The 66,895-nt window shown below is 41.7% G+C and overlaps 1 protein-coding gene across 1 annotated transcript; it reads left to right on the top strand.

Moving 5' to 3' along the window:
• Positions 1–6,596: 6,596 nt before the first annotated feature.
• CD247 (CD247 molecule) lies at positions 6,597–54,238 on the top strand. Its single transcript, XM_057389921.1, is given in 11 exon segments — positions 6,597–6,635; positions 7,565–7,698; positions 7,700–7,778; positions 7,780–7,903; positions 47,014–47,120; positions 48,374–48,424; positions 49,674–49,757; positions 50,394–50,429; positions 51,059–51,115; positions 52,293–52,334; positions 52,769–54,238. Coding segments are annotated over 11 exon segments (819 nt in total). The 3' UTR covers positions 52,835–54,238.
• Positions 54,239–66,895: the final 12,657 nt, after the last annotated feature.

Here is a 66,895-nt window from a genome sequence, read left to right as displayed (position 1 = left end):
TTTTGTAATACCACTGCACCAATTTTAGATCATCCAAATCTCTTCATATTGGAAATCTGAGAGGACCCCAGTGAGAAGTTTCTTCAGGAAAGTGGTGAACAGTAGACTGGTTAAGCTACACTTACAGACTTGGATTTGAGGGTTGATCAGAGAAGAATTCTGGAGTTTATCTGTGCATCTCACTTAATACTTTTGTGTTTTTATATGTAGCAGGGGACTGTAAAGCAGGCTAGGTTGTCAGTCTCCCTTAGTAGCAGGTGTGTAAATGTTTATATCACTAACTCAAAAAGTCATCAGCTGATCCTGTTTTTCCTCATCTCTTTTCCCTGTGCTTGCCTTTGTTCCATTCGGCTCACATGTTMGTGAGCACGTTTCCTTTTTCCCCAGATACCCAGGAGTAATATTGTGGCTTAGAAGAGAGGAGGCTGAGTRTAAGCAATTGATACAGTTATAAACAATGAATCAGTGTTTTGACTTCTATARCCTCTCCCATGACGCGCTTGAAGTATCTGAGCATATTCTCAACAGCAATGAAGTCACTCTCCGTGCCTGGGAGGCACCTGCATGCACRGGAATCTGTGACATTGGATAACTGCAGGCACCTCACTGAGCCACAGGATGTTTGTTAGCTGGGAATCCAATCAGGATAATCACAACCTGTCATGTTCTTCCTTCTRCTTCCTACTGTCTTCCATTCTACTGATCTTGCTCATTGACACATTTATGKTTTTACTTCTTGATTTTCAATTTCTTTCTTGCATTTTAATGTAAGACTCGAGCCCAGTAGGCTCTTGCAGCACCCAGCATCATTACACAATAKATCTCAAATATAGCARGTATTCATTTAAYCCTTTATTCAGTTCTACCTGGAATWAATTTAGCTATTTAATSTTGTGCCTGTGATCTTCACAATATAATAGAGGTGGCTCAATCAGAGTATCGGACTAACACAAAAATCAWTMATAAWMWWMTRRWKKAWTWAKTWKTYYWMMRRWKKTYTTSWKKAMWAAAAACACTGAATTGAGATTCGAAACCCAGTAAACTGATATATTGTTGTTCAACGCAAGAGGGTGCCATAGCCTTACATTCTGCTGGAGTGTTAAATGTTTAATACTCAAAAGTGGTTATTGAATTCATCGTAACTCAAAGATGCTGGAAAAGCAAACGACGGGGGCATAATACGAACAAATTCTTTTACTACAGTGCTTTACATTATGAATGCTTCCYTCCATAAACACAGCAGCCTGCTGGCTKCGAGGAAAAAAGGAGCATTCATCATGTTTTTGTGTTTTGTAATCATTTTGTGCTACGGAGAGCTCAGAAGTAATATCCATGAAAATGATTTAAAGGTTTTTAAATTAAGTAACTCTAGTAAAGGAAATGGAGACAGGTATAGAATGCCTCGGAACATCGGCTGGGAGCAGCCAGCTCCAGACTTAACAGTGTTTGTTTCTGTCAGACAGAGAGAGGGGGTTCATTAGCGTGACCGTGCTTTGGCTTAGGCTTATTGTGAGCTGAATTAAACCACTTGACTCCGATTTGTAATTTCCAACACCTAATTAATCTGGGTTCTTCAAGTGCCCTCAGGCTGCTCTCCAGTGGTTTGGGCTGTCTGTGCTGGAGGCCAGCCCTGATAATGTGCAGGTTTTTGGGCGATTAGGCAGAGCTGGGAAAAGCCTGAAGCTTCCCTTTCTTTTCCTGAGGGCTGTGTTAGTGCTTGGGCTCTTGTTGCTCGCTCAAACCCGACTCAAATGTGGTTGATCCCGGTTGCTGCCACCTAAACTCTTCTTGTCCACGTATTGTGGGACTGCTTATCTTGTGTTGAGGYCCCTGCCCTGCTCTGCCTGGCAGCTCCTCTGCTCGGGTGGAGCAGTCCTTGATCTCCCCAATAATTGTATTTTCCCTTGGTGCTCCCCAATAATAGTATTTTCCCGCCTGGAGAGTGCAGCCTGTTGAGTTTCTCGTGCAAGCCTCTAGGAGTTGCTCCCCGGGCTTTTTGGCTTAAGAACTTCTAGAGGCTTCCTCAGAGTTTCTGAGTTGAATTGTCATGTAAGAAGATTAGGCTGTGAGACTCATTCATTCTGGGTGTAATGGTCAACATTCCTCACAGCCTGGTTTTCCGTGGAAATAAAGCTTAGGTAACATTGCTGGATGCTTGCCTTTGCTGAATTTATTTTTATTCTGTTGGATTCAGATTTGAAATTGGAAGTCTGACCTTGAAGCCATCAAGCTCCTATAAATGTCATGACAACTGTGAGCTCGGGAGAGGAAACAAAATCCACTTCATGTGTATTAAAGGTTCAAAAGTCMTGGGTTGTAAAAATTCGAGTTTCATTGGTTGTGCTGATTATAGAGCCGGAGTCTYCTGGTTGAGTGTGACCAGGTATGCAGTTYGTATCAGCAGGGGTGAAATTCTGTATTGTTTAGGGGTTGCCAGGTTTTAATCAAAGAACCTGATAGCTGTAATGATTGTTTTGAATAATGTTTTTCCTCTAGCTCTTCATATCCTACATTTTAAAAAGCCTTAAAAATTCCCTATTACATTTGCTTCTGGTGCCTGCAGCTGTTACACTTAGTTTTGCATGGAATTTCTCCAGTTCCAAAAAATGAGATGCCACATTTATGGTGGTGGGCCCAACAGCTGCTGTGGTTCTTTTTGAAAGAGGAGAGTCCCTCAGCCTCAATAATATTGGCAATGTACCCACACAGGTTTAAAACCACTTCACGTTATTTTTGCTACTGCCACTGACTCAGACTGTAAATTTACTCACTTTTCATCATTACTTTTCCCCTCCTCTTACCTCTGAAAATGTAGATACCAAGCTCGTAGGATTCATGTAAAAAAATCGTAACTCATTTTGGTAGCCTTAGATGACAGGAATGCTTTATATGAAGAACAAGATAAGTTGGTTTTAATCTGTGAGTAATTAATTTTAAGGCTTTTAAAAATAAACTTGTGATTGCTACAGAGTAATTTGACAGCATACGGAAGGTGTGTGTGTGTATGCGTGCAAAGGTGGAGAAAGACTGTCAAGAAATAAAATGTAATTGCACATGTAAGCATGTCTATTTACATGAAAACATTGATAATTTGTCTTTATATTATGTTTTTATGTTAATGGAAACTGTTAAACTCCAGTAGGAACAAGTAACTGTTTCTAGATTGAAAGGCAACAAYTGTTTAGAGATAAGAAAGAGAAATAGTTGCACAAACCCTGCATTATATGATTATAAGAACATTGCACCCTTACGTTGTTGTCATTTAGCCAAAAACAGTTGYCTAATCAAGCATTAATTGCATTTTTTTAAATGCTTAAATTAGTTTCAGTTAATTTAGGTTTTTCCTCAGATGAGCATTTGAAACATGCAGAAGAGGTGTGTGTTAGGGATGAAGAGGGGAGGAGGGTAAAGGAGATTAAGATACTTGTCACAGACCTTAAAATGTGGCTTCACAATATTCTTATATTCATAAAAAGCCTCACCTGATAAGTTATATTCYATATAGCCACGGAAGAAAATACTGAAGGTGCTCTAAAATTAAAAAGAGCATTTCCAGAATGTGTTTAGTGATAAAGTCCCATAATTTTTCTATATATGCTGCAATGTAGTTGGGGAAATTCCCCTGCAATTAACAGGTGAAAGTGTTGATGCAAGAGAGAGTAGCTTGAGTAGCCTAAAAAAAAAAAAAAAAGAAGCATTGTTCTTCCTTCTTAAGGTATGTCATAAGCAGTTGTCACTTCAGTGCATTAACAACAACAAAAAAAAAAAATCCAGAGCAGATCATAAAGGCTTCACCAGGGAGGGAAAAATTGGACATTACAGATTCAGTGGTCTCAAAATTGAGCATTCAAAGAGGGTGTATTTTAACTTTCTGCTAACAATTCCTTTGTCATGTTCCACAACCTGTGTTGCACTGAAAATTTTAAGACCGTACCAAGAGCAGGAAACTGCTAGTAACAAAAATCCCACAGATAATGAATAGAAATTTGYTCTTGCACTGCATCAGGGCCTGTTTATAATCTCCCATGGGAAACATGCACTCATGGTGGCCATGTTTATCTTTGTGGTACTGCACAGGTGTCCTTTTGTGTTTGGTTTTTTTTTCCCCTTGCTGCATATGTCAGGGTTTCTATTTGCTCACTGTAGCTGCAAGGAATAGTGACAGTCAGGTGGGTTTTCCTCGGAAAAGTAAGGTTTTCATACACAATGAATGTGTATGAATGGGGAGCAATGGGGAGCGTTTGTGGCAAGACCAACTTGTGTCTCCCTGTTGGGAGTTGCAAAGCAAGACCTGYAGTTAGACGCTCTTTTTTCCAGCTCTCCATTTGCAACACTGGCAAAAGTGCAGGGCAACGACTAATCCTCTTGGAATGCAGCAATTACCACTAAATAAGTATTAATTGCTGCATTCCAAGGGGATTAGCACAGTTGAACCCAATTACAGCAAATCGAAGCCGCACTGTAAGGCACTACAGTGCATTGAAATGCAGTGAAGCAGCGTAGGACTGTCAGTCTGCAACATTTTATCAATAAAAATTGTGGGTTTAGACACCATAAACAGCAGAGCGTTTCTTTTCAGTGTATCAGTCTCCTACATGAATGGCATGCCTGGCTGGAGGCTACAGCTGTCTCACCAGTGARAATTGTTGCTTTTTTTAACACCCATTATCTTTGTGTGAACATCTCCAAAAAACGTTTTTAATACTTGTTGAGTGAATTATGGCACTGCAAGCGTCACTCCCTGCCGGAGCAGGGGCAAGGCTCTGCAGTCTGCCTGGATTCTCACATCTCTAAAGTTGGCCAGCTCTTCCATCAGGTGATGTAGGAATTAATTTTGCCTGCAAGTGCTAACTGTATCAAATAGGCTTAGAAGAGCTCCTGATAACCGACCTGTTCTCAATCCCAGCAGTCTGCAGTGATGATTACAGGCATATCTCTGTGGTAGCAATACAGGAGCCAGAGGGCAGTGTGTAGTTATATATTTTTTTTAATCCTCAGCTTGACTGTGGTGTGGGTTTGTTTTTTTAGTTTTCATTTATTTCCTGTTAAAACTGCAAACCCTGCTGCTTTTTTTTTTTTTTTTTTTTTTTTTTTTTTTTTTTTTTTATAGTACAGTCAAAGCATAACCAGTGAGCGTGAAAAGGGAATGCTTCTGGGGATGAATCAACCCCGTGCATTAGAGCTGTTCCAGGATTTTTTGTGTCCAGAGAAAGGATGGCATATGGATGTACAGAACTGGCTGAATGTATGCTTTGACTATTTTATGAAAGATCTGATCCTTACGGATAATGAGCTGCACCTTAACCAGCATTAAACACACTGAGCTGTGCTTGGGGACCACTTCAGTTCCCTGACCCATTCTGTTTCAGGAACCACAGATCAAATGTTGCAGTCTTCCCAGTGCAGGTAATTCTTGGAAATGTACTTTCCTCCACCCATATGTTTAGATGAAGAATTAAGTTTAGCTGAGAGCCTTTCTTAACACAGCAGGAAGGGTTTTATATTTCCGCTGTGGCCTTGTCTGTATTGAGAAAAATTGCTGCTGGTTCAGCTGAGCTGGGGTCGGCATTCATTTCTAGCCCAGGGTTAACAAAGTTCTTACTCCAAGATCTGACTGAAGTGAGTAAACGGAAGCATCAGTATGGTTTAAACTGTTGGTAAAAATGCATGTGCAAAATTGGCCAATGCACAATGTGGGCAGGAGGTTTTCACAGTGCTATCTTGCTCCCAGAAGTGTAAACATGAGAAGGCTGAAAAGAAGGTGACACTCGAAACAAATCATTCGTCGTGTAGAATTGCAAGCCTTATAAACACAGAAAAGCTTTTTTCCTAGAGGAGAGACCACTTCCCCTTTATCTTTTCCTGTACTGTCCGTTTGTGTGTGATTTGCATATCTCATGCCATGCTTGTTGTGAGAATAACTCATAATACAAGCATGAGTGCTCTTTTGTGTACTTTGATTATATTTGGATAATGATGAGCTCCCTTATTTCAAAAGCTGAGGGATAGGGAGGTGAGAATTTCTAGGGGCACTGTCATGCAAAGCCTTTTTCTGACTCTACCCACACTTCCAACTGAAGTCCATATACTCTATTTCTGTGACCTTTCCCTATCTAGACATCAAAACACACTGGCCCAACTGCTGTTCTCCCAGTGTGCCTACTGTTGCCATTAATCTCCCTTTCTTACACAGCTCTTCATTTCTTTTCCTTACCTTTGGCCTCAACTCTTTATTCAAAGTGATAATTTGCGGCTTTCTGCCGGAGGGAGAAGCCATGATCAATAACAGGAGGAGACAGGGGTCAGTGGAATAGTGATGAGCACTGCCATCTGCTTCTCTGAAAAAAACGTTACCCAAAAATATCAATAACAGGGATGATATTATTTTAGCTTTTGGATAAGGCATCAGTGAGATTTAGGCAGCCTGCAGTGAGAGCAGGGGTCTTTTTCTGCTCACTAATTCCTTGTTTCAGCCAATCTTCTGTTACACAGGGATGTGGACAGAAAGGGCTTTATTCAGCTTGCACTGGAACACAGAACATGTACCTGAGCACAGCTATTTCTGGGACTAATGACACCTCTTTCAGGTTCAGTGCATGGCAGCTCCCCTTGCTGTGCTCTGCTTTCTGCCCGCTGTAAGTCAGAGCCCATCTCCAGCCTTCCCTTGGAGCTTTTGGGGTAGAAGATCCACAAAGAAACCCAAGGCTGGGAGAGAGCAGAGGCTCAGCAGCATTTCTGGRTATCACAGAAGGGCGTGCTGCACTCTTACATAACCTGCTGTCAGACTACTGCTGGTRTCTAGTGAATTTGGTATTGACTGGCATAATATATAGCAATTATTAAATAAAAGGGAAAGTCTGTTTTATCCATGTATTCACCTTCATTATTCCACRCAGCAAGGTGATTAAATTCTTCCAAGAACTTCAATTTACTTTGCCTTCAAAAGACTATAAGTCCTTAACTTTTGTGTGTACARTAACTCTCGTCCTGTTATTCTTTTGGGAAATTGTTATCACCAGTCTCTGAATCTCCTGGGAATGCACATTCCTCTCTCTTTTCTAAGAATTCAAAACAGGAGGGAAAAAAATTATGCATTAAGGTGCTTGTGCTTCTTCCAGCCTAATTGTTTCAGTGTATTGATACTCAAGTGTATCAGTAATATTACWGCTGTAAACACTGAACACTCAGTGTTCAGCCAGATGTATTTTGATGGCAGTCAGGCTGAGCTTTAGGCCTTAGGGATCATCTAAGCCACAKTCTCAAGCTTTTCTAATTCACGGTTATCTAAAACGAATTTTTTCACTAATAGAAAAGTGGAAATTTTTATTTGTCTGCATTTGGAAAGAGCGCAATAATGTGAGTTTTCTTACAAAGTGGGAGCTAGAAATCAGTTTTCTATCCTTATGAGCTTAGCCAGCTATATTGTTCAAGAGCGATTATAATTTAAACTTCTATTTATGCCCTGTGCTCCACACTGGGAATTGTTGCGTAGATCTCTTGTGAAGTCAGGTCAAATCTGATACCAGAAATAGAGACCAGCAGCCGCTGAGTGGGGGCGATCTAGGAACCATCAGAGTGGGGGAAAAAAAAAACCCAACTCACTGAAAACCGTCTTGCAAAGAGGAAAAGGCTGAATAACACTGTCAAAGGAAACCCCAACCATCGCTACCAAGAAGACAAACCCAGCCCTCGGCGGTGCAGCAGAGGAAGCCGGCAGGTGGACTCCCGAAGCTCTGATCGCCGGGGAGCCGCTTCCTGCGCGGCCGCACTCGAGCTCAGCCCGTGCGGGAGCCGCGCCTGCTGCTCTCCGAGGCCTCCGCTCCGCACTCTGTCCGGCCTGGCGGGATGAAGTGGAGGAGGATCGCCATCCTTGCCACCCTGCGGGCACAGCTCCCAGCCGCAGGTAAGGCGGGCCTTGGCTTTGCGAGGAGTTAGTTACCTTACAGCTCTATTGAGGAAAGGGCGCGGCGTCGCTGTGGTGGATTCACCACCATTTTGGGAGCAGCAGGGTGTCTGCAGGGACACTTCAGCCACCTCAGTCTGTGTCCATCATCACGGTATGGCCTCCTGAACGAGGWGCAGGACTTGCTGTGCTGAACTGCCCCGGGGTGAAGAGCCCCTCTGGAAGGCTGGGATGAGGGGCCCTTCTGCTGCAAGTGATGCCACAGCTGAACAGAAACTAAATGAACATCTTAGCTCTCACATGGGCAGCTCGCCTGGCGATTTAAAAGGGGAAACTTGAGGCAGTGATGGAAAAGTAGTTACTCGAAGTAATCTGCTCGARAGAGGCTTTTAACGGAGTTGGGTGGAGGGTTTGTGGCCCACAGCAGAGGTGGGAAATGGGGCACAGGTGGCGAGCAGGAGGGTAGGGCCCTTCCCCTCRTGTCCCTGCCTTCATGTTTGTCTAAACACAGCACAAAATAAAGCCATTTCTTCCTTTGTGTAATTTACTCATGTGGTGCATAAGCTTGGGCACCAAGTGGAGCAGCTAAGGTGTGCACAAATCTTCCAAAGTCATGTTAAGTTTGAGAGGGAGTATTTTACTTTTTATGAGGACAGTCGATCAAAAGAGCAACAACATTTACATCTGGAGAAGGCCTCAGATGAGGTCTGAATGTGCCACAGGCCACATTTGAGCACGCATTAAAGCAAAATCCTCCAGAAGATTTGCCTCCTCCACATAYACCCTGGCTGTACTTAAACTCAGCRTTCTCAAGACTTTTGGCRACTGCCACAGATGTTTYSTTGCAAAGTTTTTTGGGGTTGAGAGGAGGSTTTTGCAGTTGCTTGCTAACGCTGTGGAAGGAGTCCTGGTGATTTCTGRGGTTTCTCTTTCAGGAGAGTTTTGAGTGGGGTTTTATGCTCTATGGCAGGCCATGATTTCTGGTTGTCCTCCATTCAAGCCTTGTGGCATCTGTCCCTTTCCTGATCCCCAAGTATTATCCTGTACTTAAGTATACTTCTAATGCTTTTATTTTGTACCTTGTTCTGCATCTACAGATGTGTGTAGGGCTGCAAAGGAAATTACATTAGGTCAAAATCCATCTGTAAAAACATCTTTTTGCCTTTCCTCCTTTTAAATSTGTCACACAATATCAGTAGTTCCAGCTCCTATTTGTACATTTTCCGCAGAAAATTTTGGTTGAAAAATAATGTAATGCAGTTTGCAGAGGTCTCTGGTGCTAAGCTTTTCGAGGTGTTCACACTCACAAAGAATACTTGGGTTCAAGTTTTGAACTGGATATGGTTATCATTGAAATGGAGATCTGCCTGTGGGCTTGAGAGGAAGTATCTTTGATTGGATACCTGTTATAGTTTGAAGAATAGCAGTATTTAGCCAAAGAGTATTGGTAGAATAGAAGAAATATAGGTCAAAACTTTAGGGATTGTTGCCACATTATGGATACAGAATAGACAGAAACAAAAACGTCAGATCATAATGAATTTAGTTCAACAATGACACCTAATAGTTGGGTATTTCAGCTCAGAGCTCTTAGCAGAAACACAGATTTTCTGCTACCTGGAGTTTTTTCAGGCTTTCTTAGAGCTCACTTCTAGAGGGACTTCTAGGGAAATGAACTTCTGGTTTTTTTTTCAGAAAACAAGCTCAGAGTGGACAGATTCAATAAGCTGCATACCTCCTTACAGTGAKTTCATTCCACTTCACTGTAATGTGTTTGTGCCTTTTCTTTAAAAGGACMGTTGAAAGATGCCACCAAGATTAGCACTGAGGAACTCGCAAAGACTTTTTTTTTTGATCTTTGAGTTCCGAAGTAAATATGTCAGGCATGAAAAAAAAAGGTTTAAAATAATTCTAGAGATGGGACATTAATTCTGATGCATAGTTTGAATTTATTAATACCAGACCACTAATTTCAGAATTCTCAAATTTGGTCTTACAGGAATTACAGAGGGAAGGCATATCACATTTTAATATATACATGTTTCATTTTCTTTATTTCCCACTTCAAAGGCCCAAAAGTGTACATCTGGAAATCTAGCTGATGTCCTCCTAGAATCCCTCTGTCAATGAGTTCATGAAAAATAATAATTTGAATGTATGAGCAGATGAYGTTGTTAATCATGTTGTTCTTTGAGATGTAAGAAGAATATAAAAAGATTTGTACCTGAATATCACAACTAAAATGGCAAAAATCTTCATACAGTGTACAGCACTTTTAGCCTGAAGTATGACAGGCTCTGATAGCAATAAAGCAATCCTGTGGGCAGCACTATAGAATTGCCCCCCTGGTTTTTTAAGGCTGATGAGATGGTGCTTTGATTTGTACAAACATACACCACACACATGTATATAAATGTATGTGCAAGAGTTTATGAACAGCCCTTACCTGTTCATAAACTCTTCACACTTCTTTACAGAGTMATTTTTCTCAGAACTGTCTGCTAAACGGAACTGGACAGTGTCCTGTTTCTAGCTAACTCGGTGGAAACTACAATATGTCAGTCTGTGCCAGATGTCACTTGCACCACTCATTTCCACACTGTTTTTCTGCTTTGCAAATCTGTATCTTCTGCCCATTGGGTGCTATGGTGCCTGGAGCCTTTTTTTAGTCAGTTCAGCGGCAGGTAATGAATGTTAGCATTAATTCTTTTCTTCCTTTGCATCAGATGCTTTAGCTGCTCTATGACCAACAAGATTTGTAAACCAGGAGTTGTTCACAAGCTTGTCCGAGGAATCCAAACAAGTAAATTCAGACCTTTTCCCTACCATCCCCATGTCCTTAYGCACTGTCTTGAGTTCTCCGAGCTAAATTTTTGTTACACCTAGGGGAAAAAAAATTAAAGGCTTGATTTTATATGTTTTATTTCTTTTTTTTTTCTCCTGCCTGTTCACAATGCTTCATTAATAATTCATGGAAAAAACCCTATGAACTGGCAGAATGGAACAAAATGTAGGCGATGTAGTCTTTCTTTGTGAAGGGACATTTGTTGAGCTCTTTGCAGGGCTATGTTCAATTCTCTAATGCTTGTTACAGAGTAAGTGCTTTCCATCTTAACCCTTCCAAGCAAAATTCCTAATCAGTGAAGTAACAAGTTAATGATCACATTCCTTTTGGGGTTTTTTGTGCACTAGATGGGAAGGATATACAAAATGCAGAAAGCTATTTGGAAAATATATTTGTATTTTTCCTCTGTGTGTCCTTCTTAAGTAAGACTGTGTGTATAAAAAGCCAAAGTGGAGTTAAAAAGGAGATTCACCAACAGCTTAAAGGGGATGATAATTTGATGTATAAATGAATGTTCATGTGAGAAATGTTTTTGATGGCCATTTTCCATTTTTCACACAAACTTGAATTGTGACTAGCTTGATGAGTAAATTTTTTTATATATTTTTTTCCTTGCATATGGGTTATYTCCTAACTATTTCCAAATTCTAGCCAAACGCTCTTTAAAAAAATAAAGAAAAAGCCCTTTTTTGCACAACTTTAGAAAACCACCAAATCCCCCATCCCTTTTCCAGTTCATCGTGTATTTGAATGTCTATGTTGTACGTAGAAATGTAAGATGCACCAGCTATTCTGGCAAGAAAATAGAGGACCTTTTTAGGGTGGCATGAAAAATATGTGTTCTGCTAAAGGTGTCTACTTTGTCCGTGTGCATGTTAGACTCGTAAGCATATTGTTGATTTTACATTCTTGTGCTGACTTYGGTCAAGAGATAAATTAAAGTTTTGTTTCTGATTCTTTTTAGCATTACAAAAATCATTTATGTTCTTCCACAGTCTGYGAGAGGCTGAAATTTTACAGATTTTTCTGATTTGTGCTGTCGTAGAAGGTGATATTTTGAGACTGGGATTGAATACTGTTTTCTTAATTAAATTAAACTCTGGTCCTTTCAATAATACATAGTATTTTTCATTTTTAAAGTATGACAGTCCAACTCAGATTTTTTTTTTCAGGAAAGTAATAAAGACATTTAKCTCCACTTTATCCTTTCATCTATAACTTCATATATAACAGATAAAATGTGCAGGCAAATGGAAAGCTTGGTTTGCAGTTCTTCAATCTCCTCATCCAAATGCACAGGTCTCGCAAGACAGCGGAATGCTTGTGTTTAGCCCCAAACTACACTCATCTTTGTGGAARTTAGACTTCTTTCAGTCCTTGGGCTATATAACTATGAAAAGTAGAAGTTAGACCAGCTAGCTTCTCAGCCTCAGAGGTCACAAGCAGTGGTGTCTATGCAAGTTCTGCTTAAGCAGTAGAAGCCACCTCAATTTTTGATCTTTGTAGATTGGAAATATTTTAAGTCCTACAAGTTCTCTAGGAATAAATCATCAGCCTTTGGAAACCCTTTATGTATTCTGTTCTCAATCCTTTGTTGTATGTCTGTTAAGTCTTACAAGAACAGCAAGTTTGGAGTTTTCGATTTTTCTGTACTTTTGGTATATGAGAGTATGTTAAACATGCACTTGTGGAGCCTGATGAAATGCTCGAACTATCTGCCCTATTTCTTTTGTGAGATGTATCCGTAGTGAAAACTTCACCTATATCCTGACTGTTTCTCAGTAGCAGGCCATTCTTTTCAGTTTGTCGTATTTTTAAGTGAAGGAAAATCCATAATGATAACGCAACTCTCTGAAAACTCAGATAATGCAGAGGTGAAATACATTCCGAAATAGAATTAAGTGGAAGCTGACAAGGGAAAAAGGTTGGAAATTTTTCAACAAATGATAGAATAAACTGTAGCAGGACACACTGAGTAAGTCTAGAGAGTGACCAGTTGTCAATACTTGTGGGTTGTTTTGTTTTTTTAGGAAATCTGACTGTATATGATTTATGTAAAATTAAAGCTGTTGGCAGGTGAAAATGTTAACTTTCACTGCAAATAATCTTTTCTAGTTTCCTAGTAAAGTTCTCCAGCTTGTTAAGTAAACCTTGGAAATGCAAGTCTGCATGGCTCCAGAAACAGAAAAAGAGCAAACCAACTGTATAATTTCTTACTTATAATTTTTTTTTTTAAAAGGCAATTGCTGTTTTGGGGGGGCGATAGCATGCTGCAACGCTCATGGTTGCACACACTGAAAATAGTTTCCGTGTCAAAAATAAAAACATATGAAACATTTTGAAACAGGGAACACTTAGAATAGCTTTCCTAAGATGGTTCCCCCAAGTTTGTATAACAAAAATCAATTAATAGGTTTTATTGTTTAAATCAGAGTAGTGGTCTGAAAAACTTTTCTAATGGGATTAGATGCAATAYCCAGGAAATTAATAAGGGAATATTAATTTGGTGGTGGTTTATTTCAAGTGAGTGTGTACTGGCCATTGAATAATGACCTATGGAAATAAAACCCCCTTTTTCTGATTGTTCATCCATATTTCATAATGAGTTTGTTCCAGCCAAGAGCATGGGTGTCGTGCACTCATTTCACTTAAAATGTTGCTGATGTTTGCATGACAGCCAAATRTGAAATAAACAGAGTTAAGTATTTATAAAAACACTTCCCAAATATTTAGCACATCAGTGTGTGCTGTAAATTCATTCCAATTCTGCATGGTACATATCTCCTCAGAAAGCAAAATGAGGCTTGGGGGAAATAGAACAGCCAAGTCTCCAGCTGATGACCGTTGGAGGGGTGGGAGTAAATCAAGGCGCTTTGTGTGGGCATGTGGGTTTTGGAGCAGGGTCCCATCTAATTAGGTACTTGTTTTTCCAAAACATTTATTTTGAGTTAGYTCATGTAGAAATTCAGCTTAAACTAAAACTGAATATCCAGCATTTTACTTCTGATCAGATAAATCTGAAGCAAGAGTTTGGTATAGTCTGACAATGTCACTTTTTAAATACTCTCGGCAAGCATAATTTCAGTCAGGGAGATCAACTTCCTAATGGTCAATACCTTGTGTTCCTAGTTATCAAATATTCATTTTATCACTTAGAAATAACTGAAAGGTTTAAATGACTCCTTTAAAAAATACATATAAACTGGATTCATGATCTGGAATCTTGAAGCTCACTATTAACACAGCATCCAGCCATGTGAAACCAGCTCCAGGAAAGMAAGTCTTATCTGAATTATGTGGAGTCCTCTCCCTCTCTTGCTCTCTGCTTTTCTCTCCATGATGCAAATTTGCTCAATGTCGTCGCTTTGGGCTTTCACGTAAGTAAGGTAATTTCAGCAGCACTTTGTGCAAGCATGCAGGTTCATKTCTGGAGATGGCAAAAGTAGAATARTGTGTTACAAGTCGGATTAATAATYACCCTCTAAAGGAARGAAGTTGGGATACAGAGGGAGAGAAATACTGTATTGTTGGTATTTCGTAAAAAAAGTCTACCTACACTAAAGATGGTTTCTAAGATGCAAACGAACARTTCTGTGAATTATACTAGAATAGTTGCTCCGTTCATAAAATGTCATTCATTAGCAAATTAGTATCAAAATTAAGGATAATTTTTGAAAGAGTATTGTTTAAATTCTACAGATTTTCTAACAACTTGCTGCTAATTTTCAAGACTCATTTGTTACTTTATTTTATGATTTGTTGCCTAGAGGTAAGATACCTGAACTCATTCTGAAAATCTCAGTCATTATAGACTAGAACCTCTTAAGGCAATTTGTAATAAAAAGATTTTCAAGWGAAATGTATGGGAGCAGKGCTGTATGAAATAATGTCAGTATAYATTTTTCTCTTWATTTTTAATTATTACTTCTAATTTTCATATTTTCCAGGAAATGAAAAAAACCCCTTGCTGATAATATTGGTTCAGCACTTAATAGTCTGTTGGAATTTGAAGAGATGCAAATGCAACACAACCAAAGTAATCTGTGTGATAATTAACCAAGGCTCATAATATACTGGAGGCTTACACTAGGGATGGGCTTGACTTCATGCTTGTTTGTTTACCTGCATTATTTTCACCTAATTTATCTGTAACATATTCTTTGTTACTAMGGGACTTTCAGTCTCTTTCAGGACATATAAATTCTCTGCCTAAATTTTTCGGAAGGATTTCTCTGATGAGTGAAGTTGAAGAATAAAATATTTGCAGGTAGCAAACTCAGAGAGTATTAGTGAAAGTAAATGAGAAAACCTTCCAGAGACGGACTGGGGAATCATCATACCCCATCACTTGTTGCATAATTTTTAACTACTTGAAACGATTGATCTTTTAAATTTAAAACCRAGCATTCRTTCTAATGAGCATAACTATAACCARTGAGCCAGAGAAGATAAACAATGTTATTCCACCTGGATTTCAAGCAGAAGGTCAAATATCATTCCAGTTACTTTAAAAAATGAGCCAGAACGACTTTCTGGAATTTATGCTCTCAGAGTAAGCATCTAAAAAGGAAAGGAAAAAAACATCTCTGAATCTCTTTTAATAAAATTAGTTTTAATTATGCTTTCAGTAGGATCCATTCTCACTTTAATTGGAGTGGGGAGGGGATGGGAGCTTTGCCTACACACACCCCATACTCTAGATGAGCAGAGTGGTGCAGGRAATGGTGATTCCCATGGCATTCTGCTCCGTCTGGGTTATGGCATAGATGGGTGGTGGTTTGCTGCTGCTGAGCCCTAAAATGCCTTCCTTTGGAAGCCCAAGCCATSCCCAATTTTGTCTGATGGCCTCTGTTTTCTGCATGAAGCTCAATACAGTTTCTTGACAATACATATTTCTTTTTCTCCAGAAAATTATTCATAATTTTATTGAAAGAACTTGGAGTAATTTTTTTAAGGCTGTCTTGATGTGATCTAAAGTTCTGATGAAGACTTTGTAACTTCAAAATTATGGTCCGCCCCCAAAAGTTTGGAAGGGACTGCAGAGCTTCAAAGGTTTTGCTTTTCTTAACTTTCTTAAAGAAGTTACAGGYATGAACCTTCAGCCCTATCTTATTGTAACATCTTTTCCAAAGTGTTTTTCTCTGATTTTATCTTTCTCAGCTGCAAAGAAGCAGCTAACAGGTTTGCCCCCTTTGTCTCTTGCTCTTCTTTCTATATCCTGAGCTAAGTGTCTATTTGTTAGCCATTGTGGCTGTAGTAGAACAAATATCAGGTTTAAAATAGAGCTTGAAGGGAAGCAGTTTTCTGCAGAACTTTGAAATATTTTAGTATTTCCCCCACCCCCACTGCCCTGGTCCTTTTTTTCCACTGGAGTAACCTAAATCCTTCTGGAGTATTTTTGTGAGACACCAAAAAGTCAGTGAGCAATTTGTGTGCTGCATTTGGGAAGAGGGAGGCACAGATTCAGCTTTTTATACAGTCTGATTTGGAGCAGGAGCTTGAATGGGACTCCCACATGCTAAGCCATTCATGACACTAACTGATTTTGGTGTGAAATTCTGATAGAATCTAGAAAGATTTCTTAATGGGTTATCAGACTTTGTCCTGGGAAATGTTTGGGATGAACTTGATAAACCTGTGCAAAAAAAGAAAAAAGCAAACCCTCAACCTCAGTTGTAGTATTTTACAGAATCATCTCAATTCTTTGCAGTCAAATGATGGAGTACGTGTATCTGAGAGTTTCCYCATCCAGCCTTGCAAAAATTACTGTGCTCTCTGTATTGGCAACTGTATTCCAGCACAAGAATCACTGAGCAGGTTCCTGGGTGTGAGAGTCTGCAAAATGGTGCACAGAGGTGGGGCTGTTTCCTCATGCTTGGGTATATAAAAATAGCATTAATATGAGTGCCGATAATATGCACTTATATATGGATGGTTCTGCCTCTGCTGAAACCAGATGTAATTATATAGGACTGGAAGATTTAGAAGGCTCCCAAATCTTAAAGATATGCAGGGATCTGAGGGATTTAGCAACATGAGATGSGATCAGCAGAGGCAATCTGAGAAAGCCCAGCACATGCGCTGACCTTTCCTGAACAGAAGGATTATCTGGAGCCAGAAGGGAGGGTTTCAGGTGTTTAAAAAGATCTGGCAAGCACCATCRCCTCTAGATGTGCTGTAACTGTAATGTGGGGATGGCAATTAATTTCTGTCGAACTTTCCCCTTCTAATTAGTTCATGTCAGTGTTTTAGTAAGTGCCACTTATTTAAGCATAGCTAATTTAAAACTAATTTGGTTATCTTGCTTAGGCAGCTATCCAGTGGTGTCAGCAGACTTTTATTTCAGACAAACTGGGCATTTACCCAGCTGCTCAACCAGACTTTGCAGCTCACACAAAGATCTGTGCTGAAGGAAAGGCGCTGTTATCAGCTGAAAACCAATTTAATGATGTTTTTGTGAGCTGCTGCCACCTYCATAAAGACTGCAGTATATGCCAACGATTTGGAAAGGAGAAAGTATCTCGTTCTGTGCTTTTGGCTTCAGTAGGGTCTTCACCTCTTTTGAGGCTTTAGGGTCACTAAATATAAAGAAAACATAGAAGTGTTCAGCTCCATYCATAATTAGAAGGTATCTTATATGCACCCATTGAAATGAGTTCCTATAAGTAGTTGTCTAGTATTTATTTATCCATTTGCATGTATAAATGATTTTACAAAGCAATTGTAATGAGAYCTGCTGCTAAATAAGTTATAATTCCTAAAGCAATTTTGTTTTGAGTTTTCATCTTCTTTAACTCCTCATTATCTTGTTTTGTTGTAGTTCTACTTATTTTTAAAGTATCTTCTGGTGCTTTTTAATCTATCTGTTTAGGAAGATGGCTATTAAGATACTAAGAAAAATCAATATGAATGAAATGTAACATTTTTGAATTGGGCAGTTTGAACTTTYGGATCTTATTTTGAAGGGATTTGTAGATAATTCTGACAATTCCTATCATCCTCAGTGGTCTTTCTCCCCTCAGTGAAAAAGTGCTGGTTTTTAGATAAAGCTAGAAAATGGAAAAATGGGGTTGCAGGTTTCGTACTTTTACTTGTGGTTGATGATTTACTGTGCAACCTTTAGAAATCCATTGGAATGTRTGTAGGGTGTCCAATAAACTGGAATTGGATCAATCAGTTCCAGCTTAGTCGAGATGGGCTACATTGTTGGCTGTTTCTGTTAACTGTTCATTACTTATCTGGTTGTCAGTACACAAATAACACTTAGAAACTGTTAACACACATGGTCCTGAAGGCTATATGTGATTTTAGAATTTGATAAATCAACACAGAGATTTGTTTGCCTATTTCATTGCAGTGTTCTGAAAACTGAGATCTATCAAGCATCTTTTAGATTCTCCAATGCAATGTTTTATATATATATAGGAAATTAAATAAGAAAGTTATATATAGGAAATTTGAATAGTGCCTGCATCTGATTTGCTGCTGCATTCACACACACAGTGGTGCTTACTACTTACAGGACAGCCTTTACTTGCCTTGGGGAAGCAGCCAACTTTTTCCCTTCCCCGTCTATAAAAAGCCCTTATAATTCAAGACTCAATTGAACTGATTAGAGAAACAAAAAAGTAAAGATCAGTTGGGGACATTCTGTTAGTCTTCCTGAAGTGAGGAGAGAGAGGAAAAAATAATGTCCCTGTGTTATTTCATACATACAAAGCATCTGGAGCTCTCTAGGAAATGTGCTCTAGAGCTGAAGAACATTTACTGCTGTCCACACAACATATTCATCTGTCACTGTTTGTGCCTGCACAGCTCTTAATGTGATGGTGTTTAGCCTGGTTGGCAATCAAGTGTTATTTTTTAGAGACAGCCTTACTGAGCTAAAATTTGCTAGCTAAAATACAAGAGCAATGATTCTAGCTACCTCTTAGTGCTACATGAACATCTGTGCTAAGACCTGGTGATTGTAATGTCTAAATATCTTATTTAGGCTAATTAAAATGTGATATTTTGAATGGAAGTAGTTCTTGCAGTTTCAGCAGATGTTGAAGCTCTGCTCTCAGCTGTCTGTCTTCCTAGCCCTGCATGCTGATTTCCTCCCAGGTAGYTCCTGGCTGCTGAGGACTTGCCCTATGCATTAACTATTAACCAGGCATCAAGGCAAGGCCCTCCTTTGGGGATTGAATGCAGTTTATTTGCTCAGTGCATGTAGACTCCATTGCCTCAGGCAGCAAACAGAGCACCTTGGTCTTGAACTCCCTGGTCTTGGGCTGCTGAGAAGTGAAGTCGCCTAAGGGGAGCTGTATTTCAGCAGAGCTCTGGTTCTGCTTGCTTTGGCTTGTACGGGGTAATACCTGTAATGGGGCTTGGAAAAYGCTCTATGCATGGCACTCACCTATTTTCTGTGTCTTGTGTGTGAATCAGACAGGCGTGAGCTTGACTGAAAGCTACTTCAGATTTTTTTTTCCCAAGCCTTTCAGTCTTGGGGTCTTGAACTGAGAAGGAAAAGTGTGACATGTTTGGTGATAGAGCCCTTAAATCAAGTGGCACTTTGGATGGAGTTTACATATAATTAATCAAAACATTGTCTYTTCAACATCTTGCATAGCATGTAAAAGAGCACCCACTTGAGTATTCATGCAAATGATAATTGCTGCCTAAAATACACTGTGGGAGAGAAGATGAAATGAAAATGAGAATACATGTTATAAAAGAAAAAAGCTATAAAGTGCTTGTGGAATTATTTCAGGAGAACTGGAAGAAGGAATCACTCTATCCAAATAGTTTTGGCAAAGGGGGTRGAAAACAAATCCTTGCTTGGGAACKGTTTGCAGAGTTTATTGGAGTTTTTCAGATGGTTGGCTGTAGGAGCCAGAGTTTGCCAGGGAGACCTTCCTYAGTACTAATTTGTTCTAATATATACATTTGAGAGGTGCAAAAGAAGAGAAATGTTTGATCAATCCCATTACAGACATATTTATGCTAAATTAATGGCTGAGCTCCCATGTACTGTTTGGTATATCAGCATGACGGTATGCTCCAGGTCCGTTATTGAAGCCATTCTTAAATGTAGGTTTCATAAGGATCAAAGGTGGTCTTTAGCATTTGTTTACTGCAGTCTGCAGATGTATTAAAATTACAAAATCTAYTGACCATCTTTCATCTTTTATCAGATAAACATCAGTTTTCTGTAAGTGAAGTTTCACTGTTAGATACATGCAGCCCAAGGTGAAGAGAATAATGTTTTCTCAGCAGGTGCCAGGAATAATGGAATATTTCTCTTTTTAAKCTTGGCATTACTGCTTCAAAGGCAKTGAGGGCTATTGCTGCTGGGACCTCCTCTGTTTATGTCCGACGTCTTCGCCTTTTTCTACCTGGGTTTTGTGTTTTATAAACAAATGGTGTGACTATGTCTTCCTAGTTATTTCCCCACCAGCGGCGTATCYCAGATTTATTATAATTTCTGTAATAGTAAATGGTTTGAAAAATGCAAGTTGGGAAATCCAGAAATGTGAATTCATAAATATSTTTTTAAGTTTCATTGTATTTGTCTTTCTCTGACTATACTACATGTATATCCCTGGATGCCTGGATGCTCTCCTACACATGTTTCCTATATAAGACAAAGAAGGCTTTGTGTGTGTACCTGTCACCTTTTAGAATTACGTTATTCGAACTTAAGGGCTGGCAAATTTCGTGTCTTTAAAATATTGAGTTTGTTGAATGACAAGAGTAACACCTTTGATATTACTGGAGAGATGTATAACTTCCCTGCTGCAAGAAAGATTTGGCTGAAACTGCTGCTGCATCAAGAGAATTTAAAACTGTGAGTGGAGAAAGGAATACTACAGATCCTTTTACTGGAATTGTGAGACACAAGTTGTTTTTTTTTTCCTGCTGTGTATTCCTTTCATATAGAAGCTCTCTGAACTGTCAGTGGTGTGAGAAGAGCAATGGTAGTTGCAACTAAATTTAAAGAAAGGACTTCTCAGCCTTCTTGCTCAGGCCCATCAAACAATAATAGACATGAATATGTTTAATTTCTGARTTTTTGTTGCTGATGACCTTCTTAAGACAGCTTACAGGTATGAACATAATGCAGTTCTGTGACAGAAGGTTCCAAAATTTACATCAAGCTCCAGTTTTTTGAATAAAAGGTCTGAAGTTTCTGGCATGGCAGTAACTGCCTGTACAGTTTTCATTAARTGCAGACAGCTTGCCTGTTGAACTCAAAATTTATGAAAGAACATAATGTTTTATTTAGATACTGCTTCAATAAGATGTCTGAGTTCATGACAGGAGATATCTAGAGAGTTGATCACAGCCATGGTGGTTCCATCAGCTCCAGGAAGGTGTTGATGGCTTGTTCTCTTAGGGGAGAAAGAAGTCAAGACAGGAAACCATTAAACCAGCACCACACATGCACCTGGCTGTGTGTATCAGCGTGAGACATACTGGACTGCAGTATGGAGCAGACAAATCTAAGTCTTTGTGCCCTCTCAGGAGGAAAGAGTAGGGGTGATGGTCTGCTATAAGGAAATACACCTTTGATGTGTCTTTTTTTGGCCTGTTTGTGTTACTTATCCCAAAGTGTASGTCATTGCTACAGTCACATTCCTTCTTCTCCAAGTGAACCAYTGCTGGTGGGTGGTTTGTGTTGACTCAGGGAAGGACAGAAGCCTCAGTGCCTTTTCAATGCGTGAGATGTCTTCATACCCAGTGTCATGTACAAAAAAACAGCTGTGTGAGTACTAAAATTTGTCTAAGTTGGCTACACCAGACTTTTGAKCCTTAGCAGCACCTCAGCAGGTATCAGTGCTGCAGCATGAATGGAACATCTCCTAAAAGCATCACCATAAATGGACCCTTGTGAAAGCATAGAGAAGCTGTGGTGTGAAATAGTCAAGCTATGCTAAAATTAGTTCCCTGATAGTTGATATTACARTGAGTCTAACATGTTTGGGTCTTGCAATGCAGACCAGACTGTGATTTGTGTCTTTACCTTGTCCCTGAATTATGTGATAGCCTTTGGTTTTGGTTGGGCTGTAACGTGATTTGGGAATAGGGCTTGACACCATCTACACTGCAGAATAAATGATGTTCCCGGCATGTTTGAGCAAATATCTCATGAGTACCTTATCCTATCCTAGTGAAGACTATTTTTAATCTTTTAATGAATCAGCAYTTGCTACTCATATCATTGCTTTCATTAATATAATAATTTCTTAGAAATTGGAAATACTTCATAACTCTTAATGGGTCCTCRCACTCCTCTCCTGAAGTAGTATGTTCTGGTAATTTTTATTCTAATGGGGTAAATCAAAGTGCTAAATGGTTAATTGTCTTTCAGAAAGTCTCTGTCAAAGTCAGCAACAGAACTCCCAATTGCTTTATCCATTAAATACAGTATTTTTCCATGTTTGAATTAATGATGGGCTAATAGAATGGAAAACTAGACTACAGCAGGCAAAATACTATTTATGTAGAAGTGTGTTTCAGGAGCTTTATTCAYGAGCTTTCAGCTAAACCAAGGGGAAATTGTTTTATGTTGCTGGTTTTGCACAAAAACTGCTATATAAATAGAACTCATATTAAGATAAGGAAAGTAACTGCCCACAAGCTGTTGCAGCAAGAATGAAAAGGAGTGGAAGATAAATGCAGTGCTGAAGCCTGTAGTAGGTGAGTTGTAAATACTCTACATAYCTCTACAACCATCAAATTGAAAGAAGTTCAAAAATCATCAACCAAAGCCRATCTGATTGACAGCAAGTAAGTGTCATGTCCAGCATGGAAAAGCCCAGACATAGCAGTGTGCCACAGAATATAGTTAAAATCCCTTTGGTGACTCACAACAGGATGCCAAGAATGCCAGAATTTTACTAAATAATCGAGTCCAAAAGTGACACGTGTAAACAAAATAAGGAGTACATGAGGTACATCAGTGAGGGTTTAGGTTAAAATACAGAGGGCTTTGGGAAGGGAAGTCAAACTGATATTAGATGCAAGGTTTGAGGCTTGTTAAAATCATACTCTCTATACTATCCCTGTTACTGGGAATGCTAAAGATGTGCTGGAAATCACATCTGATCCAGGGCAGCAGGATTTTGCTTAAGCAACCATCTGTTGGATGGAAACATCAAAGTTGGCTTTACCTTGAAGGAGCTGGGCATCAACAGCTTGGGGATCAAGATGAAAATAACCACCAAAAAAAAWGCTATGGATGTGTTGTTCTGTATTGAGCTGACAGAAGGGTGAGATGACCAGAAGGGAAATCTCCTTGCTTTGACTGTTTTTCTCTTGAAAATGCAATACTGCAACTCTTGTATTAAATTAGAGGCTTCAGTAGAGAAAGTGCATCCATTGACCTTCTTGATTTGTTGCTTATTTCTAGCAGCATTTTAATAGAGAAGTACTTTGTTGTTGTTTCCAAGCAAAATACACATGAAAAGCAGGAATAAGGTCTTGAGTTCCCAGGGGATTGTTGTGAGACTGGATCATGTGGTGCATCAAYCCAAATGTCTGTCCTAGGATTACTGCTGGGTAGCAAACCCTCAGGTGGGCTGCTACTGATCTTAGCAAAGCAGCAGGATGATGGACATTTGACTGCTTCAAAACGTTGGCATCTCTAACTGGAAAGGTATGTAAATTTAAAACAGCAGGGGTTTTCCAAGGTGTTGAAAAGGAATGGGGAGAGTGGGTGGCAGAGGAGCCACCATAAATTTTCTCCAGATGCAGAGGCTGAAAATATTTTGAATTCTTTCCCTTCAATCTTGCCTTAAACTGAGGACCAGAATCAGAGGGGCTTTYAGGAAAGCTGTGTGTGGGTGTAGAAAATGAAAGTATGGTCTTCAAATTCATATAGTGAATAAGTTCAGTAATGACACGGGGTCTGAGGCTGTGATATTAGTTTTCCTCTTACACGGGAAAACCATGGTGCTTCTCACTTTGCTGGTTGTCATGTGATGCCTTTCCCATTTGTGGTGCTTTTGGATCCAGGACYGTCGCCACATGAACTTCAAATGGCCATTGTCTCTTTCTGTGCCTGTATCCCTTTGTTACTTGTTCACTTGGGTTCTGATTATGTTGCACCTCATACAGTGTATTAATTAATGCTCTAATTGTAGCTAGGATTAACCAGAAGCACAAATGTTTGCAGGGCTGAGGTATGTGCAGTGTTTGGAGGACAGCTGCTGTATTTAAGCAGTTGCACATTAACACCATAAACAGTATCATCTAAAACTGCAGTGATTGATGGCTGGGCCTCAAGATTATTTAATGATTTACAATGGCAATCAAGTCTTGCTGTTRTCATTTTATGGGCACTGAACATTCATCAATGAGAAACACAACCCTTATGGCAAAGCAGGTTGCTACTGGGAGTTTCATGTGGAGGTCACCTGGATAGCTGAGTTCCTCTGTCAAAAGCCTCTGGGTAATTTAAAGTAATAGAGCTTTGTGCGTGTTTGGTTTGGGTTTTTTGTTTAAAATTTTCCGTCCATCTCCAGTGACAGTGGTGTTTTCTCACAAGAGCGTCTTAGAGTCTGCATCTCTTCCACTGCTGACTTGTTTAGGGTCAGAGCAATGCTTCAGCACCGAGACATTGACTCCTTTTGTTTTCACTGTTTTTGTGCACTCCTTCTGAAATGCGCAAGTTTCAGGCTGCTTTCCCCTCAACTCAGCAGAAAATGCTACCACTGCTGATCCCTGTGACAGAGCAACGGGTGACAAACTGCCTTGTCATTTCAATCAAAGCCACCCACACTTGTCATTAGGTTTATCCAGGGTTAAACTGTTCATTACGTGCCAGCCTGGCTGCCAGGGGCAGCTGTTTTTCTTAATCTCGTGTCATAACTGTTGTAGATCGGAGGCGGGGATGGAAGCACCTGCTGGCTCCAGTGACAGCTTTATTCTGGGAGCTGCAGACTCAGCTGAAAGAGAAAACAAATGGGGACWCGAATTAGTGGGCTTGCAGTTCACAGGGATAATGCGTTTTGTCAAATTCAGACTTTGTTTAAATGAAATTACACAGCAGTTCTCATCTTCTGCTTCCTATCTACCCTAATTTTGAACTTTTGTAGAAACTTTGGTTTACTATATTCTTCTTGTATCCTTCTCTCACATGAAACTGCTTTTTAGTGTTGTTGGGTTTTTCTTTTTTTTTTTTTTTAAAGTCATTTATGCTTTAGTTGGAATATATTCAGCAAAATTTGTTACCAATTCTTATGCCATGTTTTTGGTTAAAAAAAAGGCAAATATATAAGAAGAGATGATGTGGACTTAGCTAGTGTAATCTATTTCACATTGTAACAGCACAACTCCAAATACATTTTGTTTTTATTTTTGTCCTGTCATGTCTCTGGATTATAAACTTATTTTTCTTCCTCTTGTCCCCATAGTGTTAGGATAATACTGTTCAGTGCCTTACCTCTCAGAAGTGAAAACAAAGTTTTGAGTCCGGCACTGACTTGCTTTACCTACCACTTACTACAGCTAAGTGGAAATAAACAGTGTTTTTAAATTGTTCATTATGGAGTGTGCTATTATTTGTAAAAAGCCCACCTGGACTCCTGGGAGACAGCTACTTCCTGAATAGCTAAAGGAGAATAGAATAATTAGATTTATGTATTTTTTTTTATCCCAGCCACTGGAAAGAAAATGTCTGCATTTGAGATATTTTGAGTAAATACTCTATGATTGATTTATATACATATATATATTATAACATTGCATGTTTACTACAGGTGCGTTTAAACTTTAATTTTCATGGTATGTTCAGGTACTAGGTATATGKGTATTTTTTTATAGCTGAAACTACCTAAATTGTGGCGATACTGCCAGCTATTCATTGGTACTGAATAACTTTAAGTGGCCCAAATATCCTAAGCAATTTCAATAACCCGAGCTTTAGACCAGTATAACCTATTACAACGTGTTTTCTTATATCCTCCTAGTTTAATCAACCCTATATAGATAAAGAAGCATTTAAGATAATTATATGTAATTATGTGTTACAGTATCTTTACTATACATCTCTTCTATGTTATTTTTAATATACCATTGATATATAAAATACCTGGATATGCTGCATGCTAAAAATGAGYGTATTCTAATTATTTTGAAGCTTTCCAAGAGAATATATAGCTTGTGTCTGAAAGTTGAGCTGTTATTATTATGGCCATTAAAATAAGGAGTTGTTTTCATACAGAAAAGCAACATCAATCATGTTTTCATGACTGTTTCATTTCATACAGAAAAGCAACAGCAGTCATCTACCTGCATCTTTCCCTCGGCTCTCTGAACAAAAGGGTTTTTATCAGCAGAGTTACTCTCTGCTTGTTGAAATGCAGCAAAAATAGACTGGGATAGTTTTTAGGAACCTCCTAACATTTTTCAGGTATCTGGTTTGTTCAGACCCTTTGTTTATAAGGTAGAGCAGGTGAATCTTTTGGCCTGACACTGTGAATGACATGGATCTAGACCTTCCACTTGGGATGGATAGGAGAAGTGAGATCTCAGTGTCTGTGCAGGGTAAGGCCCTCTGTTTTCACCTGGGATTCTGTGGCTGCAGATGCCTTGGCTTGAGTTTGATTGTAATTTATTACTGGATGATTTAAAATTTGAGAGCTTTCCTGTGATATGTGGAGTGGGGAGAAAGGGTAAGATTAAAAGAAGGGGAGGAGAAAACGAGGCAAATGTTCTGTCGAGGTTAGGCTACTTGCAGAGACAGCTGAGGTGAGAACAAAAGGGAAAGCATCAGAGGGTAAAAAGCAAAGCATAGGGTTAAGGGGAGAATTGTAGGTATGATGGCCCCATAACTTACCTTTATATCATCCTTTTCATGTTAGAAATGATCCTGGGAAGCCAAGCTGTGGTTCAGAGGCCAGGTGCAATTCAAACACTGCTTTGATTGTGACCCCTAAGGCAAAGGTAGAAATGGTCCTAAAGTTTTGCTTACACAGATGAGGATGAGTACAGAATCCCAGAGAGAGCTCTGGATTCATCTCATAAGGGTTGTGGTGGTTGAATCTCACACAGCATGAAGCTGTGATAGCAGTACAACCCTTTCAGGTAAGTACATAGGTTAGGGTAAACATATATTGTTCATCAGGTCGTCTACACGAGGGTTCATTTTTCTACTTTTTAATACTTTGTGTCCTCAGGTATTTCAGTTATTCATTGTTTGTATGTAAATAATCCTTATATTCCTTCCCTGACTGGTGAAAGTGGAATGGAACTATTACAGGGTCAGTTTTGTGCATGACACAAGAACAGGAAATGTGCTGCTAATTCCCCGGGAACAGGAAGAGCAGGGATCAGTTACAAATCTGTTCATGTTGCACTTCAGTTGACTGAAATGTTTCAGGGTAAATTCCATGGCAAAGACACGGAAGAGGAATGTGGAGAGAGAGATAAAATGCAAAACAGCTTTACCAAAGTTTATGAAGATAAATAAACTGATTACTTGATAAATTTTTATTAATTATCTCCACAAAGGAATGGATGGTGCTTCATCAACCCTTTTTTTTTTTTTCTCCTTTTACTTTTAGTCAGTGCTGAAAGCATAACAAGTTTGCAGGAAAATGTGGCTCTTGGAAGGAAGGTGGTAGATGAAAGATGCTGGCTTGACTTTTTGTGAGAGTGTCCGAGACATTAATCCCTGCCCCACTGCATAAGTAAACACAGTCACATGAAACATTTGCCAGTTCTGTCTGTTACAAATTGCCAATGTGTTCTGTTTTTCTCAAGTAGCCTGTGCTTTTGCTGTTTCCACTACATCCGATCTAAGTTTGCTTTCCCTTGTCAGTAGCCATATGCTTGCCTGCATCTGCAGATTGTTTTCTGCCCTTCTGTAGCTGCCACGGGAGCCTTTGCTGTGTTTGTAGCTTTAGGAATTGCTGAATGTTTCTCAGTGGTTACCTGTGCAGTCTCTTCTTGCCCTCATTGCACCCCGTGGATTTTGATCTGGAGCTTGTAGAGGTGGAGATTAGCTGGAAAGGTTTTTGCAGTGGTGAAGGGGTGTGCTGGCAAAGAGGCGGACTTGGGTGGAAGAAGGTTCTGTAAACTCTACCAGTAGTCAGAGCATCCCCCAACTGTGACTCTGGGGCACAACTGGGCAGTGGAATATTTCTCCTGGCACTGTGGGGACTGAAAACAAGCAGCAGAAAATCCCACAGAGAGTAAGAAAGACGATGACTTCTGATAACTGGGGTGTTTCCGTGGGTGAGGCTGGCTCCCGTGGGGTCGCCTTTTATCGTAAACAGAAGCGAGCAGCTGGGCTGGGGTTTGCCAGGCAGCCCTGAGCCACACAAAACTCAGTGCTGACTTCTTGCTGAACCAGCTGGGTCAAATCTGTACTCTCTGGGGCTGTGCCACTCGCCCTTTGGATTACAGGCTGGGGATATGTGCAATAGAGATGAAGGTTGGAAATATCCCAGAGAAAATCCAGGTGCAGTGTACCAGAGAAGTTTTTTTTATAAATGGGTTTTTTGCCATTCAGTTGTTGAACTTCCTCCATCTGAAATGGCGTAGACTAAATTTAAAATCCAAGATGCTACAAAGTTTCATGTGTAATTGTAGTGAACGAAATAGATAAATTATGATCTTTCAATCATCTTTCAATCAGCACAGCAAAGAGATGTTACTAAATCATACCAGAACTTAGATTCCAAAACAGAGAGACTTAGAAACTCTTTTCTGGAGTCAAGTGGAAACCTTTTATATGTTTAGTTGTTGTTTTTTTTTAAGAGTTTCCTTATAACAACCAGAAGATTCTTTCATTTAGAAAAAGAGGTATTGTTTGATATTTAGAAATCAGACTTCATGAGAATTAAAAATGAAACATTGCATGAAAGTGTACTTGGCTTTATCTCTCCTGGTATTTCAGAGAAACAATCCAGAAGTTGTAACGCACACACACACACAAAAAAAAATCTTAAGTTTTAATTTTTCAGAAGGAAAATGCTTGTAAATTGTAATCGCCTCCAAAGTCTGAGCAGTTGTGCTTCGTTATGGGCATTTCAGCAAAGACAGAGCTTTCTTTTTTTTTAATAACATGACAGATGCAAGACAGCAGCATGAAGTGTTAAAACTGCTTTTTTTTGCCACTCTTTAGTGCCACAAGATCTTGTTTCTTTAAAATAAAACCAACAGGACTATTTGCGATGTAAACATCATTTTTATTTACAGCACGTTGATAAATGTAACTTGATCTTTTTAGCATGCAAACTCAGCTAACAGTCTGGGGCACCAGGAGAAATGAATTTCCATCACTGGAGTGTCTTAGAGCACACATACCAATTTCTGCAAGGTGCACTGGGACAAAAATAATTGAGCTTTTCAGCTTTTTTGGGTGAGTTATCAGGTTCATCTCAAGGGCAAAAAGGATGTTCAAGCAGGCAATTAACTTACCAGTTTAAGTTAAAGCTTTGGTTTGCTGCTTTGAGGAGGATGTAATCTGGGCCCTGGGCAGTTACTTCTCTTTCAGCACAAATGAACACGTCAAGTATGAAATTTAATGCGTTCTCACTTTTGCAAAGAAAAATGTTCTTGTAACATGGTATAAATACCAAATGCAACATAATATATGCTCACAATTGAAGACTTTACGGTCAAAAGAAAGCAACAAATTTGATAATTTTTTTTAAATAACATTTTTTATTTTAAAGTCCTTTTGGTTAACAACTTAGTCGTTTTTATTGTAAACATTAACAGGCTGTATTTAATGTAGTTTATCTACCTTATAATCTTCTGGTGCCCTGTAACTGTTGATATTTTAGGCTCTGCTATCTCTTAGGCTCTCCTAGTGGAATATTTTGAAGGAGAGATGCAATATGCTTTCCCACAGAGACTTTGCTTTCAGCTTACTGATTGACTTCTTAGCTTCTGTGGCTGGTGGCTGGCCTTTGACAGGTACCCAGAAGTTAGGGACATTATAAATAAACAGAAGAGAGAAAACAGCTGATTTTATAGCTCTTTTCTCCATTCAGGTAAGGACACCACTTTCTCTAAAGCATCATACAAACTTCCTAATAACCTAAGACACCCTATGCTGATTTCATTTATTAACGCGATTTTTTAAGCCTCTGAAGAACATATCTCTGACCTGTCATTAATTTCTCACCTGTCTCAAAAAGGTGATACTTTTTCTTCAGACCTTGACTGCTGAGTTTCATTGATTGACCGTGTCTTTAGGGATTTTTCTTCAGAAAAATTAATGTGCTCTTCTTTTAACTTCTCAATGACTGAAAAATGTGGAAGCATGTATGGCAAAGAATCTGATTAGGAAGAAGGCAGAGGACACTACTCTTTTGTCATGATCTTCAGATGTGAGGTGTGAATGAATGTAGTCTGCAACATTTTTGATTGCCCATGATAACAGATGTCCAAGATAATAGATTATTGAAATAGATAATAATAATGAATTAGAGCTAGCATGTGGATGTGAGTTCTAACAAGTGCATGTTGTTTCAAGCCTCAGCATTGTCCCTGATGTAGTTGAGTTGGCATTTCATGAGTGCATCAACTGTATGCAGGAAAACATCACACTCTCACCGGGAAACACCATTTTTGGCCATGGAGAACAGCCCTGTCTCTCTGTGTAAGCTGTATCCTTGCTGTGTGCCTTGGGCATCAGCTGTTCCCTGGCTATGCCAGCCTATTCAGGGATGCTTCCTGAGCTGGAAGCAGGACTTGCCCACTGCTAGGGCTGTTTACCACTAGCAAGAACAGGACAGAAAATCTGAACAGATGAAATACTTTAATTTTCCATTGTTTTGTCTGTATTGCTTAGGTCTCTTCCTTTAAATAGAGTAAAATTATAAACGAATCTGTAGTTCGTCTCCACTCACGTGGAAAATATGTTGTTGTCTGTTTTTATGAATCCATTCAAAGCTGCTTACTCTTCTTTTCCATGTCTGCTTTCTGACTCTTTCTGCTGCTGTTATCCTGCTTTTTATTGCCCTTCCTGCTCCTTCCACTCCTCTCCCACCGGACACTGACGTGAAAGGAGGCAGGAGTGACACAGCAGCAAAGCCAGGCTGTTTGGGTGCTGAAAGTGGCTTCATGCTAGTGACAGGCACAGGCCCAGCACAGCCCAGAGGGAAAGGACCCTGCAGAAGGAAACCCCCAGGGAGTGGGAGCCCTGTGATGAGACCCAGTTCAAAGGTGGTGCGGCTTCCCCTGCGCTGCTGTTTGTGACAGGGGAGGCAGGGAGGCTCTCCTGCCTCCAGGCAAAGCAGGGCAGGTGGCTGCCTTCATTGCTGAACCTTTTTTCCTTTCATAGATGTGTGTGTCTGAAAATCAGTGGGTGATTTCTCAGCTGAGCATCGTCCCTGCTCTGGTGTGTAACCCGCCAAGGCAGAAAGAAGAAAATGGCTTGAGTGACTGTATATAGATATATATGTATCCACATACATGGAGACACCACATACCCCTCATACTTATTTTTTTTTAATATGTACTTTTATGTACATACACCCTTAGCATGTGGTATTCCTCCTATATTTATGTGGAAGGGAAAGAGAGCGAGCACGTTGCGCCTAAGTGAGAAAAAATGGCAATGGGTGAACCCAAAAGTTTGAGGCGCTCATTTAAACGGAAGAGCATCACAGATTTAACCATGTCCTGAAGCTCTGGAAGGTGGCATTGGAAGGGAATCCTATTATATATCTGTATTTATTTCAGTGTAGCTGTCACTGATTTATCAAGTCACTTCAGGAGTAGAATGCTCTGGGGCAACATAAATGCAAAATAATAGGCCAAAGGCAATACCAGTGTTGTTGAATTGAAGATGTTTATCAGAAATTCAGTATAGATTTTTATTTTGATTATTCCAACTCCACTACATGCTTGGAATAAAGGAGCAAAACATTGTTGAATAAGCAGAAAACCTTCAAATACAGATATTTTTATGCTTTTGCATCTCTGGCTGCTGTTAATACCAGAAATTCTAAAATACCACAGCCCTGTGAGCAGTACTGTATTTTGTGATTACCTAGGATTTGTATTTCTTATGAGAAAGACATAACCTAACCTCATAAGTTTAAATTTCTGAATGACAAACTATTTTGTTGCTTGCTCACAGGAGCCAATACAGTATATTCCAGAGAACACAAACAGGGCTTTTTTTGCCCTTTGATATAGTAAATTGGCTTATTTTTCCCTACTTCTACAAAGTCAATCATTCAGATTGAAACTTTCCAGTTGCTTATTACAAAGGAGTGGGAGTTGGCAAGAAATATTCAGAAAATTCATGCTGCAGTTCATGGTGCCTCTTATAAAAGAGAAGGAGAGAGATTTGTGTGTCAGTGGTTATTCTATGTGGATGTGAATTTGTTTTTGCCTCTGGCAATTTTGAATCCAGAGTCAAGGCCAACTTCTGGAAAAAAAAATAGAGATCGGTATTTTGCCTTTTATTTAAAAAAAAAAAATCAAGAAGAAAAAAACAACTTGTCACCTTCCTTTCTGGCTTAGCCTGYGTGGGAGCATTTGGACTCACACTGCATTGTTGCACCCATAGTCTGGCACTACAGCACAAGATCATTTAGTGTTGATTTTTACTTTTTTCTCCAAGCTCCCAGGATGTGCTGAAGACCAAATTTTCCAACTCAGGCAGCAGAGGTGCAGGACCTTCTGTGTAAAGCCATTGGGTTCTCTCTGCTGAGCTCTGCAGGCGTGTCCCTTTCATGGATGAATGCACTAACTCCTGTAAAGACAGCCATGTTTTGAAAGCAAACAAACAACCTCTTTTACCACCCTTTTACTTAAAAACCAGAAGGGTTGGTGTATAAGATTGTGTCATACACGTATTGCCTGGAGGGTGTCAAAAGGGCTTTCTTTGGAGCCCAGTACTTCAAAGGAAAAGCAGTCCCTGCTCACGCTGTGTGGCGGAGTTGGGGTGATGCATCTTTGGTTGGTTGAAAACATGTGCAGTGTTTCTACAGGCTCTGACACGGAGCAGAGGTTGGGACTCTGATCCCGGAGGTTGCTGCTGCTTCTTGCATCTGTGGGGTCGCCTGTCTGGCTGTTCGTGTGTTTCTCAGAGGGTTGTTTGCTTGTTCAGTCCCCTTAAGGTCCCATGTTTTGGAAAATTACGCCTATGACCCAGACTTAAGGTGCTGACCTTTTTAAGTCAAGCTCTCTTTTGTTTTGTTTTGTTTTCCTGCTGTAAAAAAAGAGATGCTGAAGAGCCCTGGAATTATGAAGCCTTCTCCTACGCTTACTTTATTTTGAGGTAACAATTTCTCTCTCAGTTAGAGGAGATTTCAGCTGCTCTTAGCAAGTGCTTTCCCAGGTGCACCTGGCGTTGGCTGAGCTCAGGAGAGTCTCAGATGTGTTTTTGCAGGGGCGGCTGTGTAGGGGGTAGATCCATATCTGTGGAAGGGAAGCGTCACGTCTCGCTTTGAGACTTCGAGGGGGCCGGGGTGTGCGTGAGTGAGGGAGCTTTGTTTTGTCGCCACAGTTTGTAAGTGAAAGGGACTGGCTGGGCATGGATTTTGTGGTTGCTGTCAGACAGGCAAGCACGGCCCCCGAGTCTCTCAGGAGGGGAACAAATCTATGTACAATGTTCAAGCCACTTCATAATCAGCTTCATAGCCAGATCTTCAAAATACTCAAAGATCTCCCAGAAATCAGTTGTTTTGAGCAAGGAAGAAAGGTTGAAGGAAAGGAGTAGAAAAAAAAAAATAGAAGCATGATTAGTGATATTAACCTCATGCAAGAAACAGAGGATGGAGATTGCTGACAGAATCCAGCCTGTGTTGTGGCTGTGGGGTCCAGAGCAGCAGCTTGTGCGGTGCTGGAGGGGAGCAGTCACTGGGAGCAGGCTCCCTCCTCCACTGAGCCCATGTCCTGCCCTTTGGCAAGCCAGAGTAAAACAGAAAAATCACAGGTGATCTGCTGGGCTAACAGCTCCTGAGCAGGTCCTGAAATGGTCTGGCTGGTTTTGTGCAGCTGTTCTGTGGGAAATGATGGGGGATTTTCTGAGGCTGCATTGGGATGCAGCAGCAAGGTGCTGGAGCAAGAAAATGCATTTGTTTTTCTGAGGCCGTGGCATGAAACCCTGATTTGTGTGGTCCACGCTGAAGCACAGACCTGATCCTTTCTGATCAAAGTACAGCATATCTAGAATGTAAAAGAAAGGCAAAGGTAAGTCATATGCTACCTCTAGTAGTCTGTACCAAGATAAGTGTCTCATTCACAATACCTGATAAAAGGACAATTAGTGGTCAGGATGGAAAGCTGTAACATAGAGGTGAGCCAGTTGGGTAGGTGTAAGAAATGTGATTTATCTGTGTGCAAGGGATAATAAAGCAGTCATTCTCTCCTTAACTGTGGCTATAAAGCTATTATTAAAACCAGCCCGGAGAGTGTCTGGTGTGCAATGCCCCAGGAGAGCAGCAAACATAAAGGAGTGTCCTTGGCTGATGTCATGACTCTGAGTTTTCTGTTTCTCCACAAACTTTCCTGAGAAAGCGCTGAGAGCTTCATCATGCTACAAGTATTTTTTTTGTGCTTAAAAGTCGTGTTTTGTATCTTTTGTCTTTTTACAGCACAGAATAATTTTTAAAATAGGACAACACTGAATACTCTGGTAACTGTAGGAAATAATTTGATTATACCACTTTTTCTGTCATTTCCCACCATTAAGATTGTCTGCATAAAGTGCACTTTCTTGGCCTTTTGGCAAGTTCTCAGGAAGTTTGTGTGCCCGTTGTTTGAGTAGGGTAATTGTGATTCAACATCTCACAATCACCTCCATGCATGTGCTATAGATTTTGATTCCTGTGTGACCTGGTAAGGTTAAAAAGTGTATTTTTAAATAAAGTCGGGCATGGTTTTGCAGAAACTGCTGGGGTTCTATTTTGGCCTAACGGTGCATTTGTAATTTGAGGAACATGGACGAAAACAACTGGAAGAGTAATGCCAAATATTTTATAATATTGCAAGCAGCGTGTGGAACTGAGTTCTTTCACTTTTACACTTTGGCTCAGTAATAAAAATAAAATACAATTCCTGACTGAAAATAAGATATTAACTTTGCTTCTTCAGTTGTAAAGTGAGTAGTCATTGAGCTAAATGACTATGCATTATTTCCATGAAAATGCTGGTGCCATCGGACGCCATCACACCAGAAAAAGCACAAAACATTTCTGTGGAAATTAGAAGTCAGAGTTTCTGGAAGTCAAAAGTTTTCAAGGTGATCCACATGTGTTAATAACTTTGTTCTAAGTTTTTATTATTGTTTCAACACTTCTGGGTAACTTTCTGGATGGCAAAATGTAAGCTGTCCATCTGCCAGTAGAACTTGATCTTCCTGAGCTGGCAGAAGATGTTCCTGATTAGAAGCAAGTCTTTATGCAAACAGACAAATGTACTCCCTTTGCTCAAATTGCAATAATCTACTAAGAAAAATTCAAATTCAAATAGAAGAGTTTATTTTGTTTTTAGAATATGATTTACTGACACTTCTAAAAAACTATGAGTACAGCTAACTTTGAAATACGATTTTAGAAAAATCTTGATTATACAGTCATATCTTGATTTAAAAATTAGTTGTGTGTGAATTCTAATCATGCCCAATATCTGATATTGGGTTATTCTGCAGGTAGCATAACCAGCTGCAGAATTTAAACTTTTACAAGCTTAAGAAATACTAATCTCTGAACAGCCTACCAAGAAGGTATTTCTGTGTCATAGCCAGCTGAGAATTTTAAGAGAAGCAGAATGTTCAGTGTGATACTTTATTTAGCTTTCCCTGGGTTATAAATAGCAGTTTAAAACTGTCATTCAATTGCTGCTTCTAAAGAGTACATAATAATTTTGCATAGGATTTGGCAAGTATTTTCTTGCCTTTTATGTTAACAGCATTATGATAGTACTAGAAATGTGACGGGGAAAGAGAAGAAATACTGTTTTTATTGTTGTAAACTATGTCTTAAAACCACAGTGTTTGGATCACCAGTTGTTAGCATGGTAATGAAATAACTGAACAGACTTTTTCTGTCCCCTCTGGTCAGACTTTTTCTCTTGTAGGGCCTTTTTCTCTGATCATTAACTCACAAGACTGAGATATGTAAAAGTGGGACACTGGAGGAGGAAAGGACTTGCTAGCAGGGAAATTTGGCTTCAGGGGGCTTGTGGCACTGGTTTGGTAAAATTATCTAAGGTCTATGCGTATTTGTTTGTTATTTCTCTGTTTGAATTTCATTGTTTTTTCCAGCACAAAAAATCAAATGTATCTTTATGAAATGAAAGGAATTAATTAAAATAATGTTTGTTCTATAGCTGTATCTACATCTCTGTGTAATGTAATTTAGATGCAAACACACTATGTGACAGTGGACACCATCATGTTCAACAATTTCAGGTGACTGCATGGAATTTGTTAGGAAATTACTTTTTTTGCAGAAAATTGACTGACAGGAGAAACACATAGTGATTTTTTGTGAACCAGTTTTATATTCTAAGCAATATCAGGCAGAGCAGGTTACAAAGGCAGACTTCTTTTGCTTCAAGGGTACAGAGTTTTCCCTTTAGACCTTTGTATTTTGTGCATGTGCTGTGCATTTCCTCAGTGGAAATTGGAGAGTTAAATATATATATTTGGTGCTGTGCAATGAGCTGAGCCATCCAGTCACTCCTACTTTTTTGTCTTGTAAATCATTCTAATATAGCTCTTGCAATGGACTTGGAGTAAACCACTGCTAATTTTTGTTGCTAAAATAGAAATAGAGCTTTGGGATGTATTTCTAGAAGAGTATCGGGTTCAGAGGCAGCTATTTTTTTATTGCTGACTTCTAATGTGTAGGCAAGTGAAAATGAATTGCAGAAGAACAAAATGTCAGGTTTGTTCTTCCGAGAGCAGGGTAGAATACAGCGAATTTAAAGAGTAATGAAAATATTTATTTTCCAGGAAAAAAGATTGTGTAGTGTCATTCTCTCCAGATTTGAGTTTGTTACACTGACTAAAGATTTATTGTAGAATGAATATTGTGTTAGAAAAAACATTTGCAAAATTTAACTTTTAATTATTGATGCTCACTCCCTTTTTCTTGTGCATTTTTGAAGGGGTGTGTATGAGCCTTGGGGCCAGACCTGATCTCATTGAATTAAATGGCCTGTGCTAACTTGAAATCAATGGTGTGGAGAATGAACTCACCCATCTTGGAATCCGGTCTTTCCTGGGAAGAGACTCAGGCCATTTGTTTCTGTTCATTTGTGTTTCTTCCTCCGTTTGGATGCGATAAACCCCAGCACAATTCTCGTGAGTGCCGTCGCGTTCGATAGCTTCACTTCTTTTTTTCACTGTAGAAACAGGGCAGTTTCTCCAAATGGATTTCAAGGGATAGATTGAAATAATTAATGCACATCTAATGGCTAATTCTGTGGGATAACACTTTGCTTAATGGGATTAATTCCAGGCTTGCACATGCAAGAAACTCCCGGAGGCACAGATGAGCCAGTGCAAGGTACCTCAAAGTAGGTTCCCAGTACCTTCCCTGTTCCCCTCTGTCCTCTTAGAAATACACACCAAGTCCAGATCTGAATGAATTATGGATTCATCAAAACTGATCTCAGGAAATCATTTGTATTAAGGGAGGAGAGTGTTTTGTCCTGTACAAGCCCATGCATTGTCTGGGTAGCCCAGCATTGTGTTATGTATTTTAGGTACTACAATAGACAGTAAAGGGTTCTGTGGCAAGAAGAAATTGTAATGGATAGAAGTAGAAGAAAGATTTTTCTTAGATAGTACAAAAAGTGAATTAAATGCTAAGAATCCTTTTCACATTTAGGAGAAAATTTATTTGCTGTGGGCATTTGATCACTTGGCAATTTTTCACCCCATCCAATGGTTCTGTGACTGCACTTTCAAAATTGTGCTTTCAATAAAGCTTACCTAAGCTCCCAGTGCTATGAAAAATGGGGCTCATATAAATTTTCTTTGCATTCTAACTCCATCTCAGCTGCACATAGAAAGCAAACAAGCACAGTTTCCATGCTGCCTTTTTATCTCTCTGTGCATCCCAGAGGCTTCCCAATACGGCTTTTTGTGGGAGAGAGGGGGTGTTTAAAGTAAACATAATTTCAAAATTTTCATCCATTTTAGAAGCAGCATTAAAGATCTTAAAAGGAACATGTTTTATGAGGCTGACAGGCAATTAGATGAGTGCCGTGATAGTGCAAGTATGTGATTCTACACTTACTTACAAAATTAGTTGGAGTGAGAAAAATCAAAGACAACATAATATCCCATCTCAAGTGGCTGCTTCAGATAGGTGCTCTAAAACTCGAAGGTATGAACGGAATTGTTCTGTAAAATATATCTGGTAAGTGGCTGAAAGCTACTTGTCTGTGTTAAGATTAAAAAAGAGTAAATAGAAGGGATCTAAATCCTCTGAAGGAGCTGTGCCATTCCTCCAGGAAAACAAAGCAAAACTAGATCTAGTCATAAGCAACAAAATGGGATTTCTCTATGCTAAATTTCTGGAAAACCTTCTAATGAAAAATTCTGAAGAAAAACGAATAGGGTAAATAGGATGAAATTAATTTAAATTACTCATAATAGCTCATCTTTTCAGATTATCAGTGTATTCCCACATAATTACTGGAAATATCTTGATAAATTTTAATATTAGTTGCATGCAGTGAGTAAATAGTAATTATTTAATCTCAGTCGCAAATAGGATGGTTTGAACTTGCAGTGTAAACAGGAAATTTTCTTTGTGATGAGAGATTGGGTTACTTTTCCTTGGATTTTTGAGGGTTTTTTTCCTACAAGTCTATCTCCACAGAGAAGCAATTAAGAAGGTACTGGCTTCTAATGCCTGAGCTTTTGAGTACACTTCAGTGCTTTTGACAGATAACACATGACTTTTGTTATCTTATAGTTGGTGTAATAAAGGTATTAGGAGAAGTCGTTAATGATAAAGAAATTCTTTTGTCCTATTTCTCCCACCCCACGCAGGAGTGTATTGTGTTTTAACAGTCTTTAATTTAGTAAAAATTTATTATGTGCTCTTCATACTTACCATTTCCTACCTATGTATTGAGAAGATGTGCTTCAAAATGTAGCACTTTTTTTTTTCCTTATCCTGTAATGCCATCTGAGATAAGCTTTTCTAAAACTGGGTGTAGTCCCTCAGGTGGCTCGTAACAAAATGCAGCAATTGAGATGAGAAAGCCACAGTTTTGTCATCTGATAGAGGAGCACAGGCCTCAGCAGTGATGTATTAACTGGGACAAATGAAGCTGTGCCCCATTTGCAATCCATGACCAAAGCCCTTTCTGCTTAGCAGTGTTCTGCTTTGCCATAAAATTTTAGCTGCAGCGGTGCTACATGCTATAAAAATGTGAATACTTCCAAGTCAGAGGAAGGATGATGGAAAAAGATGGAAGAATCAGTTCCTTCTTTTTCAAGTGAAATTTGTGAGGGTCCCTGGAGTTGAGGTTTGTTCTGAACCCCTTTGCTGAACAACTCCATCGAGGACCCATGCAAGGTTTGTTGTGATATTTCCATTTTGTGATACCTCATCCCTTGGCTTTTTTTAAAGAAGTCTGTGAAATGCTTCACATTTTTTTTAGAGTGCAATATTCCCCAGTGGTCTTAATATTATTATTGTTAAGCTTTGGCGAGTTATGCTGCAAAAAAATATGCAGGGAATTAATATTAAACCAAACCCTCAATCGCCCTTTCTGTTTACTCTGTACATAACTTGCTGATGCAGAGGAGGGTTTTTTTTTGCCTGTGCATCTTGTGGCAGAGGCCGGACATGACACACACAGCTCTCCACTAATTGGGTCAATGGCAGGGGACTGCTCTGAAACCTCTCCCTCCCGTGTGTGCAGCTACTACAGGGTTTAGAGCCTCAGCCGTTGGGGCCGGTGTAACCTCCTTCCTGCCTGAGAACCTGAGCCACCACTGCCTCTGCAGATGATTTAACTATTTCTCTACTTGACACCAACCTTCAGTAGGAATTTCTTCCCCCTCAGAAGCCTTGTTGCAAGTGGATGTTGCAATGAAAACATCTTGAGGCTTTGCTAGTCTTGAAATAGTCTGCTCCTGGTTGTCCTGCTAAAGTAAATCTTGCAGCTTTTCCACTTCTTTTTGTGTGGCTGCCTTTCTTATGATTCAGTCATTATATTTATCTGCTAAAAACATTGTATGAGGAATGTGTTGAAAGTCTTGAATGACAGCTACCTGCGTTTTGAAAAATGGACTTAACCTAAAAAATTGCATGGCTTTCATTACTGGGGGTTTGGTGTCCTTCCTGACTCTGGCTCTTTTGGCATTGGTTAGATCTAGTGATGTTGGTGAGTTCAGGTGGAAATTGATCCCAGAAAAAGGTAAAAAACCCTGGTTTGATTCCAGTAGGATTAGGTGTGATGGGTATACAGGCATGGCTTTCACCGTACATCAAGGATGGCTCCTGTAATTGTTCCAGCTTTGATCCATGTTGGCTGCAAGTGAAGGAATTGCTCATCCCTGGCTGTTCTCTGTAAATGGCCTTGTAGCTGCAATTCTCCCTGCAGCACCTCCACCCTTAGCTCGCATTCTTGTGAGGGATTTTTTTACTTCCCTGCTTTCAACAAATCAAGGGAATTGTAATCAAGCTCAGTCTGGGACAAAACACCTTTAGGAGGCTCTTGTGGGCCTGTGCATCTCTGCATTCACTTCCCTCCTGTGATAGTGGGATAGTGATAGCCTCCATAAGGTTAATGACTTCTGGAAGACTGAAACTAGGATAAAAGGGAGTGGGGATGCCTTATAAATCTTCTGGTGGGGCATTTTCTTCATGTTATCAGTACATTTGATTACTGGAGCCATGGCAGTGAGCTGTCTGTAAAGTCTAACTTAAAAGTGCTAAGTTAAAGTGTTTAGGGAAACATCTGCTACCTGAGTGAAAGTGCTCACTGAACGAAGAAACGCATCTCATTGTGATCAGCAGCATCTTGTGCCTGCCTTAGTGCCTCTTCCTTCAGCCTGGCAGCATGAAGTCTCTTTGGGATTCCCGGGGAGACAAGCAGGATGAATTCTTTTATATAATCCTCCATCATGTGCACGGGGGTTGTAGGAACATGAAGAGGCCACCTGATAGTAAATCAGTCTGCGGTGAGTTACTGCTGTGGGACAGAGATGACAGGGGAAGGGAGAGGCTAAGTGACCCAGAAGCATTTGAATAATTCTCGCCTCTTTGTACACTTAACACCAGATTGGATTAGACAACAGAAAATTTACAGTGGAGAACACCTTTTGCACTAACTGGATTAAACTTTTGCCATTCCTGATGAAGATGGGTCTAGTACAAGCACTTGGGTCTAATCTAAACCCCCACAAAAGCACGAAGAGCAGCACAGCTCACATCGGTCAGCTTGTTGGATATCCAGGTCTGCAGTTGCCGTGTGCATGGTTTGCTGTCTCTAGGAGGCAACATCAGGTTTGCTTCAGGAAAGCCCTTTGCACCAAATCCTTGCTCAACTGAGAAGTGAAAGCAGTTGCTTTTTCTGAGAATGACTGACTGTTTTGGTGAAGCAAGGAGTCCCCTTCCAGAGATGAGCAAGGCACTCCCCTCTCTGTTTCTGATGAGTCTCTGGAAGAGTTTGGAGGGTGAACGACTGCCTTATTGAATTACATATTCAAAGTTATTCTTCTTCACCTTGAGACTGAAGAGGTAGAGCATTTATTGTTTTCTGCACATGTTAGTTCCTCTTCCCACATACCAAACAGCTGTTGGAGATCTACTTGTCTTGATCTTGTTACAGTACCCTGGACTTTTTTATTAGAGTCTTTATTCCATGATGTTCTAGAAAACCATAGAAAAATTTGGGTTAGAAGGGACCTTAAAGATCATCTAGTTCCAAAGCCTCTGCCGTGGGCAGGAACACCAATGTTAAGCCCTTTGTGGCATTATAATATTTTTCTTCTTTTGACTCTCTTTCTTCCAAATAAATCAGAGGGAAACTTGGATTATTTGAACTTTGTGACTTCATATATTGGGTTTGATGGAAGGGACACCTTTCAGTTATTTCTCTTCACTGGCTATCATGCACAATCAGACCTGTTAATCCACCATGCCTGGTGTAATCCAGGGGTTTTCTTCTCTGAGTTCTGTGTGCTTAGGTTTTTCCATCATTGTGCCCAAACCACGGTGTGGAGGAGCCTCTTCTTTCTGTAAGTGAATGAAGATGTGGCCTCTGCTTCTTCAGTCTTGAAGGGCCACATAGAAATATAAATAAACCCCAGGATAGATACATTCTTTATGAACAGGATTATCTTCAATAATTTTGTCTGTCTATCTTTTAGGCATTTTGTCTGGGCTGTCTTTTCCACTGCAGGCCTGTATTCACTTGAAGTGAAGTACCATGCAGGGTGCTCATGTCTCGCCTCGTTCTCTCCCAAGCTCAGGGAGCTCTTTTGGGCTCTGAATCTTGCTCTCAGACAGCAGCTGTGAGGTGAGATCCATCACACCTCTGTGGAGAGAGTCTGGTAGGTGCATAGTACATGCAGTGGTGGGACCTGCAGCTGTGGAATTCAGTCCCCATGGGGGTTTGGACACACAAACCTGCAGCAAGAGGCTCTTGGATGATACGGGGTAGAAGTGAGGCAAATGCAACACCTGAGTCTCTCAGATCCCTGCTGGTGGTGTCTGAGGAAAGCTGCCTGCTTCACCCTAGCAAGCAGCCCTGGCAGCCTTGGGCTGTTGGGAGAAGGCCCTACAGGATCTTCCTTTAAACACCTTTGTATGTAAGCACAGTTGCATCAGTAAATCTCTTGTGCTGGGATTGGTTTTCCTGGGCTTCACTGTGAAACTCCATTTCCAGGAAGATAAAATGCTTCATTTACAGCTGTGTTACCGAATTTGGGTAACCCCTAAAAGTAAAACTCTGAAATGAATCATTTAATAAGAGCCAGGGGAGAGAAAACATGTTATGGTGGACAGATTTTATCTGGATTTACAAGTAATTCAGCTTTTACGGTCTGTATTTCTCAAACTATTTTCAGGAATCATGTTCTAACTCAGTCCAGATGCACACTAAAAACATCAGAGGGGAAAAATCCTATTATAAAGAAACCTGCTGGCATGTTTCAAGGATCCAGGCCATGTTCTAGTGATTCACTTCAGCTGATGCCATTGGTACTGGCTGCACTGGGCCAGCCCTGTGGGATGCAGCATCCCTCTCTCATGTCATGTTCTGGAGCAGGGCGACTGTGTGTGGATGTGGATTTTGGGACTCCCTGGCTCTCTCCAGGTCTGGAGCAGGGGTCGGCTAAACTTGCTGCCCTGTGCAGGGGAACTGTGCTGGCCTGAGCCCTGGGCTAGAAAATGTCTGTGAAACCATGCAGGGCTCTCGAGGCGGGTGCCCGCAGCGCAGCTTCACTCCCTCACCGGCCCCCAGGCTTCCTCTCCCTCGGCTCCTGGGGCTGCTCTTGGGCTCTTGCTGCAGTGTTTTTTCTTGCTTGCTTGTCCGCAGCAGTTATAAAATGCCTTTTTTTCTCTCTTTTTTTTTTTTTTTTTTTCCTCTCTCCCCCCACCCCCGCATGCTTCAGAAAGTAAAAGGCTGCAGGGGGTTGTTGCAGAGGTGCTGGGCTGGCAGAACTGCTTTGGGGGTGTGAGTGTGGAGCAGGATGAGGGAGATGCTTCAGGTCCAGGAGTGCAGGGACCCGCAGCAACAGGAGTGCTTGGGGACAGAGGGGAGCAGGGCTGCATTGCTGGGTGGGAGCAGAGAAGAGGAGGGGAACACAAGTCCAGGCTTTGGAAGGAGGAGATGCTGGGAAGAAACCTCTCAGTGGTGGAAGAGAAAGAAGTGAAAGAGTGAGGTGAAGGCAATTGAGATTGAGAAGGGCTGGCAGCCTAGGCAGTGCTCTGTGACTGCCTCCTCTCCTGCCAGTCCCAGGTTGTGTCAGCTCCCTGTACAAAGCTTTCCCGAGCTTCTCCTGTACAAGCTCCTAAAACTAAAAGGTAATTACCAAATGCACACTTTGTTCCTGTTTGTCCTCACATCTGGTGGTCTCTCAGTAAATGTCCCCCCTCCCCTGCAGTTGCCAATATAACTGCAGCTCCTTGCACAGGAGCACGAGGTGAGCACAGGTAAGTGCCAGCTTTCTAATTGTTATTCCTTCAGAGCTTGCTTCCCTCTGGAGCAAGATCCCCACTCTGACCTCATCTTTGAGCCCCTATGTATTGGTATACCCCGGCATGGACTTGTGCCTCAGCTGCTTTTGGATTCCTGGAAAGAGAGATGCTGTTTGTCTGAGGCACATGTAAGCAGTAAGTTGGACATCATGTACAAAGCCGTGTACTGCCTTCCCCTCTGGCCTGTGACCTGACACTGCCCATGCCCTGCCTGTACTTGGACATCCTGCTTTAAAACTCTGCTGTACTTCACTGTATTGCTGAAATTTGGACTGGTAAAACACTGGTATGTGAATATTGGAAAGATGCTGTGCAACTCCCAGTAGGCACTGTGTAATCTGTGAGGTTAGCAGAGCAGGAATCATCAGTGAAATGTTTATTATTTGTGCTTCACTATTTGTTTGCTCTTCGTGCTTTGCTCTGTGTGATGCAGCTGCGTGTCACTGCTCCCTCAGGCCTGGCACATTGGGCTCTGCCCGGCTCCCATCATCAGCCCAAACCCTGTGACCTTGGCCTCAGCCCCCCAGACCATGGCTGATGAGGGACAGAAAGTACATTTTGGTGGTGCCTAAGGGATGGGCCTTCTGTTTATGTTGTGCAAATATTGCACAGCAGTAACCCCTCCTCTGGTGATTAAAAAAACCTGAACTGGTCCTGTTTACCAAAGGGTGGCAACTGCTTTAACTGCCACTTCTTCATTGTGCTGCCTATCTCTTTGACCTTTGTTTTAACAGGCTTTGTACCTTCTGTCTTTTTCTCTGTCTCACTTTCTAAATCCAGAAAACTGTTGCAAAGCTATTATTTAGACAGTGCTTTGTACGTTTTGTTTTGTTTTGTTTAAGGACGTAAAGGTCAAACATATTAAGGAAGGAAACAATGTGAACTAACAGGATGAGGGGAAGTAGCTTCAAGCTGTACCAGAGAAGGTTCAGGTTGGATATTAGGAAACTTTTCTGCACTGAAAGAGTGGTTAAGCATTGAAACAGGCTCTCCAGGGAAATGCATGGAAATGGTGGAGTCATCATCCCTAAAAATGTTCAAAAAATGAGGAGACACAACACTTCATGGTATGATTTAGTGGGCATGGTAGTATTTGGCTGAAGGTTGAACTTGGTGATATTGGAAATCTTTTCCAACCCTAATGTTACTATTCATTTTATTGGTTTGTTTCTAAACATTGGACTTTCTCATTGTCTTGAGATGATTGTATGAACGTGCCTGGCTTTGGAACAGGAAGAGGGGATTCAGGGCCGGGATACCCAAAGAGTGCCCAAAAATGCTGCCTTCAGGAGCATCTCAGATGCATTCAGGGTGGTGTAAAATACTGTGCCGTGAACTGTTTAGAAGAAAAGCTCTGGGAAGGTAATCTCAGCTTGTTTGTTGATTTAATATACAATGTTGAGCAAAAACATAATCTCTCTGTCTTTTTTTACCCCATATTTATGAAATTTTACTGTCCTGAGGAAATGTGGTGAAGGTTACTGTTTATAAAGTGCTTTGAGATGCATTTTTTAAATAATGAAAAATAGGGAGGAAGAAGCAAAACCATCTAGGATTTCAACTGATTTCTGTGGATTTGTTTCTCAATTCATGGTTTTAAGAAAACCATGAATGCGAACTCCTAGTTCAAACAAACAAACAAATCTACTCTTCTGAATTATTTTTTTCTGGCTGTGTGAGGCTGTCAGTGGGAACAGTGATTGTTTACCTTCATCAAAGGGCTTTGCAGATTATTGATCATTTTTGTTTTTCTCTTTTGAACTCTCTCCAAATCTGTACAAAGCACAACTCAGATTAATTTTAAGATGTTTGTTTTGGTTTTTACCTAACTGTGCAATACAGGTTTTCCTTGGGGGATGGACCTGGAGCTGCATATTGGATCTATAGTTACTCAGCCTTTGATTTCTTTTAGCTGTACTTTGTGAACTTTCTACATCTTTATGAACTGATACAGGGGCAGTTTCATCAGGTTTATCTGCTGAAGCCCAACAATATTCAGGTGTCTTACTGGATGTGGTCAATGTATAAATATTTAAATGGTAGCTGAAAAGGAGGAGTCACATGGAAAACCAGGGGCAGTGGGTTCAAGTAACACCTGGAGCAATTCCTACTGGAAAAGAAAGAAAAAAAAAGAAAAAACTTTTCACAGTGAGAACAATTAACTATTGCAATAACCTCGCCAGGCAAGTGGTGGATTCCCCAACACTGGACACTTTCTAAGATCTGTCTGGACGGTGTGCTGGGCCATCTTTTCTAGACTGTGCTTTTGACAGGAACAGGTGGATCAGATGATCCTTGAGATCCCTTTCAGCATGATATTCTCTGATTCTATGAAATAAAAATTTGTGGGAGGGCCACCCAGGACAGTTGAGGTTCCTGTGCAGGGATTCAGGTTTAAAGCCTTCCTCTCAACCAGAAATCACATCAGGGTCTCTCATAGCTGTCTTTATGGATGTATCCTGACATCTGGGCTTAAAAGGCTTTCTGTCCTGCCCATGGCTCCCTTCTCCCCATTAACAGTGTCCAGCATTCACACACTGGGAGCCCAAAAGAAACCTTGCAGATAATCTGTTAGCTGGGATATGGGAGATGCATCTTCAAAGTCTTTATTTCAGCCTGGGTCTCTTACTGCATGTGATGGTGTCAGTCTTTCTTTACATTTGATGCAGAATTGTTTCCTGAGAAGCATCCCCCTAAAATTTGGTCCAAACAGATGTATTTTCTCAAACACACTCACATGTTAGTTGATGAAGGAAGCCTTAAGCAGGCCCAGTCATGGATCCCTGAAGGAGATTCTTCTGGGTTTTTCCAGAAAATAAATGTCCTGTATTAGCTGGAGGAGTTTGCAAACATTTTTACCTATGGGAATACTCTCAGCTGACTGAGGTCCTGGACAGTCTGGTTTAACTGAACCTGTTTAGAGAGAAGACTGGATTTGCCCTGGTACTTTTAGACCAGATTAATCCTATAATTCTTACATTCAGAGTTCCATCTCCTTGGCAAAGGGGCAGTGTTGCCCTCACACTGGCTGTTTTTCCATGAGTGCTATGCAGCACTGGCACATTTATGCTGCCAAGCACCCAGTGACACAAATGGCCTTGTTTGTTGATGTGTCTCATGTTTTTGTACAGATGCTGCATCGGTTCTTGGCCTCACAGATCCCAGGCTCTGCTACATCCTGGATGGGTTCCTCTTCATTTATGCAGTGGTCATGACAGCCCTTTTTGTGAAGGCAAAGGTCAGTCTAACCAAACACAGAGGCATTTGGATGTGGCTTTGGTGAAGTAAAATAGTTGGGCTGGGCTGGAAAGTGGGAGGGGAGAGGAATCATCTCTTAGAATAAGACCTTCCTATTCTTTTATTTTCTTTCTTTTTTCCCCCCCCTCCTTTGTTTCTGGTGTCCACTTGAGCAACCTGGGCTGGTCCTTTCCAAAGGTTCATGAATGGAGCAAGGAAGAGTAGATGAGAGTTTTTTGGTGCTACACTTGTTGATACATCAGAGATTCTATAGATGTTCCCATCAAGATCAAGAGTGATGTGGGGCTTTTTTCTCCTGCTTTGCCATTGGAAACAGGAGGGGATATACAGAAAATTCAGGGTAAATGCCAAGCTTGTGAAGGATGTATTAAAATGTCTCAGTAATTCATACATCTTTGATACTGTGAGTGTGATGATGCAAACGAACAACCCAAACAAACACAGGAGAGGAAGTTTGTAATTGCTACAAACATGATTCTGTGTCTGAATATTGACGTAGCTAGAAGGTTACTTAGTAAAGAATTTAACCTGATAGTAACTCAAGAAGGCTGAACCAATACAGAATGTAGCTTGATGGGTTTTTTTAAAAGACTGGAACCCAAAGTAACTGCTCTCACTGACTAAAACTGCCTCTTTTTATCTGAAAGCTGGGCTTAGCAATTGATTACTCATAAATATTGCTAAATATAGAAGCAGCTGAGCCGAAGAGTTGTTACAGAAGGGATAATCCATTACCTCTTTGTTACCTGCCACTCACACCAATTTACTGTGGTGGCACCAGAGCCCTGCAAGCCAAGTGCCTGCAGGAAGCCCAGAAACTTTGCAGGCAGCTGGAGAACTGAGTTCCCAGGAGGGCATTTGCTTATTAGCAGCCTCAGATACCCAGTTTTTAACACAGGCTGTGATTTCATTACCTGATGGAGCTACTTTTGATTGCACAAGTTAATGACAGGAACAGAATGGAGAGACAAAATCTGAGGAGGGCATGTGTGTGTAGGGAACAAATCCAGATGTTTGCGAGCTGGAGTTACATGGAGTAAAATGACTTGGCTGCTGAGGGCAGGCTGCTGTGGGATAAAAGTGCCACTGCAGCCTGGTTTGTACTGCTTGTAGCCCCACAGGGGGGCTGCTTGTGGGTTGCTGTTCCTGATGAGAATAACTCACAGGAGAGAGGGAATGAAAGGACTGAAGGGAGCCACGATTTCTCTGCTCATGGAATGGTCTCTCTTCCAGCTCAGCCAGGCCTCTGAACCACTGCGACCGGGCCAGGATGATGTGTACAATGTAAGTAACTGCTGGTCGTTGTTTCCTAATCCACCATCCAGACATTCCTTTTGGGGTGCTGAGAGGCAGTGAATTGCTGGCTGGTCAGAGAAGCTTTGGAGAGCCAGCTGATGAGTAGGCCATACACACCTGCACGTGTGTGTGCAGCGTGGCAGCGTAGGGAGGAAAGGGGCAGCTTCTGGTGTCACAATCTGGCCGGACCCAGAGAGCTCTCAGGTTCCTGATTTGACCCACTGAGCTGAAGGTTGGCCGAAGCTCAGGCTGTTTGTTGTGCTGCCCCATGGAACAAACAGGCCTGTGGGAGCTCTGTGTGGGTGTGTGCAGCCACTGCCTGTGCTGCTGGTGCTGTTCGATGGGGGCTGGACTAAGGGCAAATGCCAGGGAATGCTGTGGAGGTGACTTTGGGCACCTGCAGCTCTTACATTTCCAAGTGTGTGGAGCCTGAGCCACCACAACCCCTGTGCCTCCATTCTCAAGCTTTCCTGTTGCCCCACAGCAAGCCCTGTTGTATCAGATCACACCAGAGCTGTACGTTGTCCACTGTGCCCTGACCACGGGCAGCATCTTTAGGCAGTGAAGGAAGACAGACAAGATCCTGCCTGTCCTTCCCTAACTAAATTGCTCATTCATGGCAGCATTAAATTTTTAGCTATTTTTGCTACGTCTAGTTGTCTTTTAATTTTTTTTTCTCACGCTTTTGACCATAGCCACATCCTGTGATGAGTTCTGTTTAACTGTGTAATGTATGAACACCAATGCAATTTCTTTTCAGTTTAAGGGTAGCCTGTCAGCTTTTAAGTAGCACTATCAGCTGTGTTATTCTGACCTGAAATCTCTCCTTGGCCCTTGTCCAAGGTAACATTTCCCAGCTAGGAATTGCATTGGACATAAAACTTCTGTAGCTGCTTGATGAAAATTAGATGAGCTGCTCTGCAGGAAAAATGAAGTTCATGGATCTTCACTCTCCAGTGGAAGAGAAAGCATGAAAGTCAGTGTCCCTACCTTTCACACTGGTTTTCAAATAATTTCCACTTAGGGAAAGTTCTTGATGCAACAGTTTGCAGATTTGTGTCATTCCATGTTGTAGATGTAGACACTTCTGTTGACAGTTGCCTTAAGAAGTGAAAATAATTTTAGTTCAGTTACGGTCCTTGTGAACCGAGCTGGGTTCCCTTTCTTTCCTGTGTTAAATCAGGATCTGTGATCTCATCATCACAGTGTCCATGCACTGCTTCCTGCTTTGTTTCAGAAACTCTCCCGTACGCACAGAGACGATTATGATGTTCTGGGAGCAAAGCGAGGAGCAGACCCTGAGCTGGGCGGGAGACACCAGGTAACCTCCTCACACTTGTGCGCCTTTGTTCTCTCGTCTGGTGCCTCCCACGCCGTGTCACAGCGCTGCTCACATAGGCAGCCTCCCGAGTGCCTTCCTGGGGAGGGAACGACACGGTCTGTGTCGTAATTCGGGCAGCACGGGGGGAGAGCAGTGAACCTCCCCCCCTTTGATCTCTGCSCCCCTCGCTTGGCTGGAGCTCGCAGCCAGCCGGGCTAGGAAGTGACACCCGGGCCCGGGCGGATGTGGAGGAGGCCCAGCAGTGTGGGTGTTTCACAGAGCTCACCGCATCTGATGCCGCCAAACAAGCGCCCACAAAATAGAGCAGCAGCCAGAACAACTCCTGCTGCTGCAGAGCCCATTGCTTTCAAAGGAAAAGGGAGGGAAAACCTTTTGCATCAGCAGGTGACAGCTGCATGGAGTGAGCAGAGAAGAACTAAGTTTTACCAATTGTAAAATTAATTTTCCAGAGGACAAGAGCCTGAACAGAGCCTTATGGGTGGAGGCAGGATGGATTSGAATGGGAAGGGAAGGTCCCTAGAGCCACAGCTGTGCCAGAGAGTAAATGCACAAACACGTACAAGGTGGATGCTAGTAGTGCAATGTATGGGCAACTTTTTTTCTTTTGTTTTACAGCAGAGAAGAAAGAACCCTCAGGACACTGTCTACACTGTGAGTAGAGCACTCTGGAGGGAGCAGASAGGGAGGGATGGTTGGGAACAGGACATTCTGTTTCATGGGAGACCCTTTTCTCCCCCTACTCAATTTCAGTTTTGGTTCAAAACTCRACATCTGCTTTCAAGATCCTCCCCCAAACCCCTCTGGTTTTGCTAGAAAATTTCTRCTTRCTTCTCTATGATAGGAGAAAAACAYTGCCTSGGAGATGTGGAACTTGGATCAAGATATCTGCTAATGCCTAATGCTRGTGACTAACCAACCTTCATCCCACGTGATCCCTGCTGCAGTATTTTATGTGCATGGTCTCCAGCCCCTGTGACTGCCCTCTGGCCATGGCCAAATGCCAGCGCATCCAAAAGGGGCTGCTTAGGAACCTCTTGATTTAGTGGATTTGACTCTGGCTAAATGTGGTGGCCTGTGCTCCAAAGCAGAGATATCTGGACATTAATTCTCACGTCATAACTCGGGTCGTTCTGGGTTTTYAGTGCTTGAGAAATGAGCTTATTTCCAAGACCTTCACTGTTGTATCAGACACTGATCACAGCTGGTTCTGAGTGTGGCCACCCAGGGGCGGGCTTGGCTTTTCTGTTGACACACTGACTCTTTCCCATCTCTGCTTGCAGGCACTGCAGAAGGACAAGATGGGTGAGGCCTACAGTGAAATTGGAATGAAGGGAGAGGTGAGTTTTATTTTCCCTCCTGGTGAAAACATGGCAACAACAAACACTGCAGCTTGGGCCGGAAACCTCTGATGGCTGCCCTGGCTGCGGGGCAGAGGGCATGAGATGGCTGAAGAACAGCTGAAGGAATATCTGGTGTCAAGTGCTGCAATGGTCCAGCAGCACTGGGAGATGTTGGAGCACATTCCTCCAGAGCAGTTTGGAGCTGCAGGTTTATGGTTTCCCCTCCAYGGGCTGCCAGCGCTGCCTGAATGTGCCAGTCCCTCCTTGTGCCTGACTTCAGCCAAGGAACAGGGGAAGCATTCTCCTTCGCACAGCTCTGCTCTCAAATGTGTAGGAAGGCACACATCAGTCATGTCTCCAGCTACAGCAGAGGGAGAACTTCAGCTGCGCACAAACTGCTGGGGGAGGGGAGCATGTGTGCAAAACAAACCATCTAGGGACACTTGTTTATGGCAAAATGAAAAATTGCTGTGACCTACACAGGTTCTATTTTATGTCAAAGTGTCATATATATATATAACCTTCCATTTCCTTCTGACACATGAAAAAAGGGGCATTTCAAAACAAAGTTTAGTGTTGAGAAACGCTGGAGCAACACAGCATTTAATCCCTTCCCCTTTTTTATTCCAATGCCCCTTTGCCAGAGTCAAGCTCTGTCTATGAGCTATGGATCTATAAGGTTGCACCATGTTTTTTGAATGTTTCTTTTTCTGGAGGGTCAAGAACACCAAAGCCCTTATCCCATTCCAAATATATGATCATTTAATAGGTTACCACAATTTTAACCGTAACAAGCACTACTCCTTGACACGTTTGTGATACAATCTATTGCTAAATAATCAGTGTCTGTGGGAATGCTGCCAAATTTCTATACATACAGTAAATCAAAGAAACAGCAACATTCTAGCAGTATAACAGGAAAATATGTCAGCAAACCAAAATAGTGTGTTTTTATTTCCTGTCCTCTCTGKTTTTTTTCTTAATAGCCCTTGCAGCATGTCTGGGCTGGTCCAGACTTAACAGGTGCTTTCCTGTGCAGAGCAGAGTCCAGGCCAAGCACAGCTGGTCCATCCTGTACACCTGCAGAGGATGGGTGAACTCAGGGGCTTTTTTTCTTTTTGCATAATCAGGAAAGCACCCATTAATCAATCTATGCTTATTTTCCTTTCCAAAGCAGCAGAGGCGGCGAGGCAAAGGGAATGAAGGTCTCTACCAGGTAAGCAACACCTCCTACAGCTGCTTCCCTCACTGTCCTCCTGAGTGAGGTGTAGCCTGGAGTTGTAGATCCACTGGCACCTTCAGTGATGTCTATTAATTTAATTACCAAAGCTCATTCTAGCATTAGTTAGCTCTTGGTAACATGCAAATAAAATGTACTCCAAGAACCAGGTAGGATGAAGGGCTGTAGTCACACATTCCTAACAATTACTTGGGATGTACCTTGCCTTCAGGTAAGTGATAGCTACTGGCACTGTGCAAAGACTAAAGAATCATTCATGAATAAAAACCTCTGATTTCCTGTAGGGGAAACAAAAATTAGACTTATTCTCCTGACTGAGTCCCTGCCATCCTGTTGCTGACCATTCRGCCAGGGTGAAGGAAACACTCACATTTATCCCTCACCTGTTTTTCTGCTGTTCTCTTTTTCAGGGACTCAGTGCAGCAACCAAGGACACTTACGATGCTCTCCAAATGCAGCCTTTGCCCCCACGCTAAGTGGGAGCCTCAGAGGGGATGGGCAAGAGTGAGATGCCCACCTTCCTAGGGGAGGAGAGGGGAGAAAGCCTTTTCATCCAACACAAGTGCTGTGTGTTTTCTGTGTGCAATAACCTCCTTGGGTTGGTGCACAGACTCTGGACCTGGCTCCTCCCTGCTCCCTCTCCTCCTGAATCATTTAACTGCTTTTGCTGTTAGAATGTACATATCTGTAAAGTTGATTCCAATCATAGTGGTTATTAGGCTGATTTTTAACGTAAGGTTTGTGTTGTGGGACCAGACCACAACTTCTAACAAACACAGCTATTTCCATAGTTCTTCCCTTTCCAGAGTAACATAATCCAATTAAGACATGGATTTATGGTTTTATTCCATTAAAAAAACTTGTAAAGATAGAGCTGTAGTAATTTCCTGTAGTATTTATCTTAAGACTGTTAGACGCTTTTTACTTTAAATTTGCCTTTAAAAACTGCTTCAGTGGAAGACAGCTTTTTTTTTAAAGTACAAAGAGTGACGTGATGCTATAACAGTGAAGCTGAGAGGCTGAATGCCAACTTTTCAGCAGGAAGAAAATGAGCACCAAGATCCCAGAAAAGATCAAGCAATAGCACTGGCACTCATCCATAAACAGGAGCCAGGTAACCTGAGTGAGAGGCTTCTGTAAAGGCAGAAGTTTCACTGAAAACAAGGAGATGGGCTCCCCTTATCACTTCTGGGCAACAAAAGTCTAGAATAAATGCAATTTCCAAACCAGTCTCTCACGAGGCTACCTCTGAAAGGTGCACGTATCATTCCAAAGAGATGCCAGTTCAATAAAGTCATGTGTTTTTGATGAATTAATAAGGACASTGCCAGAATCCTGTGTGTGTGTAGGGAACAGCAGTGGGAATGGTGCAGGCTCCTTACCTGAGGCATTCAGGCCGTCTGAACCAACCTGCACCCAGCAGCACCATCTCCCAGGGAAGCTGAGGAGAAGGATTYCAACAGAGGCTTCTAAACACATCCCAGGAGTGGGATGGGATTTGGGAAAATGCCCTAAACCCAGGTATAAAAGGGACACTCACCTCCTGCTGTGCAGCCTGAGTTTTCCCCATGCCTTGCAAGGCTGCACAGTGAAGCCTACAAGAATGCACAAGGACAGATCCAGCCCAGCCAAATAAAGGGTGGCCAGGCCATCTCACCAGTCCTCACAGAAGCAGCAGAGCTAAAGCAAGGCTGTGGGAACAAGAGCTGCTGCTGTGKGCACAGCCCAGATAAGGTTATGTCTTCTTTCCAGGGACTGGGTGGGTTAGCAGCAGAAAAACTTGTYGAAATGGGTGCTATGCAAGTTCCAAGGCAGTTTTACTTCTTAAGCAGTGAAACTGTACCTGCAGTAAGCAATTGTAGCTTTTAAAGAATATTTGCAATAAATTAAAGCAAAAAAAGTAAACTCAGAAATGGTAATGAATGTTTCTTGGAAAAAAAATCCTAGATCCCTTACTGTTCTGCAGTGACAAGAAAAATTGAGAGAACTGGGTGATAACTAAGACAGCTGAGCTGAAAATYACAGTAAAGTTATGCTGCAAAGCACTTGATGCAAGAACAAAGAGTACTGAAAACAGCTTTCTCTTTTTAAACCATCATAACCCTCTCTGCAAGATGTAGAAGTCACAAGTTTTGGCAGCATGAAACACCAACCACTAAACAATAGGAATGAAATTCTTTGGGGGAAAAAATCACGTTTGTGCTTTTTATGTATCACTGGCTATCTTGATTTTAAAAAGCATCCAGCGGTGGTTTTGGGGCCACTCACCGTGGGGTTGAGCCATCTCCTCTTTGCCTTCAGGAAGTGACTGAAGCTGATTCTGCTTTTAGAGAGGAGCKGATAAATACAAAATTAGAACAAAAGCTTCAAGCAGAGTGCATAAAACATGGGCTCTCCTCCAGTTTGACAAGACAAAGGGCAATGCAGATCAATCTTCTGGCTCACTCTGATGCACGGAGGAAGGGGAATCAGCCTTCCCCTGACACATTTAAAAACTACAAACAAGTGCATACATGTTAAAACACTTGGAAAATGGTTTAATGATGTTTACAACAGAAATGAACTGTACAATTACAGTAAGTTTAATATATATAAAAAATTACAGCAGACAAATGCATCTACACAAAATCTACCTTTTCATTCTGATTTACTGTAATCTACACAATCTCTCAATGCCTACAGCTATCTGTAGGCAACCACTGGGAAAATAATAATAATAATATAATAATAATAATAAAGGACATCTTTAAAGAGACAGCATTTCASCTTCCTCCTCACCCTTAGTGTGATCAGCAAGGTTTTGAAATGTGTGGGACTTTCACATTTCAGTCTCAAGAAAAGCTTGGGTTGCGTTGGGTAGGGTACTCCCATATGGCCCTTGATTTCAAGTGTTCTGCTGACCTCAAGTGTATAAATGCAGTGTATGAGGAAGGGCAAGAGGAAAAAAAAACCTCCCAGCCAGTGTAAGCAGGTAGTTGCACAGAGCAGTGAAACCATTAGGACCAAAAACTTGTCTTATTTAGAAAAAAAAGCAAAAAGGAACTGCCCAGATACTACAGACATTCACAAATCCTCATTTCTTTAAAAATTATTACCAGATTTAGAAGAAAGGGCTTGGTTTTCCACTCCCAAATCTTCATACAAAGGAGTAGTTTTCAAACTAACATGTCAAGTATTTTTTTAATAACAAAATTTAAGCTACTTCCTCTTTGGCCCACCCCTTAAAAAGAGTGAAAACCCCTTTACACTGAGAAAGAACCTCAGGTCAATAGGGTTAAAAAAAAAAACCAAAACATGCTGTCTCTTTAAAAAGAAAGAAAGAATCCCAGTTGGGAGCGGCCATCAGTGAAAATGCAATCCAAATTGGCGGTCTGGTGGAAATTCCTCACGGAATATTATGTACAGTTTAAAAACCCTTTGTAGTTGGTTTTTCTTTTATTATTTATGAACACCTAGGCAGTGAAAACTGTTATGTTAATACATACATAGACACACCCAAAACATACAAAAATACTATTATTTCAAACTACTAAGAATAGGACAAGTTCAGTTATCTCCATGCTATGACTTTAAGAGCATTACACTGAAACAAACAAGAATTTAAACGACAATTTTTTAATATCCCAGAAATATACCAAAATATACATCTAAGCTTTGGAATTACTGAGGTTAGACTAATGCAAGTGCTGGGTAATCGTACTTAATACACAAGTCTAAGGTTCTGCAGGAAAGAAATTATCTTTGGTATCTGCATCAGGCTAATAATATTAACATTTGGATTTTGCTTTGGGATAGAGCTTGTATGACCCTAGAACCAAACACCCCCCAATCAACTGAGATTAAAAAGATCCATGTAAAAAGTTCCTCCATTTGCAATTCCCCCCCAAAAGTTAAAAAGTCACAGGCATCTACCTAGCATAAAAGGTTGAGAAATACAATGCATAGTTGCACAGTGGTGCTGCAAAAATAAAAGAAATCTAGARAAAAGGAACTAGAGGAGAAATGAAAAGCTGCTTCTTCTTCTTTCAGGGATTTCTCACGACAGGACAGCCTCTTCCAAGCAGTGAAGGGGGGGAAGCTCAGAAGTGCACCTCAGCGTGTATTAATCAACATCACCCAGCCCCCAGAGGGTTAAAGCACCCAGCAGAGCAGCCAATCCTGCACCCAAGTCTTCAGCTCCTCAACCCACCTGCGAAGCCCCGGCCTCCCCCTCGCAGCGCCTGCGCCCCAGATTTCACCCTGGAGCCAGGAGTTTCTGCCCGGGGCGTTCTGGAGCCCCGTGCTGGCCCCCAGGYTGGCAGCGACCCTTGCCCGGCCGGGCCAGGCTGGCCTCACAGGTGGGCTTGGTGCTGAAGACGCCCTTTGTCTTTGGTTTGTTTGTTTGTTTTGAGTTTATACAATCATTAGGAAATCTTTGGTTTTGGCTGGAAATTTTAAAAGAACAAAACAAAACAAAGAAACCGCCCCCTCCCGACTTATAGCAGCCACCGTGACCTGACAAAGCTTCTCTTTCCCATGGGGGTAGGGGAACTACATTCAAATAAAGATGGACCGGGTTAAGGATGCAGCTTCTGGCCAGGTTGAGGAGTGGGGAAGGGATACAGGATTGTCAAATAATAAAGAAGAAAATTAAATATTTGGAGATTTCTATTTTTTTCTTTTTTTTTTTTTTTTTGGTCATGTTAAAAAGTGAGTAGCATGTACACAGCACTGGGCTGAGAGCGCCTTCGGGCCCCATGGACAGCTGTCCCGGGGTGGGAAAAGGCAGCATGGGCGGCCCTTTTCCACGGAGAGTGGAGGGGAGGGGGTGGATATTCACAGACTAATCAAGAGGACCCCTTGTAACCAAAGGAAATAAGGTAAGATTGCAATTTGCCCTCACTTTGCAGTAGCTTTTAAGCAGCGACATTCAGAGGCTTTAGGGGGTCACTCCCCAGGTTGCAGGTCACGGGGTGCTATAGGCCAGAGTTCAGTGTTAATCAAAGGAGGGAGGGCAGACTTGGCAACTCTGTGGGGTTTGGAGAAAGTTAAAGCAAGTTACTCAGTTACGAGTTAGAAATGAGGTATACGACAGCTCCTGTACCTGTGGCGGATAAACACCCCACACCTACTCACACCTAGCCTTAGATACTACCACAGAGGAAGGAAATGGAACAACAGCCCTGGCAGGGACCAAGGAGCTTCTGCCTGGGCCCTTGGTGCCCACGGAGCACTGGCGGCACTCCAGCCCTGTCCGAGCCCTGGATGGCCCCGCGGCCAAGCCTTCCCTTCCCCACTCTGCGGGAACTTGCGGGGAGTGGCCCCGAGCTCCGCGTCCATCTCACTGCGTTCTCCCCTCGGACTCGCTCAGGTGCAGGGAGCACCGGGCTCACAGAGGCCGAMACGTGGAGAGTGAATGGGGGAAGAACTAAAGGTTTTGTCTCAACTGCCTTGTTCTCAGGACACTGTCACGGGTRCTCTTGTTCCTAAATCGTTTCTCAAGGGGGTTTTGCGATCTCCACAATTTGCCCCTTGGCATGCCATTCCCTAAGGTCTTAGGATTCCTATTGTTRATGAATTTCGGGTTTTCATAGCACCGCAACGTGCCGGCTCGGGACGCACACAAARTTAGAACATTCAGGGAATAGGGCTTCTGCAGCTGCTGCTACAGAATTCAGCAAAGGCAGTGTGGATCCTGAAGTGGGGCCTACAACAGGTAAGACAATTTTGGGAGGGAAGGGGAAACTAACGTGATGAATTAAGTATCTTAAGGTATTATGTAAAGCTCTGCCGGAGAATATTCCCCAGCAGACCCCAGACACAGTTTTAAGACAGATCAACGTTTTGGTCTGAGCTACTTGACAATGTCCTGTTTGGTAGAGAGATGAAATAAGGCAGAGGGGGTATGTTCCAGTTCTGGGGCTGAGCCTCAGCAGCACTAAGGAACGCCAAAGGGTATCATCTTCCCTCGCCTCCCACAAGCTGTTTCATTTCCTTCCTCAGATTTGTTTTCCATAAAGCACACCTTGTTTTCCACTTCTTTTGTTCCAAGTGCTCTTTTCTTTGAGAAGTCATTTCTTCAATATCCCTATTACCTATCTATAAATCTAACTAGCTCTTTGAAAAGTCACACAATATTAATACCACTTTTACATAATGTCAGAACAACAATTCTATTAGTAAAGCTTTCAGTGAAGTTCTGCAACCCGATTGGTGTCCGGAGGAAGAGTAGCTGGACAACCCCGCCTCTCCCCCTTCCTCCCTCCCTTTCTTTACAAGAGCTCACCAAGTTCACTGATAAAACAGCTCAGCCCAATAGCACAACACATGGACATGTACGAGGCTACTTTGGGGAGCAAAGAAAGGAGTCTTCGAGGTCCCTCCCTTACGAGAAAGACCATACGCAAAAGCTGTCGAACAGACTCTGACCTTGGACTACACTGCTTCCACATTTGAAGGAAAGAAACAGTTTTCCCTGACTGTATCCCAACATCAGCCTAAGACCTGCAGCACTAGGCAAACCCCAGACACCGTTTGTCTTCACAGAGCCAAAGCAACTCCATGCAGAAAAGGTGGGAGTACCCGCAAGAGACGAGGTCCTTAGAGGAAGGGACACTGACCCAAAGCTCAAAAAACCCCCACCCAGCTTTTCCTCTTACCCGCTCTGAGAACAGCAGAGCTGACAACTTATCAGTGCCTTTGGTTCCCTACGAGGCCACTGGGAATTCTCCCTCCCCAGCGGAGTGGAGCTCCTTTAGAAAGCCAGCCCTGGCTCCCCGCACGCAGCCGGCGCTGGCTGGCGCTCACATGCACTCGCACACACACCCACACACACCCCTGCCCCTTTCCCCGCTCCAGAGCCTCCAGGGGAAACGGGGAGGGAGCCTCGGAGCCAGACAGAGCTGGCTGCAACCCCCTCCCGAGGCAAGAACCACTCACTCCTCTGCTACCGCCGCCACAACACCGAGACATTGGCCAGGAGAACGACCCACACCCTCGCCAACAACGCCCCAAAGCTCCTCTCCCACARCCGTCTCACAGTATTCAACCCTTTCAGGCAGACCAGCCAGGTGTTAGGAGTAGGTTAGCTTTCACCTCTCTCAGTTTGGTTTTTTCTTTCATAGTTTTTGGTCTAGACAGGATTAGCATTGCTATTAGAAAAGGAAGTGTTTAAAAAGTTTTCCACCTATTATCAAGCACTACAAGCCCTACATTCAGTAACAAGACAAGGGGGATAAAAGGAACCTGTTTCACTTTTGCTCTCCCAGATAGATTAAGATGCGACAACCATTCTCGTCCCTCCCTGGAGTTAAACTTAATGGACCCAGTTCAGCTCTGGAGCAACTCAACTCAACTGAAACGGATTTACAGCGCCGAGGTCGATCCTAGCCTAGTCCAACAATCTCTCCCCAAGCCTCCCCGACACGGGTTGGCCTTGTCTTCAGACCCCAACGAAGGGCAAGGAAAGGCCAAGAGGGAGGGAAGTGTGTGCACACTCGAAAGGACCCTGAACAGCAACCCCATCAGTAACCTGCATGCCACCACGTGCTGTGCTGCAGATTAGACCACAGATAAACCAACCAAACAACAATCCCAAACCCAGGAGCGACAAAATGTTTCCTTTGGCAAGACAGATACGAGGAAAAAAATTTATGAGCAAACATTTTCCTTCTAACACAGTCAAACCCCCTTCTCTGCCCCCAACATCCACCCACCCCCACCCAACCCTATAAAGTTGTAACCTATAAACATGATCTCAAATACATACAGCATAATCATGTTTATCAATCATAATAAACCATCAGTTCAACTAAACTCTACAGCTAGAATTATCTCCACTATTTATAAAGTTTGCTTTTCTCTTCTGATTTTTTCAGTTTAAAACCAGTTCTGCGACAATGCTAAGCTATGCTGAGGTATTTTATGAAGGTGCCAGAAGCCAGCTGCTACCCACAAGTATTGTTCTCAGAGCTGTATGGTGCTACCTTTCGCTGAGGGAAGACGGGGAAGGAGCAAGGAGGGGGAGAGGCAGAGGGAGGGAGAATGGGGGCCCAGATTATTCCAGTTATGGATGGTTCTTAGCAGGGCATCACTGATAGACCTAAAAGCAGCCCTGAGACAAAACTCAGTAGCTGCTTCATGTTTAGGAATTTGGTCAGAAAATGCAGATTTCATTTGTCTACTTGACTAAAAGATGTCTTTTCTCCCACAGTTAAACTATTTGTAATTTCAGTGCAATCTCCCTAATGCCCTCCTAACTGCATCCCATGGGGATAAAAATTCAGAGCATGTCCCCACTAGGAGTATCCTGGGAGAAGTGGCAGACAGATCAAAGGATGATAGATAAGCAGAAAAAATACCAACTTTTTTTTTTTCCACGAGTTATTCTGTGTCCATGCTTGAAGATATGCAAATAGAGGAATTGCTTTTCATCGTTCCAAAAGCGCTGAAGCTACCTGCACTGACAGAGAGGGAACCAGGTACTGCTCAGATCGTGTGGAGACAAAGGTATGAACATCTTAAGAAACTGCAAATTGTGAGCCACCAATATTTTTTACAAAACCTCTATGTCAAAGATCTTTAAAGCAGGGGACTCCCCTCTGGAGAAACTCACAAGSAGCAACAACAGATTTAAGGAGTGAAAAGGGCAGAACTTGTGCAAGGTAGATATCTTGAATTCTRTATTGCTACAGTACTTTGGGAGGGAGAGGGAAGATGTACTGGCTGCAAAAATATAAAGGAATTTGAGTAGGCTGTGTGAGAACTGACAACCATAAATACAATGGRGGGAGCAGGCCAGCTTATTCCTTTGGTAATATTCCACCCTAGGCAACATCCAACAGGGATACACAAGCCCTGCTGGGGTGGAAAAACAGGGTGTGGAAAAACATCATTTAACCATTTCAGGCAGAACAGGAATAGGGAATAGTGACTCTTCATAAAATTAATGWGAAAATAAAAACATCTACATTTTAAACTTCTAGTTTAAAACAAAGCATCACAAAGTTTGGACCAGATGCATTTATTTGTCTGTCCTAATACACTCTAACAACCATGAGAAGCTACTTGTCTCTATGTCATGGTTTTACTCGGTCCGATTTTTGGTGGTGGGGGGATGGGACCAAGAAACCACAAAGATGGCTCCTGTGAGGAAGTTCTAGAAGCTTTCTCCTTCTTCTCCAGCAAAAGGAGCCCTACCCSCTGTGYTTTRRARCCAATCCATTGTGGCTCTGAGGYTGATGGACAGGCTGCCCATCAGGCCTGGGCCAATTGCACAGATGTGATGAAGTTTGGTCTTGTACTTAAGAAGAATTCAAAACAAGATAGCAGCAGCCGCCATGTAGTTTTTAGATTGTTAGTATTTAGCTTTAGTATCATGCACTGGGGAAAAACAGAGCAGAAGGGTGAGGAGATGTAAGGAAAAAATGGAGACCAAAGATCACAGTGAGGAGAAGACAGGTAGTGTTGTGCTGTGCTGTGGTTCTCGAACATGGAGAAAACAAGCTGTWCTCCAAAGGACTATTTCATCAGTGAGAGACCTGTATAGAAAAGGAGAGCGACCTTGCTCTGAGGAAAAAAAACCTGGCCTTTGAGGATTGGACTGAACTGATCAGGAGCCAAAAAAGAGGAAGAGGCTTGCCCCCCAATGATGTCTGAGGCAAGTTAATGCTGAGAAGAAATTGTGTTCTGCAGGGAGGAAGAGATGCCCCTTCCCTACATCTGAAGTAAGTGGATGCATAGAAGAAGCTGTGTTCTGCCAGGAGATTTGTGATAGTGGTCTTACGCCACCGAAACAACGTAGCTTGACCTTGGAGAACATTCTTTCCTTTCTCCCACGAAGTAAAGAAAAGAATCCCTTGCCATCAGCAGTTATACACTGACTGTTTCTTGGGAAAAGAACTTCCACAGCTTGGAGCTGTAAGAACGCTTCTCCTATGATGCTGGACGACAACCGTAATGAATGGTTTGATCTATGTTAGACTTTCATTCCTGTCCCCTCTGTATGCGGGAAGACATGAGGGGGTGGAGAGGGACGACCTGAGAAAGAGACGGGTCCCAAGAAAGGATAACAGGTGTCTTAAAATGTCTGTTTTTATTTTTCTACTCCTTATAAATTTTTCCCTATCTTTGTTCCCCTCCCCGGTGTGGTAGTATTCTCAGTAGTTTTTAGTAATAAATCTATTTTGCAGACTTAAGTTATTCAGCCTGTCTGATMATTTTTTGGAGCAAATACGTATCTTTCTCTCAATTATGTTATGTTATCTGAAAGCCATAAATTTTCATGTTAATTGGGCTTTTGCTCTCCCTTCTCCCTCTCCGGTGGGGGAAGGGAGAGAACGTCGTGGGTGCAGTGCTTTTGGCTTTTGGTCAAGTTCAAACCACCACATTTTTGGTGCCGTGACTCGGATAGGGAAAAAACAGGTTTAAACCCACGACACTCTAAAATAATTTTGTATCATTATATATTTCTTTATCTAAGAAAATATGAATTGATATTTAAGATAAATTAGACATTGCTTTGGTTTAGTATCTAAGGTATGGCTCCAGCTGTAATGGCTGTGCTGCTCCATTTGCAACAAAAACAAAAAAAAAACCCAGAGGGAATTCCTGTTTTAAGGAATGCTGGTTTGCAGGAATGAGCAGAGTGAAGGAAATAACCTTCCTGTGTCCTTACACTAACTCAGCTGCAGAAATGTGTCAAAGCACCCAGTGCGAGACTTACAGAAGTGGCATTTGAACATCAGRCTATAGCTCCAAGAAATATCTACACGCACATCCACAMCATCTCAGTGACATTAGAACAATATACTTCTAACACATACAGTAACTCAGAAACAAAATTAATCCTCTGTAGGAAATTTAAGCAACTATTGTGAGCAGCCACACCTGTGTGTACTTTCTGTGGGCTGTTTGTGAATCATTCCATGGTCACTGTGGAGAGTGGGTTCTGAGGAGATCAAGTGTGCTAAAGCCAGTGTGCTACAGCAAAACACATTTTTCTTAAGACAGAAAAAAAATGTCATCACCAGGCTACAAGACCAACTCCTATAGCCATTCTCTAAATTAATTTTTACCTTTCGGGCATATCTGTATTTGTGTCCCTGGAAATCTCTTGCCTTTTGAATTATCCCTGTTCGCAGTGAATGGTTTTCACCTTCTCTTTTCTTGCTTGGGTACTGTGACATGCTTGCAACTATGAAAAGCAACCCTCTCACCTTTAAATAGAGACATGGAACTYTGAAAAAGAAATGCTATTATCCAATATACCACCAAATTCTTTCTGATCATATTTACTGGGTCAGTACAAAATTGTTGTACAGATGCATCAATTTCTGCTGCCAGCACGATGATTTTTTTTTTTTTAAAGAAATTTCTGCTTATTTCTGGTAAATGATCTCACATTCTTTTCATTCTCTGGAGGAGCACATGTGCTCTAACTTGGCAGAGGTACACCCACTGCCAGTCTGATTTCTGTCCTTCACCTAAACACTGGAGGTAGCCAGCATCCATGAGGAAAAACACTGACAGGGATGAAAAGCAGACTCCAGGAACAACAGTCAGTCAGTTACAGGGATGTTTTAGGGGACAATGAATCGGAGCACACTGGCAATGGATGCTATGGAATTTGTGCTGTTTGTGTATCATGTCAGCTTCTGCAAGCAAAACCAAGCTTTTTCAGATATGTGTCTACTATGAGCTTCCAGTTTCTCTCAGAAAGAAACTTGCTAAGAAATTCCCTGGAATCTGGGCCCCAGAGAGGGTGATGGGGGAGAGAGGAGGAGGGTAAAGGGGTATAAGGTGCTCACACCAAAGCCATGTGACCAATGCAAAGGTAGTCAGGAAAAAAAGCAGATTTTTATAATAAATAAACCATCCAAGCTGCATTAGTGTTCCAGATATGTACTCAACAAGACCCTCTCCCAACCACAAACCAGCAAGAATGGGACATGAAAACTCATTCAGACAGCTAATGGCACAGTCTCTTGGAACTGTGGAGAGAGGATTTTCCACTGATTTAAGGCCCACCTTTCTTTGTGTTTCCTAGATATCTGCGAGGACCACGCCCCCCACCCCACCACAAAACCCTTGGGGAGGAGRGGATACATCGGAGACGAGCCCGGTGATATCCCCCCTTTAGCCAAAAAAGCTTCCTGATAAATTGTACCTTTGCACAGGCRTGGAAGTAAGCAGGGACTTTCAGAGTCAGGAGCAAACGCTACAGCTGCCATTTTCCCTGTCCTCTTACTTCACTCAAGGCAAGTCCCAGGGACTTGCATTCCTTTGGTAGAAACTACAGACCGTGCTGTGGCCTCCAGACCAGCACAGTAGGTACCAGCATCTCCTCTTCTACTTTTTYGCCACCTCCCTGAAGCTCACCCAGCTGTACCTGCTGCTGCTCTGAAGCTATTACTGTGGGCCACTGCCGTTTTTGCAGTATTATTCACAGCCTAGAAGTCTCCTGCACAGCCTGAAGATGTAGAGATGCATCAAAAATGCTTAGATTCATCCATATTGGGGGGAAAAAGGTGGGACCTGYTGGATTAACAATCCTCTGACATTGCCATTCTATTTACACATCAAATTTAAAAAAAATTAAAATCAAGTTAAGAGTCTGCCCCAAGGATAACACAAATTACCAACCAAAAACAAAAAAAAAAAGATTAAAAACAAGCAGCAACTTTTATATAAAATTAATAAAAACAAAAGACAAATGAAAAAGAAATTGTCAGTAGCATCTATCGCCTCTCTGCATCTGAACTGCACTTATACAAACTAGACCATTAGTACAGCAGCTTGCTAGAAATTGACTTTGGTTCAAGCTTAGTTTTAAAAAAATAAAACATAAAAAAATCAAAAACACATAAGAAACGGTGGACGGACATTTGTTAGTTTCCCTGCTTGCAGTTCACTAGTTTTGAAGTTTTAGGGGAAATTGGTTTAAACGTCAGTAAAACAGGAAGGTGGAGAGTTAGAGATGAACARAGCAAAACCTTGGTGGTGGGGGGAGAGATAAGGGGTTCTGCCACTTGAGTGCAAACACAAATCCCACATGCTCAGGTCACAAACCAAAGCATGTGTAGAGTTAAAAGTCGCTGCCTTCAGGATCTTGGATGAGAGCTCCAGGATCCCTCTGAATCATCAACAAAATGAACACAGCTGCATCAGCTCATTATTTCAGGACACTCTGGTGACAAAAGAAAAGTGGGTGGGTGGGAAAGGGACTCTTCTAATACCCTCACTAGCTAAAAGTAATTTAGTTTTATACACATGGCAGAAACGTTTAAATCCATCAGGAATGCAAAGTTCAACGTGAACTGCATTGCAGTGATCCAGTCTTCTCTTTTTAAAAATCTTTTTTTTTTTGGTTCAGATACTAGATTGTATATTTAAGAATATACAGATCTAACTTCTGTACAGTTCATTACTCTTCCTCATCCACAAAAATATCCTTTGCTCCACGGATCAGAATCAACCTTGAAAAGAGAATTACAATGCCAGGCCGGCCCCGAGACGCCGGCCAGGGGTGCTGATCGCCACTCTCACTCCGCAAGCAGCCCCGCAGCTCAGAGAGTACTTGAGATCAGCCCAGGCTGTGCAAAGCCCCACAGTGGCTCTGTTGTGCTGGCACTAACGATGGCACCTTCTGTTCCCATATTCCTGGCTTCTGTGTTCTGCAGTCAGAAGCACTGTTTTTAGCAGGAAGTTCTTCTACAGTGTTGGAAGCATCAGAAAAGGAATATTGCTATGAATAGGGAGAATGTGACCTTCTGAAATCTGGTACCGACTCACCCAGAGGGTATCTAGGACTGTAAATGCTGCTTTCCACGCTGCCAATTAGCCTGGGTAATGATGTTTTCTAAGTATTTGTGTGTGCTCTTGCACAGCAAAACAAAATCGCTGGAACAGAAGAGCCATCAGTATTGCCACACAAGCCACACTCGGGAGGTCACATCCCACTCTCTGAAGTAAAAGGAACCAAGCACATGAAGCTAACAGCAGAATTTGGCCATTTTGTCTAMATAATTGAGAGAAGGAGAAAGGCAGTTTGGAGCTAATTCCTATCTCTGCTCAAAAAGCAGAGACCGGCCTGCAAGTTTGCACACAATGATCTCTGCTGCTGCACTGAGCTTCCTGCACAAATGATGAACAGAAATTCTTCTGATCCCTACAAGCAGGCATTAGACAAATCCAAGGATGAGGAAACTGTTCAGAACCTTCCCAGAAGATTAGGACAGAAAGTCTATTTGTGCTCCATTCTTCCTCTCCACCCCCCCGCCCTCCCCCCGTGGTGTGGGAGCTCGCTGAAAATAATCCAGGAGCAGAAGACAAACGCGTCCAAACTATATATATAAAAATAATAATAATAATAATCATAATAATAATAATAGAGATACACCAGTAATACAGGCCTGCCTAAATTGTACCAGTTAAGAAAGGAACCCCCAACATGATTGATACGATTATAAACACCTTGTATGACATAATGGCCTGTACAACAGACCTATAAAATGATAATTAAAAAAGAAAGATATTTAGACCAAATAAACCAAGAAATC

The sequence above is a fragment of the Malurus melanocephalus genome, unplaced genomic scaffold (assembly GCF_030028575.1).
Source record: "Malurus melanocephalus ecotype Western Australia unplaced genomic scaffold, MMel_1.1 scaffold_21, whole genome shotgun sequence".
Classification (NCBI taxonomy): Eukaryota; Metazoa; Chordata; class Aves; order Passeriformes; family Maluridae; genus Malurus; species Malurus melanocephalus.
This window is presented reverse-complemented; position numbering and strand designations above follow the sequence as displayed.